The sequence below is a fragment of the Globicephala melas genome, chromosome 17 (genome assembly GCF_963455315.2).
Source record: "Globicephala melas chromosome 17, mGloMel1.2, whole genome shotgun sequence".
NCBI lineage: Eukaryota > Metazoa > Chordata > Mammalia > Artiodactyla > Delphinidae > Globicephala > Globicephala melas.
Window position 1 is genome coordinate 68,122,013 of NC_083330.1, and position 72,089 is coordinate 68,194,101.

The following is a 72,089-nucleotide window of genomic DNA, read 5'->3' on the forward strand; positions in this document are numbered from 1 at the left end:
ATATTTGTGTGTATTGGGAGATGTATAAAGTCCATCTTATCTCAGGAAATTCTGGCTTTATTCATCGCGAGGAGCAAAATAGTCTGATATTGTGGCTGTCATTGAAACTGTGAGCTTTGAATCTGAGATTCATTTTTTTCTCTTTCTTCTCCTGCCTCTCATTCTCCTTTTTACCCTCCTGTTTCTCCTCTTCTCTCATTTTTCATTTTCTTGAGCAGCTGAAGAGACACCTGAAATGAACTGACTCCATGAGGGTTAGTTCACACAACGTAAATCAGGAGCTAGGAATTTAAATGTGACTCTACGAGTATGCAAATTAGCCTAGGCTTCATATCACGCCAAACAACTGCCAAGAAAATTAAAGGGAAATTAAATCTTGCTCCAACTTTTCCCTGCATTTGTACTTTTGTGGACTTGAACTGACCATTTTGATTGTTACCAGAGTTTCTGTGCTAAGTGGACTTGACCTCCGTATTCTGCCAATAGTTTCCAGCCATGGTTTGTATAAACATTGCATTTATCCCATGTGTTAATTCACTTCAAACCTGAACTCAAAATTGTGATGGCAAGCAGTCATTTTCTCCTTTGTCAGCTGTTTCAATCAATCATTGACTCAAAGGTTGGAAATAGAGAGGACAATACTACCTCTGAGATCCTATCTATCTATTCACTAGGATTGTTTTAAATAATAATGTATTGATATCATGGCTTGGTAAAAATCTGCAAATCAATCTCCTTCTCCCTCCCATGGCCATGCCTACATGGGACAAGTCTCTGTAGACACTAGGTAATTAAGCAGTAATATGTCAGTTCTCTTTCCAGTAGTGGAGACAGAGATGCAAAAATGATGTATGCCATAGTTAAGGAACCTCCAAGATCACATTGCTTAGAACTTACAAAGCCAGGATTTCACACTGAGACAAAATGATGATGTGGAGGTGACCACTGACAGGCAGAGGGGCAGCAAGGCCTTGTCCCTAAAGTAGGACTCCTCTGTTGGAATCACATAACATGAACATCTCATCTTGGGAAGGCTTCTGAATCCACTTCATTCATTGCTCTTACTTAATAGATGAGGTGACTGATGTCTATCAAGGGGCATGTCACCCAGCTAGATATTAGGATTCAGGTCTCCTGGTCCCCAAGGCAGTGCACGCTCCATTATTCCAGAATCAATTCATGACACTGGAAGAGGTTCTTCCAAACTCTAGGCTTTATTTGCTAGTTCTTTGCTTTTTAAAAATAAACTATGATAGTGTGGGCTTTGGTCTAAAATGATCTCTATTCCTGGTCAAATCTTGCTTTCCTCCCTGAGATTGAATTGTCTGTTTATTCAGTTTTTACTGAGTACTTGTTGGTCTCGTATTCAGGATTTTAGCACAGAGGTAACAGAGCTGGCTCTGTTGTTTACTAGATATTTGGTAGTGGGAGAATCATGTAATTTATCTTTTTCCTTTCCTTTCTCCCACCTCTAAAATGGGGCAGCTATGAACACTTATCTGATAGGATTGGTTGTTGTAATAATAAAATAAGTTGTATATGGAAAGGTCTTAGAAGAGTGGCTAGTGAGTATAAGATAATATAATACTCTTATGTGAGGATGTTATAGTCTAATGGAGGAAACTGGCATTAGAGATATTTTAAAAACTAAGTGCCAAGTGTTATGTTAGAGGGAGACCCAGGGTCCTGGGAGGCCATACAGGACACTTTACCCAGGCCGGAGGAAGTGGGGACTCCAAGAGTCCAGGAAGATGACTCATCTGAGCCAAGTCCTGGGGAGGGCATTCTGGAGAGGAAAGACCTGCAGGGGAGAAGAGCTTGGCACTTCCTGGGTGCAGGTAGCTCCATGTGCTCCTTTATAATCAGAGTGACGGGTGGGGAAAGGGGCCGGAGTTTGATGAGCCAGGAGAACTGTGGAGGTCAGATCACATGGAGCCTTGTGTGTCATGCTAAGGAGTTCAGACTTGGTCTTCAAGCCAAGATAATCCAATAGTCTGCAAAATCATTCATACCAACTGTCTTGTGATGGGAAGCATGGGGAAGAGAATCAAGCTTCACCGAATGCAGGTTAAGCCCTGTATACTTTATTTAGTTTCTCTAACTTAATTCTCATGACAGCTCTACAGAGGAAGCATGATTACAGCTGAATAAACTGAGTCTTAGAAAGATCAGCTTCCAGGAGGTTACATAATTAGTGGCAGAGCTGCGATTTGTATTATTCCATCAGACTGTGGAATTTTCTTCTGTCATGTATAATACATTAATTCCAAAAAAAAATCCATATAAAAGCTGAATGAATAGGACTGAAGAAACCCAAAACTTTGCATGTGATATGGAGGAGTTTTGTTCCACGAATCCAGAAGCATCACTAAAGTTTTTAATTATTTAAACATTATTTAAAACATTAACAATTGGTTTGAACATTAAATGAAAATAGTAGAACTCATGTCTTATACAATTGCTTGCCTCCAAAACCTACTTTTTTAGCTTACTTAAAGTGACATTCGGTAAGAAGAAGAAATTTATTTTAAAATGCAGAAGAACGACTTGCTGGTGGTGATTTCGTGAGACTGCGTAGGGAATTCAGCAGGAGACAGCGACGATGACTTTAAAAGGATTTTACAGGATTTCATGAAACGTTTGTCAGGTGAGACTTACGTATGAGACTATATCTCTTCTTGACAAGGGAACACAAGGCAAGCTCATCTCTGATAACTGCTCTCTGCTTCCATAAACTTCTTAGTCTTTGGAACTCTGGAAGGGGTTTTGGTGCCAATTTTCATAATTTCCATACTTTTTAAAGATTTCTCCATGTCTTTCAATAAGCCTCAGTTTTCAATACAGTCCCAGATGATCTATTTCCAGAATTTCCCATATGTTCTTTAATTTGGTACTCACTCTTCACAATTGAACATCCAGACAACCAGCTTCAGTCCACCGGGGATTCTGATATAATCAAAGATTCCCTGCTTTCAGCACACCGAGTGGTTTTTATCTTTGTCTCAATTGTTTAGCAGCTAGTGTCAGTGCTTACGTTTTTGCACTTCCCACTCATCTTTATAAAACACCAGGGCAAATTGCAGTAAAACATTGAAATAATTGCACAAACAAGGCTGCAAAGGCCAGTGATGCTGCAGAGTGTATCTGGATTCCGATTATGAGGTGGGGTGAACGATGTCCACGTGAAAAGCAAATATGTAGAAATCCAGAATTGCCGCAATGAATTTATTCAGTCAACACACTGTCTTAGGGTGACTTTCCCAGAAGCAGATTCTAACACTAGGATTTGTGTGAAAGTGACTTATTTTAGGGAGTGTTCACATTAAAACCTGCAGGAGATTGGGGAAACGGGACAGGGAAAGGAGGGATGCCAATCAAGGGTATACGCTTACTTTGGACACAATAAGAAAATAAGCTAAGATGGTCCCATGGAGGGGAATTTTGCTCACTCCTGTAGGTGAGTAGTGAAGGCAGTGTAGATCATACCCCAGAGTTGTCCTGTCCGGGGATAAGGGGGCTGGAGTATTTATACGCACTACCCCACTCCCTGGTCATTGACCTGGGCTATCCAAATTCCTAGTCTTCAGTTCTCTTCATTACAGGTAAATCCAGCTGGCTTTCAGCAGCCATGGGTGCAGTCCTCCAAAAAGAGAAGCAAGTGCTGGCCGTTGAGAGTGACAGGCCTCTGGGCAGATGTGTGCACAAAAATGGTAAAGGGATCTAAGGGATTGTGGATGAGACCCTCTGCCAGACACTCTCCCAGGATGCAATGGAGGAAAGGGCAAACATTCTCTCTATCTCCTCTCATGGAGCTTAGAGTTGGGTAGGAGGACAATAGGCAATGACAAACCAATAGCAGATTGTTATACATGCAGTGAAAAAACTAAACAAGGGGCTGATTTGGATAAGAAATCTACTGTACATAGATGGTCAGTAAAGGATTTTCTCTAGTGGTGACTTTTAAACTGTGGCCTAAAGGATGACAAGGAGTAAACCTTGGAAAAGACAGGAGGGGAACTTTTCCATGTATAGGGCTCACATATGCAAAGTCCCTGCAGTGGGAAAGACAATGGCATGTACCATGAACTGAGAGAAGACCAGAGAGGCTGGAGCCCAGAGCCTGAAGCGTGATGGTAGCCCAGTTATCTGTTGCCACTTAACAAAACACCCCCAAAACTAGTGGCTTAAGATATGTCTTGCCACCATAGTCATTCTGGGGGCTGGATGGGGACTGCTCTGGCAGCTGCTACTGGTTCTTGGATGGGCCATGGCTCTCATAGGCTAGTCTGAGCTTCTTCATGTGGAAGCAGTATTTGAGAGAATGAAGGAGAAGCTACAATGTCCCTTGAGGCCCTGCTTCAGAAGACACACAGTATCACTTCCACCAAATTCTACTGGTCAAACTAGTCACAGACCAGCCCAGAATCAAGAGATCAGGAAAATGACTTCACTTCTTGATGGGGGGCATTGCAAAGTATTTGTGGCCTTTTTAAAATCTACCACAGGAAGAGGCTATGACTCGAGATGTGCTGGGGCTCATATCAAGCAGGTCCTTGTGGGCCATGGTAAGGTGTGTAGATTGTGGAAATTTAAGTGTCTAGTAACTAGTATCCATACTCATCCTCGATCAAGATCTAAATTAATATGGAAATATGTTAAAGGTGTTAAGATGCCTGGACATCAAAATTTTCCTTTATCTCTTAGGATGTGGTTTGTATCTGTGGACACATGAAGCCTCTAATAGAGAACCATGGAATTAAGCAGAATTACCCATTTGGTCACTGACAAAACTCTTCAGTTATTAGATGCATGATCTTGAGCAAATTGCTTAACTTCATTATGTTATTGAGAATAAAATGAAGCAATGCTTTCTAAGTGTTTAGTCCAGTACATGACAGGGGATGAGTGTTCAGTAAAGCCTGCAGCTGTTATTAATAAAAACACGTAGCTCTGGGTCAGTGATTTACACAGAGTTCATGGAAGGTGGTAAACCCGCTGTTTTCTTCTTCCCTTATCCTCTTTTTGAAAAGACACTATTCCTACTTTTATCACAACCCTTTCTTCCCTTTTCTCCAACATTTTTGGCATTTACTCACATAGATGTTTGGAGCATAAGAATGAAAGGAACTTCAGCAGAGAAAAATTTGCAGATCTTGACAAGTAGACCCTTGGTTTATTATCCTAGTGAAGACAATAGTGAATGTTAACAAAAATAATCAATAAATCTCATTCTTTTATTCCGTTATGAAGACAAAAACCATGAAAAGTGATATTTGGCATCATCTGGTGTAACTCTTTCTAAGAAGACAGACAATGAAATATTTCCTCTCAGGAAGATTCCACTAAACACACATATGTATATATACAGACTCTCAGACCTGTACATCCAAACAACTAATTGTTTCTGTCTTTAACACTTTGTATTGCAAGCAATTCACAGATTCTATAATTTATTGGATATCACTGTTCATACAGAAATGATGGTGGTTATCTCAGACATATTTATGGACCTGGCTAATACTAAGTATTTAAAGTGTTATTGGAGATTTACAATTCTGTCATGGTAGTTTAAAAGCAGACATACATAAAAGAATGTGGTGGATGTGTTCCAATAAAACTTTATTTACAACCCCCCCCCCACAAACGTTACTGGGGATTTAAATCTAGGTAAGTGACTTCCACCAAGCACCCAGAGATATGTAATTTGCTGTCCCCTTCCAGAGTGAGCTAGCCAGATATGGAACAAGTATTGCATGGTTGAATGAAAAGGAAACAGAAGAGCAGAAATAGCCTCCGTCCCTAAAGAGCAATGACCTATGAAACAGCTAAAGGGAATAAGGAAATGAAGTTTCTCAATTAAAAAGGAGAGCGAGAAAAAACGCGCACAAAAAGAGGTAGATGGGAGACCTGGGCACTGAGACACTAAGTCCATTGAGAGAAGACAAACACTCTTGGAAATCAGCTTCCCTTGGATGCTTGTTGTATTTACATCTCTTGCTTAATTTCCTCTGTTTCCTGCAAAAATAACAGTTTATTTCAGAATATCCTTTTATAGTGTCTAGGATACATTTATATTACTTTATCTGATTTTCATAGTTTTATGAGTTTGGCCTTATTTCCATCTCCAGCTTACACATGAGGGTACTGAGGCTCTGAATAGGTAAGCAGCGTACCCCTGCCATGTGACTTGTAATGAGCAAAGCTAGGAATCATTCTCAGAGCATCTAATTTGAGACAGGTATGCTTCTTACTATGCCAGAGTGCCTGTGACGACAATTCCTCCCCTCCAACCAAAGATCATATTTTCCTTGGTGGAAAACCATGTTTTATACTTTCCTCTGTATTTTCTGGAGGAACTTGCACCTTCTGCACACATGGTTGGAACTCAATATACGTTGATTAATGGAAAGTTTTATTGGGCTGGAAGCAAATGGACACTCCTTTCCTGCTTTCCTACTCCTAGCTCCAAACGCTTTTGATACCCTCATCTTAGTCTTAGAAATTCTCCTCTTAAAAAAGACGTTTACAGCAAGTGTGTGGCAGGACCACAGTTTACATCCAGGCAGGCTGATTGCAAAGCCCATGATTTTACCAGTTCGTTCCTTGTTCCGTCATTAAAATTCTCTGAACCCCAGAGTTTTTCATCTTTAACTTGGGGCTACTTTGTTTACCTCAGACAGCGGGTGTAAGGGTGAAATCCAATTATAATCTAGCCCCTTAGCAAAGTTCCAGGAACTTAACGAGCACTGGTTAAATGGTAGCTACTGTTGTCTTTGTTGTTGGCATTGTTTGTCGCTAGCTTTCAACTTCTATAGAAACAATTTTGTTTGAAAATTTCACAAAACAATGAGTCTAGCCGCTTCCTTTCTAGGTTCTCTCTGTTTAGGACATTTCTACTTTCATCTGTCTTGTTCATGCCTACATAATCATGTCAAGTCACAGTCCTGTCAGCCAAGAGTTCACAATTTATCCTCACCTCTCATTCTCAGTTACTCTCTCACATTTTTCCGCTGGCCAAACAGCATAGAGTCAGTTCAGCTACAACATTTAGCATGCAAACTGTGACATTCTTGAGACTCAAAGGAGAGTCCAGATATTGGGACCATTCAGGGCAGACCAGATCATGTGATCATCCTACCCAGAATCCTTTGCAGGACTTGAAATTCATCAATTTGTTCCTTTAGGTTTTGGTATTGATTTGTGGGGGAAGCACGTGTCCTGTCAATCCAAATGATGCCTTACAGTAAAAAAACAAACAAACAGAAAACCACAAAAAGGATTTCTAGCCATTTTCTCTGGGTAGTCTTACGTCACTGGACAACTTGAGCCTTTTTACTTAAAAGCGTGTCGTCCTTTATAGCCAGGCTGGATGTTACACTACAGCCCTACTGGTTGCTCAGATGCTGAGACGTTTTCATCCTGTTTGGTAAGTGGCTGCTGGCCTGAGCCTCCCATATGCCCACCACCACCATGCTGGCTCCACCAACCTCTTCTCCAGGACTCTCAGACCTCCCAACACCCAGCAGCGAAAAGAACTGGTATCTTTCCCAACCCAGTGACGAGAGTTCATTACAGCTGTTTGATGGCCATGCTAGTGAGCCTCCCAAAAACTGGTTTCACAAGCACTGCCAGATTCTTGGCAGGATCAGGCTTGTTGCCCTACCAGAGCTCCTCTGTGGAGTGGGCAACACCAAAAGAGAAGTTCCATTACCCACTTCCCTGCAACCTGCCACTCAGTGGGCAGTGGCTGTCACATACCCTCCTTTATCCCAGTGTGCTTGTTGTTCAAAGGAGGCCCAGATATCAGCAGAGAACGTGGTCCCTGTTATAGCTTAGTCATCCTAGTGAGACAATGCTCATCCGTACCATTTTAGACAACATCCTTCAGTCCTAATTTTGTAATTAACCTACCATGGGATCATATACCAGCTCTTTAACAGCCTTTAAATTTAAGTCTCCCCAATATCGGGCTTAGCACATAGGGTTGTTATGAAAGTTATAAGACAAAATGGGTGCTAAAGTGGTTTGCAAGTGGTTATTTATCAGTGTGTATAAGATGATAATGATACTGTTGTGATTATTACTACCCAGTGTTACCCCATGACCTACAGATCTGTTTTGAGGCAGTTTTCTATACCAATGCACATCTCATAGCATCTTAGAAGGTCAGAGCAGTAGAAGATGTTAGAGATCATCTAGTCCAAAGACGGAAAACTGCCAATATTTTTTAACCACCTAGAAGATATTTTTTAAAAATTCATTTATCAGCATTAAAAATCCACAGATTTTAAAAACTCTCATAATACAGGTTTCTGGCATCTTTTACAAAATGTAGCCTATGTTCCAAGTAAATTGTGCAGACTAAATATCAAACAGAGCTGAGAGGGGGATGCCTCTTTTACAAAGTACACATACATTGCAGCTTCTCAGCTTCCCACCCCCCTCCCTTCCTGGACTCCCCATTTCCTGACATCAGGGGGCTTTTTAGGGACAGGGAACTTGCCCTCTGTCTCCTTTCCCTGTACCAAGTTTGACTGCTATTATAGATGAAGAAACTGAAGCCCCCCCAGTCCAGTCTTCCAATATCTGGTTTAGCACATAGGGTTGCTATGAAAGTTACAAGACAAAATGGGTACTTCCTACATCCTCATTTACTACATTGTTTCTTGTTAGTGTTCTGGGCCCCAATCTATCTTCTCAACCACATAAGAGGGACCATATCTTATATTTTAATTAAATTTATTTCCTTTTATATTTTCCATTCGTTTTATTTTGTATTAGTTTATTCTTAATCAGCCACAAAGTTTACTACAGAGTGGTTTGAAAGAAAATATTGGCAGACTTTCTGCCTCTACTTATGTCTAATCTGTCTTCTAGGAAAAGGCTTTTAACCTTTCTTGAAAACAGACTACTTCCTAGGTCTCTGTAAAAATAGTATTATTACAACTGATTCTTTTATGTTATTGCCAGTGGTAATTACTAGAGTGCTTACATATTCATGACCTCAATGGATCTGCAAAGACCTGTAAGATAGGGCTGGCAGATGACAGTCCTGCCTCAAACAAGCTAATATAAATAGATCCTCAAACTCTAAAGCTTTATGTACATTTTCTCTATTTTATCCCAACTTCTAAGAGCAGGAAATAATTGAGAAACACAAAAGAGATGAGACAAAACAAGATACAGGGTTGGGCTCTGAATCAGGTCTCCTGTTATTGTCCAGACAGCTCTAGAAAGATCCTGGGGAAAAACTGATTCCACATTCTTCACTTGTCACAAGCAGAAACCGAAGCCCAAAGGAAGGGAAGTTACTGCCTCAGCTTTCTGTTACAGATGAAAAAAAACTAGTTTTAGAATAAGGAATTTCTAGAACTTGACCAAGAGTTCGTTCCTGATTCTCAAACCAGTTTCCAAAGCACACGGTGAGATTTCTAGACAAGAAAATGTGAAGAAACTAAAAAAGGAGCTAAACTAGTAAATTTTCAAAAGGCTAATGCCATCGGTCTGTCTCAATGCATTTTAATGATGCATTGATTAATGCACAGTATTTTTCTCTGTTGCTGAAATTTTTTTTTAAAGTGAATTGATAAGTGTTTGTATATTCTGACTTCCCACCTTCCTTTGTCCTTCTTTTTGCCCTAAACCTCTTACGCTCCCTCTTACTCTCTTTATCCAGGTATTTTCTCAGATCTCCTGCCCAATTTCATCTCTGCAGGGAGGCCTGGTGGAATGTAGACAGACATGCAGCCAGAGGAAGTTGAATTTAAGCACCTCACTGGTCTCTTACAGGGTATGTCAAGTTGGGCAAATCATTCATCTGTGACATGTTAGTTTTTCTAGATGTACCATTATTACCTTAGTAATATCCATCCCCTTTTTTGCTTGAGGGTCGATATGTACTCACTGACCCACTCTCCATGAACTATTTTTGAATCTTTGCCTCGTTTCGGTGTTTGTAGGATGTAATTACCTGAGCAGGTCACTTCCAAGGTCTAGGGGAAGCAGACAGAACTGAGAGAGTTCTGCAATTTACAAGCTGTGCACAAAACACTTTTTAAAAATTCCTCATTGAGCTTCCTTCATCCACTCATCCATTAAGCACTTCTAACGTGGCAGACAGAGGAGGTACAGCTGTAAACAACATAGCAGGAAGACAGACAACAACCAGACAAACTAGGAGACTCTCAGACTGTGATGAGCGGTACCCAGTTTTGATGGGGCATGCCCTTCTGATATGCTCCCGGTGGGTCTTGCGCATTTTTTCCAATTTTGCCTCGTACCCTGTAATTGTTTGTGTGTTTATTTCCTCCATCAGAACCCAAGCTCATGAAAAGAAGGGACCTTGTGGTTTTACTTCGAAATCCCCTGTTCCTACATGGTGTCAGCTCAGTAAAAGCTTGCTCACATTTTGAATACCAGCCTCATCCTTGGTTTCCTCTTATTTTTTCTCTACTCTTATTCCCTTTCTTCCTGAATTCTTAATATATTTTTACAGAATGCATGCGTTTTTATAAACTACCCTAAATCTTCTGGAATGAGATGAGTTTGTATAAGTCGACAGCAAACAAATAAGTAAATACAAACATAAAATGCCTTAAGAGTGTGGAATGGGTGAGTAAATTAATAAGTATGTAAGCCTAGGTTAAACAAAGCATTTCAACTTTTGTTCAGCCAGCACTAGTTTAGGACTTACCATGGGGGACAGTAAAATAGGCAAGAGTGAAGACATGGCAGATAGACTTGAGTTTGAATACAAACTTTCCAACTTCTAAAGAGTTTTGTGACTTCAGCAAAGTAGGTTAACTTTGCTGACCCTCAGGGTTCTCATATGAAAAATTAGGTTAATGGTATTGACCTCATCAGGCTCCTGAAAGCATTAGATAGTATTACGTACAAAGAACTCTGCACACGGTTGTCAAAGCCCACCTCTTTGAGTGCTAGTTTGTACCAGTGCTTTATTTATTAAAGACTGAGGCACAGAGTGGTTGATCAATCTACCAGCTTGTTACAATCAATCTAATGTTCTTAATCACTACTCTAGACTCTTAGAACCACAGAGTAGGTACTCAATAAAAGGTAGCCACTGTAAGTATTAAGTTTATTACCTCTTATTGCATTATCTCTTTGGCAACTTTTAGCAACCCACAGAAAAAGCATTTTATAAGAGACGAGAAAGCACAGACCAACACTACTGATATAAAGGATTATGACCTCAAACTTGGATGAACACATGCCCTTGTTTGCCAGGGACTCTCCCTGTTTGGTATAACTGTCATTGTGTAAGAGTCCCCCCTTTCTTTTTACAGAAAGATCCTGATTTATACAGTGACCCTATAAAACTGATTCACATCCAATGACAATGGTGGGCAAACAGAGGAAAGAGAAAGAAAGAGAAACACAAAGCAGCATCATTCTGTAAACGTCTTCTCACGCACACATCCTCAAAAGAGGCTCCGATTTACGTGTCCTGAATCATGGCAACGGGAGGCGTGTAAGATTTGTCACCTTGGATTTTGAGGGTCTAATTATTTATACTCTAAAACTACATCTCCACCTCTGAGAAATGATGGCGAGGTGGTATGTGAAGTATCGTGTTAATGGGAGGGCTACAAAAATCAATGGCAGGATTGGGGATGGGAGCCATTTAATCTCATTTCTGCAGCTAGACCTGCCAGCACATTTGTCTCTCTCAAGACTATGCACGCAGGTCTATTAGGGGGTGGGCATGCCATAATTCTGCTGTAATTGCAATAGCATTGTAAATTATCGTTATAACACCGTGGAGCAAGTGCGCCAGAGCTTTGGTTCATGGTTCTGTGTGTTCTCTGTGTGCGACCATTTATTTTTTGGAGATGGTACAAGTTGCTGTGGACATAAATATGCCCACATCCTCGTGTCACATGATTACTGTGCTGTCTGCTTCTCTGATCAGCTTTGTGAGATCCTGCAATGAAGTAAGAGAGGGGAGCTGTGAGCTAAACTTAGCGTTACTGCTAACTAGCTATGTGACCTCGTGAAAGTCATATTCCCTCCTTCACTTTCATGGTATATCAAGTAAGTGCATTGAATTGGATCACAGATTTCCAAATTTCAGCCATTTTGTTATCTCCTCATTTTGGGGGGGCCCTTTTTGCAAGTTATCTGTACTATTAATTTAAAAAAAGTATTTCCCTATGCACCATGCAAAATCACTGTAATCACAGAGTTATGCAGACAGCATGCAAGTTGGTATAGAGAGGGAAGGCTGTTTTCTCCAGTTCTGAGACTTTTCTGTCTCCATGAACGGAGACAGACAACACAAATGTCTTCTTTTTTATAAGAGGCACTGGAAGTCTTTTCTTTGTGTTTCCAAAACTTGTGTTCTAGCTCACTGACACTCTTGGAAGATTTGGTGCCATGCCCCGGCAGACATACAGCTGGTGCCAAGAAAGTGCCTCTGATAGCTTCTCTTCCTTATATCTACCACCGCTTACCGATACCCTCTTGCTTTGGAAGCCCCTGGGGTGACCCTGACAACACCATACCTCCCCAATCTCTTTCACTGTCTAACTCTTGAGACTGAAGGCAATTCTTGGGATTTGACTTCTGTACCTTTTGAAACTGAGTTTGGAGGCAATGTTGTCTTGTCCTTTTGTCCTTCAGGCACGTCCCCACTATGCCATCTCTTCCCAATCCTCTATTCTGCTTTTCTGGTACCACAGAGGCAATTCTAGAAATTTATACTTAGGCAGATAACAAATCAGAGAATGAGAACCCCTTCTTAAAAGAACCCCTCCCAATAATTTGCACAATAATTCGGAAGTCTTTCTCCCTTCACTTCCCAAAAGCACTCTCCTGTCCTGGACTCCCCTTTATAGTGACAAGGCAGGTGTGGAGAGGGAGTGGAGGCCACTGTTTTTGGAGAAGCCAATTCTCTAACTTCTAGCTCTGCATAAACTTTTGAGAAGCTGCAGCCGTCAGTGGTTATCGTAATGAAAATAGTGACTATCTCTTTCGGCTTTAGCTCTAAGTAGTAGCTAACTTAACACAGCACCCAGAGTGATCATTTAAAATGAAATAGAAATCAGATCTTATCACTTCTCTGCTTAATACTCTTCAACATTTTCTCCTCTCACTCAGAGAAAAAGATAAAATCCTTAAAATGATATTCAAAGCCATGTATACACTGGCCCCCGTTAAAATCTCTGGTTGTATTTCCTTCCGCTCACCTCTATCTTCGAGCAATCTGGCCATGCTGGGCTCCATACAGTCTTGAAAAAGCCAAGGCATTTCTGTCTTTTAATGTTTCTCCTTCCTTCTGCCTGGGATATTTGCATGGCATTCTCCCTCACCTATAGATCCCTGCCCAAGTGTCCAAGGGACACTGTGTCCAAGTGTTCAAGGGAAACTATGAAGTCTGCCCTGACTACCCTACCTAAGGCAGCAACCTCTCTTTCCTTTGGCATGCTCTATCTCCCTTACTGTGTTTTATTTTTCTCCATAGTTTATCTTTTGATATATAATATGCTTTTATTTGTCTTTTTGTTTGTTGTCCATTTCACCTCTTCAGAATGAAAGTTGACAAGGACAGAGATTTCTATCTGCTTTCTTTATTGTTGCATACTCAGTACTAGACCAGTGCCTGACATAGAATGGCATTCAGTAATGTTTGCTGAATACATCTGAATAGGTAAATGGTTGAATTAAGCCTGTTACTTTTCCACCCTTCCTAGTATGTTTCTATCTTGTTCTTTTTTTCTGTTTTAAAAAACTTTATGTGGAATAATTCATGTAATTCAGAAATTAAAAATAAATAAAATGCTGTCTAGTATTGATAAAAAGTCTTCCCTCAAATCTTATGACTCTTACCAAAATTTCTTTATGCTCGTGTTTTACATAACATATACTAGTTATGCATATACTAGAGCATAAACATATACTAGTGTTTTACATATGAATATAAATATATATATATGCATATATATATATATGCTCCCCTTTGCCTGACTGCTTTCTACTACTATAGATTTCTTTACTCTTTAAAAATGCTTTTCCTTCCTCCCTCCCTCTTTCTCTTTCCTTCTTTCTCTCTTCTTCTCTCTTTCTTTCTTTCTCTTTCTTTTTCTTCTTTCTTTATCTCTTTCTTTCCCTCACTTCTTTTTGCTTTCCTTACTTTTATCTTTTACAATTCATTATATTTTCTGTAATATCTAGTCCCTTAGTTTTCCTTCTGTTTTCTCCGTGTGTGTGTGTCAGATGGCTTTGCTTCTTTCTTCTACGTCTCCCCTCAGTGAGGTCAGCTCATCTCTAACCTCTACCTGGGGTCTTATCATACCTTCTACATTTTGGCTCGAGGTCCTCTTTAATAAGAGCAACTGCCTTATTAATATGTTTTGACTCATGCCATGCTTGTTCATAGCTTTCTTCCTATGCCAAATCTTCATCTCCTGGGAAATGTTGCTTCTCTTGTCCTTAGTTTTCAATAGTATCCTTGAATGATGCCTTGTTCCTGTTGTATGACTCATCTCTCAATGAAATAGGTTTTTTTCAGACCACCTATTTTCAGGTGATTCCAACGGGTGGGAGAATAGCCTCAAAACGTTCACACCCTAGAGGCTCTCTCCTTGTCCTTGGTTACCCTGATCCCTGTAAATATCACTGACCTGTCTGATTCTTTGTCAGTGGAGCTTTCTCTGTCTCCCCAGCAAACATGCTCACTCAGTTCTCTCACCTTTTGTGAAGAAGGGTGATAGCTTTTGCACGTTAGATCATCATCTTCGCATTTAGGAAATGTACCTTTAATGACGCTTTCTGAGATTTCAGTGTCAGACCCTCTTGTCGCTCATCGTGCTTCTTTTCATCTCTCCCTCCCATGGACCTTCTGCCAATCTCAGTTTTGGGCAGTTTTTTATATGTATTTTGGACTTTGTGGATCATAATGTCGTATCTGCATTATATTGAAAATGCAGGTGGCAGAGTTTAAAGCATTTAAAAAAATATTTGTACTTTAGAAACATGATTTCTTGGAAGAGAAGTGAAAAAATGCTGACTATCCCATCATGTTCGTGTGGGAAATTCTTAGTCCTTGTTTTTGACTATGTTACTTCTCATTAGAATTCTCTAGAAGGCAGATTAAGTAAACCTCCTAATTTTTTATGCTCTGAGCTTTCTGAATTAAAGTATTTGAGGGCATTCTGAGAGTGAGGATAGATGTTTGCTGAGTCAATCATCTTCTCTCATCAGATTCCTGTAAAAGAGTTGCCTAGGGATAGAAGTGTGTGGACTGTGAAAATAAAATTTACATCCAAAAGGAATTCATTTCGCTATTGGGAGAAGTACTGGAGTTCACTAATACTCTTGCTTTAGAGAAGGTAATGTTTATTTATGGTCACATAATATAACATCACAGCTGGAAAGAACCGCAGATGCCTCTTGCCTAAACAGCACTTGAAACACTTGAAAGATGAAGAAACTAAGTTTAGAGTCTGGAACTGACTTACCCCATGGCTTCAAGGCCAGAGTGTTGACCCAGAAGGTTATAAGCAAAAGTAAGTTGGAGGGTACAGGCAAAGTGATATTCTGGACACTATCCAGACTATGAAGACTAGTGGGCAGGATAACTGTTATAAGGTCGCCTACATAGCTATGATCCTCTTTCTTTGTCTTATCTTTGTTAAAGACAAAGATAGTAGTAATCTAACAATTCTACATAGAAGAAGCCCCAAATGTGACTCTCTCTACTATTCTTAAATATATACTCTAGTTGTTAGTCTCTTAAGTCTTCTTTTTGCATGGGGTCACCCAGAGAACGGTGGATTCATGCCTAGACTTGGAGGGTAGGTAAAGCTCCTTAGGCTTTTGTGTATTATGTGATCCAAGTCATGTCTCCAGCCCAACTAACTGAAGAACTTATAATTGGAGTCTCAGGTGAAAGCCCACCTAATTGTAATAAATATAATATTTAGTTATATCATATATAAATAAATTAAATAAAGTGGCACTTGATTTTTTATTTTCTATTTTCTCTTGTGCATATCTCTCTCCAGGACTTCGTAAGAAGGGGTGATAAAGCCTTGGCCGGGTGTGGGTATTCATGGGACCTATAAATAACCTCTATAGTATCCCCAAACACACCATAATCCCAAATAGAAATTATCAGTATATTTAAGCTATCTGTCCTGTTCTTTTACTCACTTACCAAAGCTAATAGAGAAGTAGCTATCTTATTGCCTATGTGTACAAGTACAGTTTCGCAGGGCACAAGAAGAAATTATCTTCAAGTTTAATTGCAGCCACGTCTTTAATTAAAGAGAATCCTATGTTTATCATTTCCCAATATTTTTAAAGTGTTGGTTCAATCTGTGCTGCAGATACTTCTTAAGATGTGTTGTGAGTTGTCCAGGATGACTCTGGGAATGCTTAGATTATGACTCCATTAACAGTGCAAGCAATTAGGCCACAGTGGGAATGTGCAAAGCAGCAGGCCTGATGAGTTCATAATGGATCCTCTCTTTGGTAAGCAAATTGGCACCTGCTCCTCTTTGAACATCACTGGAGCAGATTACGTTTCCCTTCCTCTGTGCATTGGTGAGACTGGGGTTTTCTGCTTTAAGAAAAAAGAAATTTTTTGATCCAACCTTTTGAAGATAAGATTGGAAAGAAAGTTCTAGGCAGAGGGAAGTACAGAGGAGTGCAAGTAAATAGAAGGTAGTCTTCATGCTTATCAAATGGTTCTGTGTGGCTGAAAGTTCAGAGCAAGGACAGGAAATAAGAGAAGAGAGAAGAAGGATGGGGGAAGATAGCAGAGAGGAAGAAAAGGTTGGATTTTGAAAGGTGTAATCTGCCACTCTAGGGGCTCTGGACACTATTCTATGGACCATGAAGAAACATTAAATTATTTAATGCATGGAAAAATATGATCAAGTTTCTCTTTTAGAAACTTCACTCTGGCTGCAATTTCGAGGATAGATTTAAAGAAGGCAAGATCAGACATAGGGTTAACTTTGAAGCTATGGTGGTAGATGAAGATGACAAGGATAATGGGGGTAGCGTGGCAGACACGGAGACGGTCATTGTCATATAGTAGGTGACTTAGTTCTCTTCGCAAACCAGAGGTAGAGAATGTCATTTCCCCTGTTTTAAGGATGAGGACAAAGGTCACACAGAGGGTAAGAGACAGACCGGGGTTCCACCTCGAAGGTCTAACTCTAGAGGTTGAATGTATCCTGGAGCACAAAACAGGGAGCGCCTGAAACAAGGCAGTCTCTGTAGATCACAGATGGCTAGATCAGGAAATTACCTATTCACTGGATTATTCTACTTCATCTATTGACTCTTTCTAACTTTATTAGTTTGAAGCGTATCATTTTTTTTTAATAAGGATGTTGTAGAAGTTAGTGAGATAATTTACTTGACACTAAAATTTCTTTCATACATCCCTGGGAGATTTCCTATAGAGTTATAAGGGGGAAGGAAAAAATTTAATCCAGAATTTATAAAGATTTTCACACGAAAGCAGTTCCTCTTTCTATCTGTGGAGACTTATGGAAAGTATTGTCCCAGAAATGCTCTGAAATCCTTCAGAGCAAATTACACTTAATGGTAGGGCTGATATTCCATGAATAAATGAAATTTGGTCTGTTTTTCATTTCCATGAAAAAAAAATTAGCTCCCTGTGCTAGATCTATTAGCTAAAAATAAGTCTCCTACATGTTAGGTTCAGAGAGAGTCACATTTTAGATTATAAAATTAGAATACAATTTAGACATTCAATTTCATAGAAAATGGATTTTTTTTAACCTTTCAATAACTCTAAGTTTTTTTCTTAAGATGAAAATAAGGAAAGGATTAATTTCCCAAAACATCTTAAAATGAATTAAGCAGAATTTTTCCCTCCTTCTCTCCCTCCCCCCTTTCCCTCCCTTCCTCCATCTCTTCTTCCTTCCTTCTTCCCTCTTATTTTATTTTATTTTTTTTTGGCCATTTCACACGGCTTGCAGGATCTTAGTTCCCCGACCAGGGATAGAACCTGGCCCTGGCAGTGAAAACACCGAGTCCTAACCACTGGACTGCCAGGGAATTCCCATCTCCCCCTCTTTTTAATTAAGCATTAACCAAAAGCAGGGAAATCCATTGGAAGGAAAAAATGAGCTCTTCTCTCTTCTTCCTTAGCTGTAAAATCTGCACATCATTGACAGAATGTTGATTTAGAATTACATTAATTGGCATGAAAGACTTCATATAATCCTGTTTACATGACCTCCAATAATGTTGAAAGATCAAATACAAAACCTGCTCTGGCAATTTTCGGAAGCCGTCATAGACTATAACAGACATGATTAAGATGAATGAACTTCCAGTTTCCACAAAATGTGAATTTACATTTTACACAAAGCCCATTTCATCAGTCACCAGACCTGCTCCAAAAGGATGACTTCCGTGGGGACCAAGTGCCTGCTTTTCTTTATAGGCATCTTCAGAAGATCCTTATTCATTGTTCTTAATAAACTGCAAATACTGGTAACTTCTCCAGAAGAATTATCACCAGGTTTTTTGGTCCTTATTCAGGAGAGACACTGGTTTTCAGTGTCAGTGCCCAGATCCATCAATAACATAATTGGCAATAGCTCTTGATTTTAGCAAGGGTCGTCGTAACATTTTAACATGTAGATATTGAAAGAAGGGGCAAGATCTCTAAAGGATGGTCTAAAAAATGCATAACAAAATCTGAGAGTATTCATTCGTACTTGCCTAAAGGCATATCTTTTTTTTTCATTTTGTTAAAAAATAGTGATTCATACTACTGCTTATGTTGTTTATGTAACCTTCAACATACTGATTTTTTATATAACCTTCAATATTTTTCTTTCCTATTCTTAAAATAATAATTTTGAGGGAACATGAGAACCCTGTGTGGCCTTGGTTAAGAAGCGCCCTTTTCATCAGAGGCTGGGCTCTGGTCCACCAGGCCTGAACGGTGCTGAGAATGAACAGCCAGATATGTACAGTGGAGATAGAGAAGAATGGGGATTGGTCATGTGGGTGGCAAAGGGACATTGTTTCAGACAGACTGGCCACGGACCTGAGCAAAGCTAGGGTGTGAACCGTGCAGATGTCCAGAGCAAGAGTATTCTTGGCAGAAAGAATGGAATGTGTAAGATACCTGAGGTGGGAGTGGGCATGGCTGGAATAATAGTTATTCACAACTTTAAAGGGCTACTTTGAGGCTAGCATAGGACAACATATGTGGTAATACCTAGAGCAATGTCTGGAACTTACTAATCACTTAAATGAATGTTTTTAAAAAATGAGATCTCCCCTTAACTGCTGACTTTTGATAAATTAAAATGCTATATACAGTGAGATTATACAGAGTACATTGTGCAGAGCAGAGGAATTCTTCAATGGTTCACAAACCGAAGGCTTCAGAATCTAGTGTTGTCTCTCAGCAGAGTTGGTCATCCTAGTATTGTTAAAATAAGTTCTGATTATAAGAATCTGTAGCTAGTATAGATTCTAAATAAAGCAAAATATACCATTTATAATAGCTCTCATTTAATGAGTCTTTACTGTATTAGTCAGAGTAAATAACAGTAGGTGCTGTAACAAACAATCCTCTAAAACATGGATTAACACAAAAACGTTCTCTTCTCACTCACAGAATTCAACGTGGATGTTATTGGTCAGGTGGCTTTCCTTCACACAGTGATTTAAGAATCCAGCTCCTACTTTTTTGAGATGCTGCCATCTTCAATGTAGTCATTGTGGAAAGACAACAGGAAGAAAGTGGTGTGTGTGTGGACTTCAGCGAACAGACATGCCACTTCTGTATACATTCTCTTGGCCAGAACTCATCATACGGTCCCACCCAGCTGCAAAGGGCTGGAAAAAGAGTTTTCCTCAATATCCAGGAGGAAGTAAACTATTTGGTGAACACATGGGCACAGACGTTATAGGCATTGTCTCATTTATTATATTTATGAGGTAGGTGATATTATTCCCATTTGTTTCCTGGGAAGAAACCTGTAAAGGGTCACAGATGTGGTGAGTGTCTCACAGAGATTCCATCTTAGGTCTGTAGGATGAGTCAATGTCCTTTATCACTTTCCAGTGTCTCTGGAAAAACATACAGGGCATGCGTGGTGACAGAAGGAGGCTGGACCGACTGGAATTTGGTTACCTGGGATATCTGTCTGCTGTGTCCTTAATAGCTTGGTAGATTTGAGAAGTCACTCCCTACCTCTGCATGTCAACTTCCTCATGAGAAGCAGGACTATTTGATCATTAAATTCTCTAGCTCAAAAATTCATTTAACTTTATTGCCTTTACATTTTTTATAAGTCTGTCAGTTGGAGAACTACTTCTATGTCCCTTGTAATGGTCCTCATAGGAGCTCGAGGATAGTGGGGGAAAAGCTCTGCTGGAGTCATATCGCTATGGAATACTCAGCGCCTTCTTCGTTCCCTTTATTTCTGTTCCCCTTGAAGAATTTCCCATTTGTTAGCAGACCCCACTGTCAAAGAGCAGCTGATTCCTGTTGGTTTAGGAATGAGTCCAGCACAGCTTATGTTCAACAATCCTGGTCTTTTTTCCGGAGCACCCTGGGAATAGAACCTGCCAAATCTCTTTCACCCTAAACTCGGCATGAAATGCGTCTATCCAGGCTTCAGAGCAGCCCAGCTCATAAAGCAGGAGATCGCTGAGGAGAAGTGGATACTTGTGCTGCTCAGGAACTCTGCGTGTCAAGAGCCTGCCCCTCCTGGCTCCGCTGAGGATGCTGAGGTTTTACAGGTTTAGAGTCAAAACTACAGCTATGGCTCACAGCCAGCTTCCTGAAAAGGGGATAAAAGTCCCCATCAGAATTTCCCCCGCTTCTCTTCACCTTTTCTTCTCTGTCTGGTTGGAGCAGAACCTGCTTTTTCTTTCTTTCCTTCTTTCTTTCTTTCTTTCTTTCTCTCTCTCTCTCTTTCTTTCTTTTCTTTCCTCCTTCTTTCCTCCCTTCCTTCTTTTCTTCCTTCCTTCCTTCATTTCTTCCTTCCTTTCTTTCTTTCTTTTCTTCTTTTTTTGCTAGAAATAGGAGGCTGTTTTCTGTTCTCAGGAATGAAGAACAGTGGCAAGAAATGATGTCAGACATGATAAAATGTTACTGGGACAAGATCGTGATTTTTACAACCCTGTGACATGGGAAATCTGGGCCTGAGATGAATGAGGAATTTCCAGAATGTGGTTTTTGGAAGTTTTTCAGAATAAGTCAAGTGCTGTAGGTGCTAAGGGGAAGGAAGAGATATAATCACAACCAGCTGGTAAAGCATTGGCTGGCCACAGTCTTTCTGGAAGCCTCAGGGTAATCTAACTCATTCATTTATTCATTCATTCTCTTTTACTGAACACCTCTACCCATATCAGACACTGAGATTGGTCATGGAGCAATAACCTCCCAACTGGACTCTCCACTTCCACTCTTATTCCCCTAAGTCCTCAATCCATTTGTTTCCCATATAGAAGTCAGAATGGTCTTTTAAAAAACATGTCAAATAATGTCACTTCCTCATTAAATTCCTTTTAATACCTTCCCATTGTGTTTAGAGTAACCAAAACTCTTTACTGTGGCTGCAAGGTCCAGCCTGATCTGGTCTGGACTTGTGTCTGTTCTGTACTTACTTAGTCTCACTTCTGTCTCCCTGTTTCTTACCACTTCCCATCACACGGGTGTCCTAGTCCCCTGCACACACTGAGCTCTGGCCATAGCAGACCTTTTGCATTTGCTAGGGAACAATCCTATGGGATTGTTCTTGGCCCAGCTCATTGTGGGCCTGGGTCTTTCTTTGCCTTTAGGTCTCAGCATAAATTCTACTTCCTTTGAGGGCTCTTTCCTGATCATCCATGCTTAGTAGGTTTTTTCCTTTATTCTCTACTGTAGTACCCATTTATCTTCCAGTCTACAAGTTATCATAATCTATAACACATATTTTACTTGTTTATTGGTTTGTTTTCTCATTCAATGACTGTCTCCCCTACTCAAACGTGAGCTGTTTTTCTTTTTCACGAGAAAAGACAGCCATAAAAAAGATCTAACTAAAGCCCAGTCCCCAGAATTGTCAATTGTGTGGGAAAGAAAGATGTTCCAAGATACGACCCAGATACGCAATGATAATGACCATGTCAGAGGGAAGCAGGGCATAAGGAGAGAGGTCCTTGAGCTTCCAAGACTAGGAGGTCAGGGGAGTCTTCACCAGTAAGGTGACTTCTGAGCTGAGCCTTGAACTTGACCTTGAAGTGGTCTGTGGATGGAGCATACGGGATAGCGCTATTCAGTGTGTTGAATAACACAGGGATCTCTGCGCAGTTGAAGTACAGTGTCTATAAGATGAAAGAGGGAGGGATGAATTGGTAGGAAGCTGTGGCCAGATCTGGGAGAGTTTGGGATGATGGAGTGTGGAGAGAATGTCCGCCTCCCCAAATACTTTGAATCTAGTGAAAAAGTATATTTCCCCCTCTGCCGACACTTAGAAAGAGAGTAATGCTTCTACTGAGAATTGTCTCCTTGGTGTGATTTTGAGGGGGAAGAATCCATTAACTACACTTAATTTCTTGCCCTCAATATTGTCCCCAAATATATCCTTCGCATGACTTCAAGCCTACCTGTGTCTGACTTGGATATCTTGGAGCGACTTAGAAGAAAAGAATGAGAGAGATATGACATGATTATTTTATTTTTCATTAATGTCATTCAAATATACCCTTTAGAGAAGGATCAAACTATGGTTACTGTTTGATTAAGGGCTGTTTAAAGTGACAGGATGGTGGCCTGTGTTTTTAGGAAGGAACTCACCTGCAGTCACAGAACAGTCTTGAACGCATTGCAAAGGCTTCTGTAAACTGCAGTGCGACTGGAATCACTGCTGTAGGATTTGCGTTTTCTTCACACAGGAGGACCAGAGGCAGTAGAAAGTAACAGGTCTGTACCAAAATGGGAAACTGGAAAGTCAAAAGGGAGTTCATATGACTTTATTTGGTGTTGTTCCCTATTAGTGCTAATTGGTATAATTCTGCTTTTTTATTAAAGCCATTCAGGCTAATGAGTTTGTTTTCACAGTTGTGAGTAGAGGGGCTGGTTAGGGAGAGTGAGGAAGGGCAGCACGATGGTTAGGAGGGAAGATTTCGGTTAGAAAGACCTGGGTTTCCCTCTTGGTTCTGTCCCGCTTCCAAATTGTATAATTTTGGTCATGTTACATAACCTCTTGAGCTCTGGTCTCTCCCCTGTAAAACTGAAATAATTCCTATCACAGAAGGTTGCTTAAAATGCTAAAGAGATGATGCAGGCAAGATGCCGATTATTATGTCTGGAATATAGGGCACATCAATGCAGGTTAGTGCATTATTTTATTATTATTAGTTACTCCTATTGTCACTAGAGTGACTTCTGCATGTTCACTAGACTATAGGTAAACAGGCAGAATTCATATCTAATTCTTTTTTATCTCCATAGCAGCACAATGACTAGCACATAAATAGCCATTGGTAAATATTTATGAAATGTTTTTAAATTATTCATACATGAATTTTATTTATTAATAGTTTCTTAATGATTTGAATTCTTGTTAAATTATTTGTTCAAGAAACATTTTGACTAATTTTTTTCCTCTTGTTCTCTTTTTCCAACTTTTAGCCAATCCCTCGGCAAGAGGGAAGAGGCAGGTTGGCACTATTCTGATAGAGTTAAGAAGACGGGCTTTGGAACCAGGCAGAGCTGGATTAGAACAACTGCTATGTGGCCTCCTGGACTCAGGCTTTTCATCTGTGAAATGGGGCTAATATTTGTAGTAATAATACTTATGACAATACATAAGATTTGTAATGCTAAGCACTTAATCTATGTATTTCATTGATTTCTCAAGACACCTAGGGAGGGAGGTGTTAGGATCATCTGTTAGATGGTCTTCTATGGGGGGAAGGAAGATTAAACCAGATGAGATGAGTGAAGTGCCTGGTTCACAGAAGAGGCCCGATAACAACGCGTTCCATTTTCTTCTCCCTTCCTCCACGTCACTGGGCACTGAGGTGCCGAGACGGGCTAGTCACACTGCTGCGGAGGGCTTGGGCTGGGCTTCCAAGTTCATCCAGCTGGTTCCCAGTCCTGTGCCATTTCCACTGGGCCTTAGAGCTTCTGTCAGAGGTGCCTGGAAGATGTCTTTGCATTCATATGAAACGCTCCCTCTCTCTCAAAGCCATCTTCACCTAATAGCTGTTTTGGGGCCAGGCAGAATGAGTCAGCCAGTCACAAGCCTGCTCCCAAGGCCAACTTCCAGGTGACGAGACAAATGCTACACTTGACCTAAACACAGACCTGCCTGGACTAGCGGGCCTTACGCTCAAGTCCTGGGACGCACTCTGCCATTTTGCTCACGAAAGAGCCAGCAGTGTCTGCCCAACCACTTCCGAGTGGGAAGTGGCTTGCTGTGGAATCGGTTTGAGGTCTCCTCGAAGCTGCCTGGTCTCTTTTTTAAGAGCTAATGGTACAGCCTTGCTGAGAGGGCCAGAGCTGAGTCATCTTCGGCGCGAGCTTCTTTTGTGTTTGTGGCCAGTTGCCAGATGGGCACTCTCTGCTTTCTGATGCAAGGGACAGCAAGCTTCCATGTCTGCGTCCATGTAACCTCGCTGGCTGGCTCTGTCCGCATAGTTCAACAAAACAATTTAGCCGACAGCGAGAGAGAGAGAGAGAGAGAGAGAGAGAGAGAGAGAGAGAGAGAGAGAGAGAGAGAGTTAGAGTTGGTGGGAAGGGAGGGAGAGAAGGAAGAAGAAATCCTTTAAACTCAGGGATGAAACCTGAGTCCTCCAGGTCACATATCTGGCATGACCGGGCAGAGTGAAGACATCTCATTTGGAATCACCCTCCTTGCTTTCTGACCTTGCTGTCACTACTCAGAAGCTGGGAACTGTGCCTCAGGGAAGAGGTTTGACTCCCTGCCCTAAGCCTTTGTTTCTGTAAAATGATGACTAATAACTCACAAGGTTGTCAGGGGACTAACTGATCTAATATAAAGGAGAGACTGCCCCCATCCCTGACTGCCACCCTCAGACTGTGTCGGGATCCTGTGTGGTCCACTTTCATAGGCCACTAACCTCCTTCCTAGAATGTTTCATTCTAACGACGTGATTAACTGTGCCTTTTGTTTAATATCTGTCACCCTTACCAGAACAGGAGATCAGCATGTGCTGCGATAAGGTCAGTCTCGTTCACCACTCCGTTTTGGTTGTCTAGCCAAGTGTCTGGCTAGCAAGGGTACGTACTCAATTAATATTTGTTGAATGATTAAACTGCAGACTGTTTTAACACATTCCTAATGGGTTTCCATCAGTCCCTTGCACTCACTTTTACCCCTCCCCAAACCATACTGCTCAGAGGTGTTGTAGTAATCTTTCTAAAGTACAAGTCTAACTTTTCACGCCTTTTCTTAAAGCCCTGCCCTTCCCTTTACAGACAAGGAATATCCCAGCTCCCCATTCTCAGCCTCTGGTTTTTCCTCTTTGTAATTCAAGCTCTCATCATCCCAGCGTACCGGGGTGACTCCAGGACACAGCACCGCTTAGAGCATCTCTGTCTTTTCAGATGCGCTTCCCTCTGCCTGAACTCTGCCTGAAATGTCCTCTCCTGCTTGGAAGTCTTCTCCACACTTGTTCTTCTTCTTTATTTTGCCCACATGGCATGTGGGATCTTAGTTCCCTGACCAGGGGTCGAACCCGTGTCCCCTGCATTGGAAGTGCGGAGTCTTAACTGCTGGACCGCCAGGGAAATCCCACACTTGTTCTTCTTGGAAAACTTCTGCATATTTACTTCCTTTGTGAAGCCATCCCTGACCAGTCATCCAGGCCTCCAAGTAGAAGTGTGGGTCCCCTCTTCGTGTCCCCAGCTCTGTTCTACCCTTCATTTCCTAATTGCCAGTTGTATATTTGTCTTCCCCTAAAATGTAGTAAATTGACCGGGGGTCTGGGTGGGTGAGGATGGTAGACAGTGGGAGGGGAGGGGCCAGAAGTCCTAATGGCACCGAGTGAGAGGACTGAAAAGAAGAAGGCTGCGATGACAAGCCTGCACCGGAAATAGTGCATCTCCGGCCCAGGCTGGATGCAGGATGCTCTGCCTCTGTCAGGCACCTGCAGCTGCGGCAACTGAGGACGTGTCCTGAAATAGACCGCACACCAGGTGAGAGTGTGTGTGCCAGTGTTCCCGTGCCAGTCCTGGCACATGGCCCAGAGTCAGGCGCCGATCCAGATTAGGTTTGAATTCCCTCTATAAGCAAACAGCAGGGCCGGCAACAGAGGCGCCTGCTAATTTCGAGTGGATCAATGCCTTCTCTGCTGGAGATGGCCTAAAGCAGGTCAAGAATCAAGCCATGCCCCCTTGCTGAATCAGCCGGTCCTCAGTGGTGCTGGAGGCGTGTGATTGGGGTTTTGCCTCTGACTTTGGAGAACTGGTTATTTGGCCTATGATATCTAGCTGGGTAGAGGACATTTTGAAATAGAAAGTAGAGATTAATGGCAAGGTAGAAAGAACCTAGGCCTTGCAATCAGACAGATTTGGATTTTCCTACTGAGTGACCATGGATAATCACAAACTCTCTGGGCCTCAGTTTACCCTTCTATAAAATGGAAATAATTACAGTACCTGCCTTATGCCCTACTGAGGATTATATGTGATACTTCACTGTATCCAAGTGTTGCTTACCATAGAGCAGTAGTTCTTAACTAGGGGCAATTTTGTCCTCCAGGGGACATCTGGCAATGTTTGGAGACATTTTTGATTGTCACAATTGGGCCGTGTGCTACTGGCATGGACGTGGTAGAGGCCGAGGTTGCTGCTAAACATCCTATAATGCACGGGACTCCCCCTGCCCCACAGCAAAGAACTGCCCAGTCCAAAATGCCAACTGTGCTGAGGTGGAGAAAATCTGCCTTAGAGCATCTGGAGGCAGTAAAAATGGTAACTGTTAACTATTAACAGTTAATAGGTAACTATTAACTTTCCACTTATATTCTGAATATATATTTAGAAAATCTGGAAGAAGCTGGCTCATTAAGAATGGCTATAATTTCTTTGATACTCCTCCCTTTGAGATGTGGGATCCCTGTCACCTCTCCTTGAACCTAGGCAGGTTCTATAACCACTCTGAACAACAAAATATGGTGTAAGTGACGATATGCCAGTTTTTGGAACTAGCAGCTTCTTGGAACAGCCTCTATGGGAATCCTGAAATACCATGTGGGAAGGCTGGCTTTTTAAGATTACCATGCTGGAGAGTCCAAGGCAGGTGGCCTGGTGGAGAGTCCCAGTGAAGTCCAGCCTCCTAGCCACCTCTGCCAAGGATCAACCATGTGAGCAAATTCTCTTGGACTCTCGAGAACAGCCCATCCACTAAGGGAATAGCACGGGCCAAGTGACAGAGAATTGCCCAGTTGGGTCCTGCCTGGATTCCTCTTCCATAGAACTGAAGGATGTAATAAATGGTTATGTTTTTAGCTATGTCTTGGGGTAATTTGTTTTGCACTGATACGTGATCACAAAAAAGGATTAGATATTCTTAGACAATTTACAATGTCTTGATAAGAAAAGACCCCATTGATGGAAAAGAGAAAATGCAAAACAAAATATTTGTAAGTATGATCATTAAAGGAAGCCACTACAGTGGCCTTGAAGATCACTGCATTTAAATCACAAAGATCACAAGTCTTACTATCCGAATGACTTTGGGTCAGTTTCTTAACTTCTCAGAGCATTAAGGTCTTTAACTGTATACGTAGATAATGATAATACCTATGATATGGAGTTATTTTGAATATTCAACAAGAAAAAATATATGGAAGTGCCTAATGCAGTAATTGACACAAAACAGTCACTTGTTAATATTTGTTGAATTTTCATACTTTTAGAGGTTAGGAGAAAAAGGATTAGTAAAAATTGTGTTATAGAGAATAATTCATAAAAGCCATGAATCTCGAAGAAAATCATAAATTATTATAATGTTGAACGGCTTCCTGAAATATAATAGGCAACATTTTGATTTGCCGTTGTTTTAGGGTGGGGATGGAAATAGTTGTCTGGGGAGGGGCCGCAGGTGATTATTCTAAGGGCCTGTTTGAATATGGGCTAGAAGCATTCTGAGAAAGAACCCCCATTAATATACATGTTGGACTTTACTCACAGAGAAAAATGAAGAGGGGGTAGTTGGGAGAGGCAATAGAAACTAAATTTCAAAGATTAAGCCAGTGGTCTTGTGGGGAAAGTCTCTTACTAGAAAGATGGATTTAGTAACTCAACCCAAGGTTTGGAGGGGACTAGGTCTTGATGCTGGCTTTAGTGCCATGACTGTAATGTTTAAGCAACCACAGGGGAAGGACACTTGCCTCTGAAGAGAAAATAAAATGGTTGCAACTCACCTTCAGAGTCTGAGCAATGCTGCTGTGGGATCCCTTTTGAAAAGAGGAACGAAAGAGTGAGAAGCATTTTCTCACTGAGAGAAGACAAGTGACCCAGGAGCCTGGAGCAGAGGGTGACTGGCCTGAGAGGAACATCAAGAATGGCCTCCTTGGGCTTCCCTGGTGGCGCAGTGGTTGAGAGTCCGCCTGCCGATGCAGGGGACGCGCGTTTGTGTCCCGGTCTGGGAAGATCCCACATGCCACGGAGGGGCTGGGCCCGTGAGCCATGGCCGCTGAGCCTGCGCGTCCAGAGCCTGTGCTCCGCAATGGGAGAGGCCACAACAGTGAGAGGCCCGCGTACCGCAAAAAAAAAAAAAAAAAGAATGGCCTCCTCAAAAGTATTAGACAGGCTCATGGCAGCATGGAAGTCAATCTTAGGGACTCACAGGGGACCAAAAGGCCAAGGAGAGAGATCCCTGAGAGAAAAATAAGGTCATGAACTTAGAAAAGTGGAAGCAACTCAGCTAGCAAAATTTGGGTTTAAATTTGAGTCCATAGGCTAATGAAGCTTGGAGACATTTGGTTGACAAAAAAATAATAAAAAAATAATACAGAATTGTGAATGTCTTAAACTTGCAAGACTTTTATTTGCCTGGTTAAAATCTGTCCAAAGGAGTGGTTTGAAAAGACTTCCTTTCAGGGAACTCATGATCTTTCTACTCCCCGTGTAATTCCCGCTGCATATTTGGTATATTTTGTTTCTCTAAAGGTAATAACTGGTGCGTGAAATTGTGCAGGTTTCCCAGAAAGTTGGGGAATAGCTCACGAAACAGTCACAGAACAAGGCATAATTACTGTGGGGAGAACGATAGAACATATACCAATCAAAACGCAGCTAGAAGAAAGGTAGGCTTTGCTTCTGGTTGGTTGCTCATCCTGACGCATGAATCTCTCCACAGGGGACCACTAGCCCAGGCAGAGCCCAATTCCACTCTTTCCCCGGGGCCTGTCTATACTTTAAATTCTGTCCCAACTCCCTATCCTGAACGTAGCCCTCGCCTTCATAGTACCACGAAGTTTCTCGTTGATGCTTTTTATCATTTCTATTCTCCTTGTAGAATAAGGAGCAGGGTGCCTTGGGGATAAAACCTAAGATTTGTAATAAACAAACTTTCTTAGTGCTATGATTTAACAGCTCTATGACTTGAGGACAGCTGTAAAACTTTCCGAACCTTGCTTCCTTCATCTGAAAAATGATAATAAACAAATCTTTTCCACGGGTAGGTGGAGGAGATGGGTGTTAAAATGCTCTGGGATATCATTGGGATGTTCTTTGGCTGATTCCTTCATTATGTACTCATCAGTCTGAACCGGAATGGTCTTGTTTAGAACTAAACACAACCATAGAAGTCAGACTGCCAATTACACTTGAATGTCTACCCTTCCAAAGAAGTCGTCTTAGGGCTGAAAATCTCTTGTGTTAGGTTGTCTTAGGGCAGAGAAACACCAAGAAATTGAGGAACATAAAGAAGAAAGATGAATATGAGCCATGGTGTTTGGACTTGTGTGGTCTTTCTCGATACCTACCGGTGACTACCAAAGGAAGAGAGAAAATAAGAGTGCAAGACGCTGTTTACTTCTCTCCAAAGAGTGTTCACAATCATTATCTGATTAGAGCTTTAAAATAACTCTGTACAGTAGAACAGCACACATAATTCTTGTTACCTTCAGTTAACAAGTGAGGGCACTAAGCCTTAGAGAAGTTCTGTGTTTAATACTTGCTTGGGGCACAGAGAACACTCGCCAGAATGTGGTTGATCCGTATTTGTCTCCTGATTTTTACTGTATTGGAACACATATGGGGTTGGAGGAAAGTACTAGCATTTTCCAAAATAACAAATGTGTTCTATGGAAGCAGAAACGTTTTCCATTTAATCCTTGCCACAGCTCTTCCAAGAAGCAATTCCCATCTCCATTTTATTGACGATGCGAGTGAGGCTCAGCGAGACTGAGTAACAGTACCCGGTTATACAGCAAGTAAGTGGCACAGCCAGGATTTGAACTCAGCTCCTCTGTCTCAAAATCTTGTGCTCCTTCCTCCCAGTGGGCTTCCTCTGTGTCCCGTATTTCATGTCAACAGAGGACTATGGCATATCTAAAATGACCTTCCAGCAATATTTTTTTTACTAAAATGACAAGGCTCTTCCTCAGCAGAAAGAGATTTCACTTAATGGCAAGTCACACAACCACTGACATTTCTCTTTGATCTGTTAACTTAGTTCTTGCAAAAAAAAAAAAAAAAAAAAGGTTACAATCAGCGATTTTGCCACAAGAGTGGAACTGAAACCCTTAGCCAGCTGTGACCGAATGATCCATTATTCATGTAGCACACTGGCTCCATCATTGCTCACCACCCTGCTTGCCTGTGCTGGACTCTCATTTCCACTGGTCCCTTTGGGATATTTTCTGATTGTGACCACAAGGGGCAACAAGCCTATGGGACTAGTTACACCTAACAACATCCCTCTATTCACATGAGATTTAGAAAGACAATCTTTTCTATTTCAACGTTATAGAAAGCATCTTTTTGTTGCTGTTATAAACTAAAGACATTTCTCACTGTATCCAAAATGGGAGTAGTCTGCAGTATAGTTTTAAGCCATATGTAAGCAAGTAGTAGTCAAAAAAGAAATCTTTGCAAGGGAATAAGTGGAGTGTTTTAAATTCCAACAGTTGTGGCCAAGGTGACTTGATTGTAGCACATCTGTAGGGACCACGTAGAGATGGTCTTCTCAGAAGAGGAGGAGAATATTCTGAGTAACAGTATGTACGGAAGTTGTTCTTTTTCTGTCCAAAGCAATGGAGATTTACAAAATCTCCTATTGTAGGTTCAAGTCAAAACCCAGACCATTTACTGAGGATATAATATTTGTAAGGTTTTGTGTTTGAGCCTTCCATAAGTGCTATTCTCTTTAACCCCTCAACAATCCTTTTCTAAAGAAGGGTTTACTGTCGATTAGATAGCTGAAGTAATTTGATTAAGGTCCCATAGCTAAGAAATGGAAAGCCTGGAATCTATGCCAAAAATCTGACTCTAAGCTCAGGGCTCTCTGCACTACGCATACTGCACTCACAGACATGGAATGTTGCAGTAGGCATTATGCAGACAGTATTAGCAGAACCCATTGACATTGGAGGACAATAATGTCCTGGGCATTTGTCGGAGTTGTGCAGGTCAGTGCTATTAGGAATTCAAGGAATAGGACCTGGAATAATAAAAAGAAAATCGGTTTAGTTCAAGGCAAAAGATGAGCTTAATGATGGAATGCTGAGTGGTTGCAGACAGGCAGCCTGAGAACTCTCTGTACGTAATAAGCTCTCATGGAAGGAAGCAGTCCTACGTATGTGGACGTGGGCTGAGACTGGTGTGGATGGAGAAACAAATTAGATGAGAACCAGGCAACAGCCGAAAGGGATCCAGAACAGGAACAAAAAGAACAATTACTGCAACAATAGAAGACCTTAGTAATGCCAAGTGAGGAGGGTTGAGAGAGAGAAAACTATAATTGGGCTTCATTTATTCATTTAAAGACTGTTTCTTTAGTTCTAAATTTATGCCAGATTCACAGATACCAAACTAGCAAAAAAAACAAAAGTCCATGTTCTTATTTCATGCAAAATCCAGGTTTATAGTTGAGTACATATAAGTATTTGGGTTTCAGTTTATATATAACTTCATATAATTTTACATATGTGTAAATATGGATACGTATATGTAATGTATATGTGTGCATAAATATATAATTGTGTAGGGTGATGGAAGGGGTGGTGATATCTATCAATGAACACTTTGTTATGCTTTTTAAGCTGTGAATTAGAGAATCCACTAAGATATTAATGAGAGGAGGAAATTGGATCAAAGAGATTCAACTATCACATTCGTTCACCTTCTGGGTGACTGGAGTGGCTAGGTAGTAGTCTCTCCCCAAGGACAATTCTTATTTGGATATGGCACCCCTTACATGGTCATTCGAGATAGAAGGGTCATCAGCCCAACTGAGGCTGCTTGGTTGAGCTAGTTAAAGATTAATGTTGAGGCTAGATTGGAAGTTTCAGGACCTGGGTTGGTCTGCAGCTCTGTCACTTGTTTGATAAGAAAAGCAGAGTTCAGGGTAAGGGAACGTGAGTGGACCCCAACAATAATAGATTTTTAGCCTTAAAAGACAACACAGCAATGCAGCACAGAATGTTCCAAAGTTCTGGAGTCAGGTAATTGTGGGTTTAAGCCTACCCACAGCTACCTCTTTGTTTAGCAATCTTTAGTTAATTAATTAATTGCTCTGAGCCTAGTATTCTAATTAATGATGAGTGAATAACAATGTCCTCTTCCAGCATGGCAATGGAGAGTAGATTAACTTGTATGTACAAAGCATATAATATAGTACCTCATCCATAGGAGGCAGTTAATGAATTATACCTTTGTTTGTCTGTCTCTCATTTATCTATCATCTATCTATCTATCTATCCATCCATTCATCAGTCTATCTCACAATTATGTATGGTTAGTCAAAGTCAATCCACTGTGTTTTCCAGATGATCTTGAAGCAATGAACAAAGAAGTCTTTAATTGACGCATTAATACTACAATTACCGATAAAGTCTGACAATGATAAGTGCAAGTAGATGACAGGGAAAATTATATTTATTTTTGAGGATATATTTACCTAACATTTTAAAATTAAACATAGAATTTCTGTAACATGTATTATTAAACACATCGTATATTTTGAACTCAAAATTCGTGGAATTTTGTGAATTAATGGAATTCACAGAAGCATTTATAAGAATTGTGGCACCTTCTAGGTTCATTATATTTTTAAAAATCTGCTTAAAATTTCCAAAATCTTGTTTGCTTATAAATAACTTTTTATTGATCTCTCAAGACTTTTATCAGTATACTCATTAGATGTTACCTCAGACAAGAATAATATTGTTAATTGTGATCACAATAAAATATATCAAAAGTATAGAAGATGTACTAAATTATTATTGGCCACTATTGAGGTCATTTGGAGTACCATGCACAACTGGTTGTTATTGATTTCCATTGATCAGCCTTATTTCTGGACTCCTGTTTTACTCCTGATCTGTATCCCATGGTATAGCCATCATTCACCTTCACACTGTCACATGTTCTTCTCTAGTTATACCTTTGAATTTTGCAGATCTGTACATTCACTTTATTCAGCAACCTATTGAAAGCCTACTGTGTGGGTTCATTCATTCATTCATTTCACTTCTTCAGGGAGTTTAATAGATTACAAGTATTAAATTAGGTTTTGGGGGCACAATGAAACTAAGACAAAATCTTCATCTTAAAAAAGCTTATGATACGATGTGAATGGGTGGGAATGCTGTATAAATATTCAAGCAGTATAATATGGCTGGCATAGACAGGAACTGTGAGCCATGGATCATTTTGGAGGGCCAGCTAACCCAGAGTTAACCTGGAGCCTGAGAAGGCTTCCTGGAGGAAATGACACATCAGCTGAACATTTTAAGATAAAATAGATTAACACTAGATGAAATTGAGGATGAACATTTTAGTTAGAGGGAATAGCATGTGCAAATACCCCAAAGCAGAAGAAACAACAGCATTCTGAGAAACAAAATGTAGTCCAATGTGGGTGTATTAGACATTGGGGTATAAAGATGAATTAGACAATTATTTTTCTTGAGTAGTGTTTCATCTTCTGTAAAGGAGAAAAATGTATCAGAAGATCAGAAGAAAATGTGTTAAGCTACTGTATTAATATGTACCAAGTCTTAAAGGAGTGAAGGAGGGAGTGCCTCGGTCTGCCTGGCTGTATCAGGAAAGTCATCACAGAGGAGGTGGCTTTGTTCCTCTGCTTGATCATAAGCTCCTTGAAGTAAATAACCAGGTCTTTAAAAAATTTTGCATTATTCAGCACGGTAACATGCGCTCAGTACGTATTAGTAAGTATTAGATAAGTATTATCTAATAATACTTACTAATAAGTATTAGTAAGTATTAGATAAATCCCTGGCTTAATGTTATTTGTTACAATGAACCCTGGGTGACTGGAGCAAAGGCTGGTAAGAAAATGTAAGCATGGTGGTGACGGGCCAGGTTAATACAAGGATGCTGCTATGTGACGTCACTGTGGCTCCTGCTCTGGGCTGCATAGTTTCTATTAATTCACTTTTATATTCATTCATTGGCCAACTATTTGTTGGGCATTGGTTCAACACTGGTGAATGTAAAGATTAATTGCTCATGGCCTTGCCCTTGACAAAGTTGAGTATGGAGCTGGGAGACAATTATTAGATCAATGTAATGTGAGAAATTCTCTGACATAGCACAAAGTACAAAAAAACATAGAAACAGAAGTGATGATCTTTATGGGTTGGGGTGATGAAGTGTGAGTAGGACTTGTCCTTAGCTTCTTTCTCTTCTCTTTCTAGGGCCTTCCCCTTAGTAGTTCATCCAGGGTTGTATCTTCTACTAACCTCAATGTGGCTGATTCCCATATCTCTTCCTCCAGTTATGGCTTCTTTCCAAAGCTTCATCCATATATATCTAATTCGTGTGTGACATCTCTACCTCATGTCCTGCTGACACCTCTAACTCAATCTCTTCAATTCTGAGCTCATCTTTTTCCTACAAAACTTGTTCACCATCCCTCTTCTTAGTTTGTTAAGAGCTCCCTGCTAGATCTAGTGATATAGGCTCTAAGGCTCAGCGCTAACTTCGATTCACCTCTTTCCTTTCCCTACCCTTGAATCCAGTTCTTTTTTGTTAGTTCTTCCACTGTGATATCATTCATGCCATCTTCTGTCATTCCTACCATTACCTTAATTCAGGTCCACATTTGTTCTCTCATAGAAGTAACAGATTTTCAGTCATAAGGAAAACATTATGGATATTTATAAAGCAAAAGCGGACCTCCAAGGTTTATCTCTTGATGGAGACTTTCCAGGAGAAGAGGGAGATTCTGGACTAACGGTTTTCAATCTTGGTTGCTATTGGAATTACCTGAGAGCTTTAGAAAATGCAGATGCCTAGGTTCTACTCGCAAGAGACTCTAATTTAATTAATCTGAGTGTGGCCTGGGGCACTGAGGGGTTTCAAAACATGTGTAGATGAGATTCTAATGTGAACTTAAAGTTGAGAACCACCAAACGAGACCAAGAGAACTCAACTCTCTGCTCTGATTGACATACCCATCACCACTACTCTTACTGGAAGAGTGGGTGAAGCTCTTGCATATTAATGCAGGATGGAAATTTTCAAAGGCTTTAAAAAATACTAAACAGAAGGGAAATAAACATAAAATACATGAAGTACAAAAACATCGTTCTGATGCTATGATAGTCAGCTTTCTCCAGTCTGACAGATGAATGTGCCCATACTGCACAATAACCACAGCAAGTGTATGAAAAGCAATATATAAACATAGAGGCATAGAAACATCCTTCTCTCATACTTGTTTTCTCTGCTTCCAGTTTTGCTCTACTCAGTCAATCTCAAGCATTACTGCCAAATTAATTTTCCTGAAAAAAGTTTTGAACTTATCAATCACTGTCTCAAAATCTTTCAATATTTCCTTATGACTTACAGAAAAAAAAAAAATCTCGAAATTGTTTCCCAATTTGGCTTACAATTCACTGTTCCAATTTTACTTATTATAATTCTCTTTCATGCATTCCTGCCTTCAGGGTTTTGCTTTTGCTGTTCTGCATCATTTGTTCCTTCCAATTTCACGTATATAAAGTCCCCTCATCCTTAAAGATTCTACTCCCATACTGTCTCCTCTGCAAAGCTTTTCATGATCATTTTGGCAGGAAGTCATTTTTCCATCCTCTTAAGTAAGGTGGTCCTTTTGTAGTCTATAAAACTGACGTATTAACAATGAGAAACTTTTCTCATGAAAAATGCTTGGTTCCTAAAATTATTTCAACCACTCAACATGCAACGGTCATCTGCTGTATGCACTTCCTGCTAGGAATATACATAGACAATGACAGATATGGCCGCTGCCCACAGTGAGAGGCTGAACAGGATACAAGACTTTAATTAAGCAAGTGACATTATTATTTGTGACTGTGTCTGGGAATTTGAGAGGAAAAAGCAAATGAGTGTCAGACTATAAACTTTCACACTCTGATAAGAAAATGAATTACCTTTCTAAATGAAACCAATAGTTGAACCAATGATGATTAGGTCCTAATTCTAAGAAGGTGGTCCTAGAAATAAGTGAGGTAATGGGAAACAAGGCCTTGATTTTAATGAAACAACCTTGGAGGAGATGCACTGGTGAGGATCAGTCTATTGCTTCCAGGAGGTTTTGGGGTACAGGGAAATCTGACAAGGCCTAGCCTTCGTTATAACCAGGCTTCCTGCAGTGCTCATCCTACTAATTGGATGATATGTGAAAGCTCCACTTGATATCTGGGGACTTGCTAAGGAGAAGCACTGTTGGTGAGGACCCATTAGCAGCAGGTTGTGGACTGAGCGGGATTGCTATCATTTGTCACCTGCTGCATCCACTGTGTAGGAGAATATGAAGACAATGGGGTCTCCCAGCCTGTGAAAAGATGGGGGGTGGGGGAGACTGGGGCAGGGAGGAAGGGGTAGCGCTACTACTTCATGCATTGTCCACTAAAACAAATAATAAATTTTACTTTTTTGAAGAGCTTATTATTAACCTTCATCATAATAAGCACTTACAGCAGGGTCTGGAGAACTGGTATCCTGTTAAATCCTCTAGCTACTTTCAAGGAGCCACAAGAAGTTTCACAAAGCCTTTATCTCTTTCTATGTCTGTTATAGTTATTTAGATAATGTTTTTATCACCCCTACTAAGCTTGAGTCTCTTAGAGGAAGGATCCAATTATCTTGATATTCCTTCAAATGCCTACTGCTATTTTTAGTACTGAATAAGTGTGTGGCAGCCACTGTTTTAGTCAACAAATGACTGAACCATGAGTGTCTTAGTGTGTTAAGTCTGTTGTCACAAAGTACCACAAACTGAATGGCTTAAACAAAAGAAATTCATTGTCCCACGGTTCTGAAGGCTTGAAGTCCAAAGTCACCGTGTCGGCAGCGTTGCGTCCTTCTGAGGATCTGTTCCAGGCCTTTCTCCTTGGCTTGTAGATGGCCATCTTCTCTCTGTGTCTCTTCATATCAACTTCCTTCTATGCATGTTTCTGTGTTCAACTTTCCCCTCTTTTCTATGAACACCAATCACTTTGGACTAGGGCCCATTCTAATGACCACACTTTAACTTGACTATCTCTATAAAGACCTCGTCACCAAAAAAGGTTACTTTTTGAGGTACTGGGGGTTAGGAATTCACCATATGAATTTCTGAGTGAACAACATTCAACCCATACAATGAGTCGTCTCTCAAACTCCATATGTTCTTCTTTATTCTTCTACATTCTCCATTTACCCGAAATATTCTAGAGCTGCAATGTCCAATAAAACTTTCAGTGATGAGGAAAATGTTTCCTATCTGAGCTTTTCAACATGATTGCCTCTTGCCAATGTGGCCACGGAGCTCTTGAAATGTGGTTATGGTGGCTGAGGCATTGAATTTTAAACTTCACTTGAATACACTACCATGTGTAAAATAGATAGCTAGGGGGAACCTGCTGTACAGCACAGGAGCTCAGCTCAGTCCTCTGTGATGACCTAGATGGGTGGGATGGAGGGGGTGTGGGAGGGAGGTCCAAGAGGGAGGCGATATGGGTATACATATAGCTGATTCCCTTCATTGTACAGCAGAAACTAACACAACATTGTAAAGCAATTTTACGCCAATTAAAAAAAAAACTTCATTTGATTTAAATTAATCCTTTAAGCAAAAATGATCATATTTTAAAGTCTACATTTAGCAAATGAATACTTCTAATACAAAAATGTTCTGTAACTAATCTATTGTAAAGAATTAATTCAAACTATACCATGGGCTTGTTGATGGCCTATACGTCTGATGCTCCGTGGTGAAAGCATCATCTCTCTGTCCTATCAGTGTGCTCTGTGACTCTGTTTGACCTCATCTGGAGACGACATCAAAGCATGTATCTTTGAGGCCTTTGGGAATACAAGGTTGGGCCTAGTGGTCCATCTGACTTCTCCTGTGATAGACCCTGGCTTGGACCCGCATTCTGGTTTCACTTCTTTCGTAATGATGGCATCTAATTCCTTCTTAAAATGCCCAAGAGGAAATGCTTTATCACTAAGCTTCAACTGATTTACATTAACTTAAATTTAAATAGCCACATGTGGCTAGCGGCTACCACATTGAACAGCACAGTTCCATACATTGGGAAGTGAGACCAATTCTTCACCGAAAGTGAAAAATGTCATTTCTGTGATTTGAAATAGATGAAGCCTCTGTGAATTCATATCTGTATGGCTTTTAATATCAGAGATGAATATTAAAAATATGTACACCTCATAGTGATAAGAACAAGACAAGGTAGAAAATGGAGGTTGCCTCTAAGGGCCAGGTGGTAACCAGCGGACGTCCTGGCTTCAGTAGAACTAGAATGCTTCTTAGCTAAGCGGCAGCAATTACACCCCAGTCTAGCCAAATGTTGGCCTGAGAGAAGGTAGTCCCAGTACTGTTTGATCTAGTGATTTTCTGTGAAAAACTGGAAATCTAGGTCTTCATGTGGGATTTTCTGGTGTTTTTCATGTTGGCAACTGATTTTACCATTCTCCAGGCAGCCTCAGTCTGGTTAAAGTAAACACTAAGGTTGGCTGGATATAACCTTGAGCATCTCAGTTGGTGATCTCTGTTTTGAAACAAAAATTTCACAGAGACTTACCTAGAAGTATTTTCCTTGATCTTATTAACCGAACATCACAGAACTTTCGGAAAACATCAAGTGTTAAACAACACTCCTGAATGATGAGTTCTTTTCACACATTCCAATTTAGAGAGAACCCAAATGATGGACATTTAAAATGAACGTATTGTGAATTTCAGGATCGGCTCACTTCCAGAAGCTTCCAGAACTTGCACTGTGTTGTGATATTCCCAGGACTGACAGATGTGTTTGTCTCTGATTTTTCCCATCAATTCAATTCATAGAACAAAAAAGAGGAGATGACAGAAGGAAGATTGGCAAATGCCAGCTCTGCAGTTGCTTAGATCTCTCTTTGACATGTAAGGACTCTTTAAAAAGACATAGGGTGATAAGTATAGTAAGTTCTTTGTCTCCTATAAATACATCTGTTTTTACTTAAAATTTCTTTTGCTCATAAAGTTAGTCTTTTCAACATTTAGCATTCGCTGAGCACCTGCTTCATGCCAGGTCATGGGCAAGATGTACACAAGCCAGGTCAGACATAAGGCTCTGCCCATGGCAAGGCTGAACATTGAGCAGGGTAACTGGACTTTTGCAAATCTTTTTCAAGGCATTAATTCCAATTATAAGAAGTGCTATGAAATGGAAGTATCGAGTGCTAGGAAATCTTGCAACAGTGAGTCCTAATGTTGTCTGGTGGAGCGTGTGGGAGTGTGAGTTAGCTCAGCAAAGGGGGAGGTGGGACCAGGGCAAGGCATGTGAAGTCTTGGGGAAGAAGATGAGCTTGAGACTGTCCAGAACCTGAAGGCAGGCCACTGTGGCTGGAAGGTGGGTGAAAGCAAGGCGGAGAGGGAGCAGAATGAAGGTGGTCAGGTTGTGTGGGGATTTGTAGCTTATACTCAAAGACAATGGTCTAAGATGCCCTTGATGGTAAAAACAATAGGTCTCAGGAAAGCATCCTGCAGAAGCTGTGAGGGAAGAACTGGGCTCTGGCAGCTATGCTACCTGTGAATCAAGGCTATTCCTCAGTGAAGTTTTAACCCCAGCACAAAGCATACAACCCCAGTGCAAAGCTTCCCTGTGCTGGGGGAGTTTAAATCACCTTGTGTTGATTCTCAGTGGAGGCATAGTTGCCCCCCTGCCCAGGGGATATTTGGCAATGTCTGAAGACATATTTTATTGTCAGGATTTTTGGAGGAGGTGCCACTGGCATCTAGGGGGAAGGGGTCCCCTAGAGATGCTGCTAAACATCCTGTAATGCCCTCACAGGGCAGTTCCCACAACACAGAATTATCAAACAAGACATCAAGTACACCAAGGTTTTGAAACTCAGGTTAAAGTGAATATCAGAGGAAGCTGTAATTCATGGGATTGGGAACTTAGAAGCAACCGCAGATAAAGATGTCAAGAAGTGGGGTTGGGGGCCACACTTTCAGTTTTATGGCTAACTTAGCAAACATGAAATTGTATTAAAATACAAAAATTATGTTTTGGCTATTTCCTTCTTTCTTCTCGGTTTACCAACTGCCAGTGGCATCTCTCAAAATATCTGGTCTCAGCCAATCAGCCTTATTTGCCTTAATAATCCTGACTGTAATTCTGTCTGCTCGGCATCAAAATAACTGTTCAGAATATTGATTGAATAAATAAATGTACATTGACTTATTTCCACGGAATGAAATTTTGTTTAATTATAACTATTGAGCTACTCATTTGTGCAAGGCACATTCTATGCTTTGATCTAATCCTTACAAAAGCCCTGCAAAGGAATTATTAACTATAATTGACAGAGGAAGAAACAGAGTCTTGGGGATGTTAAGACCCTTGCCGAAGGTCAAACAACAAGTAAATCTGTTTGATATCACTGCTTGTCCTTTTTCATTGCTCTGAAGGTGATTTTGCATTGAGAATGGGATGTGAACCAAATTATATTTTCTTCATGCATCAGGTGGAATCAGGTATGCCTGCATATATGAAAAACCCCCAAATGGTGACCCAACACATAAGGCTTCCATTTTAATGCACATAAATCAACTCCAAGGTAGATAGAGTGACTACAAGGATATCAGAGGTCCAGACTCCTTCTATCCTACCTAACCTTCCTTAGTACCTATTTGCATCTCAAGGCTGCCTCACGGCCTATGGAGTCAGCTAGAGCTCCAAGCATCAAGTCGCTCAGAAAGAATGGGGTGGGATAAGGAAGTGGGCCTTACCTCCTACTTGCTTCAGCTCATGGTTAAGTAACTCCAATGGAATTTCCATTTCAGTGCTTTGCCTTACACATGATTGGCCATTCCTCTGCAAGGGAGCCTAAGAAATGTAATTTTTTGGCTGGGAGTATTACTGTTATCAAGGAGGAAGGAGGAATACGTACTGTAAGAAGCCAGCAGCCATCTCTGCCAGACCACAGTAGCAGCTATCACTCCTGAAGAGAAGCTTAGAGGTTTCTCATGTGGTTGCAAAATCCCAATAGAAAAAGCAGTGTGACAATTTAGTTACTGTCAGTTGATTGTGTTTGGGCCCATGAAGCCCTTTAATACTCCACCCTGCTCTATCTAATGAGCCACTTAGCTTCTGTCTGTTCTCTATCTCTTCTCCTCAACATTTGACCTGCCTTTCCTGCCTCTCCAATCTGACACCTCTTTCCATCTCTTCTTTCTTGGTCCTTTTTATCTTTTGCTTCTGGTCTTCTGCTTTTGTCTCTTTTCCACACGTGGAGACTCAAAAAGCATAGCACAGGAAACTGTCATCCTACTCATGCCACACCTTCTTTGTCCATTTGCCCTTCCTCATCCTTCATCTCTGCTACTTTGTGGAAAATCTTTTGTCCTGAAAACTATCCTTCTTGACGTGCAGTCCCACTTAGATGATTGTAGCTGCAGTTGAAGACTTACTTTAAGGTTGTTGGTAGGCAGTCTCCACACTGTTCCATGAATCTGCCTCCTCTGTTCTCACTCATTTATTCATTCTTTATTTCCACATTTATTGAACATCTACTATATGCCAGGCCCGTTGTTAGGCCCAGCAGGTTCTCCATGGGATAAAACAGACATGGTTCCTTCCTTGTAGTGCTATCTGGGAGAGGAGCCACATACAAATTATAGAACCATCACTCATCCATAGCTGCAGATTTTGGTAGGAGTTGTGAGGGAAGGGGTATTATGGAACATAAAACAGGAGCAGTCTTGGAGGAGCCAGTGAAGGTCTCCCAAGGTAGTGACATTTAAGATGAAAGCAGAGGAATGAATGGGAGTTAGCCATGCAAAGATGAAGAGTGTTTGAGCAGAGGGAAGAGCATATACAAACAATCTCATCTGAAAAATCTGCCAGTGGAGAGCGATTTTCTACTCTGTGCTGATCACTATTCTTGAGTATGAGTAGAGACGAAGATTCTGCCTTGAAGGGACTTATATTTGAGCAAAGTGTTTAGAGAATAAATACAAAAAAAAAGATACTTTCTGGTACTGATCAATTTTATGGAGGAAAAAAATATCTAGTTGGAGGAGAGGGTGTGTTTTAATGATGGGGAGTGGTCATGGTTGCTGGACTGTAGTGAACAAGGGGCAGAATGGAGGAAGATGCATTTGGAAAGGTAGCTAGTGGCCAGGTCACCTGAGTTTCATGAGTGATAGTAAGGTTTTGTGGAGGCACAAGGAAGCCTTTGGGATGTTTTAAGTATGAAGATGATATAACATCATTCGTACTTAGAAAGATCACTGAGATCCTGAGAGTAAACTATGTATAAATGGAATGCAAATCCTTGGACCAGATGGAATCCCTAGGGAGTGAAGGCCAGGAGCTCAGAGAGTACGCCAGCTTTACTTTGTGACCTGGGCAAGTTACTTCCTCTAAGTCTCACCATCAAATGGAGGTTATGATAATGGCTCACAGGATCATGATAACAATCTGATGAGGTAATATTTTACAGCAACCTCGTCCAATACCCTGCACGTGGTTTACATATCCAACCCCATCTCCCCTTCAATGTGCTTGTCACTCCCCTCTGACAGATCACACATGGTCTCAGGGGGGAATGTTTTGATCATGAGACACGAAATTTAAATGGGAACCTAATAGATTATATGACACTTCAGAGCTCACAGCTTCAGAGCTTGAATCATTCTTAAAAGAGAGGAACATGCTGGCTCTCAGTTTGCATTTTGATGTTTCAGAATGTTTTGCAAACAATTCAAAGCACTTCAGAAGCCTCAGAAGCCAGCCCCCCACCCCACCCCCCGGCCCCCATCTCCACAGGTATTTGAAAGGAAGGGTTGATTGAACTGGAGTCACTGACTGTGGTGGATGAGAGTGAGATAAAGAATTTCTTCAGAAAGAAGTTCATAAAGTAAGTTTCCTTCTTATTCCTCTAATATCTCAGCTAAATCTGGTCCGTCAACATGGGCTTGACCATTGGCCCAGTTCCCCATCTTTACTCTCTGGCCCCTATTATTTTGTCTTGCTTGGGATTCTTGTTTCTGTCTGCAACAGTCTCCTGCCTTGAACACATATAAAACCCAGTGAGCAACCAGCGTGAGAGAAACAATCCCCGTGCATAAACGCTGTGTATCCTTCACTTGGCTGAAATGCATTTTGTAAACATCTGAAAGAAATAAAAAAGAATCACTCCCTATCTGAGAAAATCAATTGATCCTAAGGGATCAAAATATGTTATAAAAACTGCTGGGATCATGTTCGCATGAATGGAGTGATAATGAGACATTCTTCAATAAAGGAGGGATGATTAGAAGATTATGGTGACATAAAAACTCATGGTCAAGGCAATTTTTTTCTCAATTGGAGTACAACTATCCTCGAGTTTTGTTTTTGTTTTTTCTTTTTCCTGCTAAACCCCAAAGAACATTCTATAACCCAATGTTTTTACATGAAATTACATTCTTTCCATGGGGCAGAAACAAAGTAAAACATTGCAAGCAGGAAAGAAAGATGTTTTACTTCACAAAAGAAAAGTGGCTCAACCTGAAACTAGCACAACATTGTAAATCAACTGTACTCCAATAAAAATTAATTTAAAAAAAGAACCAGGATATGATTTAACATGTAACCTTTTCCAAGTAATCATGAAAGCATCTGTCCAAATGGAACCTCAATCAGAGATCCTGCCGATTATTTGTGGACACATAGCATGAGTGAGAGTTAAACCTTTGTTTTGTTAAGCCACTGAGATTTGGGCATTCTTTGTTACTGAAGCATATTCTAGCCTGATCAGTAATAAATGGATTGGTTATACACACACACACACACACACACACACACACACACACACAAAGGGGGCTCATCTGCATTGCTAGAAAGATTTCTTGTCTTGGATGTGTTGTGCAAGGTCAACTTGAGAAACAGTGAATCTCATGGAAGAGAGGAACTTCTACGATATAAAACATTGCTCAAGGGACTAGATTAGGCTGGCATGGATAGATTGGTCTGCCCTCTGCATAGGGAAGTAGAAGTTGTTTAGCACACAAAGACTGGATCCTATGAAGAATGAACGAGATAATGCAAGAATCAAAGCTAGATTAAGCTATGATTGATGATAATTGAAGTTTAGTATATGGAAAAACTATCAGCCTGTACCTAAGTGTTCATATTTCTATAAATCTTGCTCTAAATTGTGATGTATCATCTATATATTCTAGTAATGAACAGACAAATAATTTATATCACTCCTTTAATACAAATATATATTTTGTAGGAGCACAATCAGAGATTTACTTGTGTGCTCATCTTGGTAACTTTTTCCTGCTCGGTCTCACCTTTGAGCTTAGGAAGTTTGACTGAAAACACAATTCATCTGCTGGAAGTTTTACAGCTTGTGTCTTGGGAAAATATGTGTTTTTTTTTTCCAGATAGGTCATGTAAACCTGAAACCTATTAACCGTTATAGCCAGCTTGAATTGTAGAAAGAAGTATATTAGAGCAGGGCTCTATAGTCTGTGGACCGATGTTGATGAGAAAAGTACAGAAATTGAAAGTAAGCACTTAGAGACTTTCCTAGTAATTTGATGTCGCCATAATACCTAAACTAGTCACACGAAATGGGACCATGTATCATCTGGGACGGTTTGAAAATTTAAAAACGAAACAAATAAACAAGCAAACAAATAAAACAACTGGTTCTTCATCACAAGAATATATGAAACACCAAACCGGTTTGCAAGGCAGAACTAGAGACACAGATGTAGAGAACAAACGTATGGACACCAAGGGGGGAAAGCAGGGTGGTGGTGGTGTGATGAATTGGGAGATTGGGATTGACATGTATACACTGATATGTATAAAATGGATAACTAATAAGAACCTGCTGTATAAAAAATAAATAAAATAAAATTCAAAAATAAAAAAAGAGTACTTGAAACACCAAATTAAAGAAACCAACACAAGTCAGTTCAGTCCCCTTTGCATTTTGGTTCTTACACATGGATCTGCCTGATAAGACAGATCAGTTCCGTGCCTGAGTTAGAGTCATTTGACCTCCACTTGAGGACCTGCTCTAGACTCAAAACAGTCCTCTTCCCAAGAATGTGGAAAGGGATGGAAATTTAAGAAACCAGGTTTAACGCTTACCTTTTAATAGCTATTTATTGATTAGCTATATGCCAGCAACTGTGGTTTCTAGGGCTATAAATACAAATAAGAAACTCCTTGAATCAGAAGGCTTAAAGGCCATTTGGAAAGACGTAAACAAATGATTATAACATAATTTAAGTCAATAAACCTTTGTCTCTTTCCTTCCCTCCTTTCCTGTCTTCCAGAAATACTTATTGCTCCCCATTTTACTCTATTTTAACTTTTTTGTTTGTTTAAGATTGAATGTAATTTAAAAAAAAATTTTATTGAAGTATAGTTGATTTACAATGCTGTGTTAGTTTTAGATATACAGCAAAGTATTTCATATATATATATATTCTTTTTGAGATTATTTTCCATTATACGTTATTACAAGATATTGAATATAGTTCCCTGTGCTATACTGTAGGTCCTTGTTTATCTATTTTTTATATAGTAGTGTGTATCTGTTAATTCCAAACTCCTAATTTATCCCTCCTCCCCTTTCCCCTTTGGTAACCATAAGTTTGTTTTCTATGTCTGAGTCCCTTTCTGTTTTGTAAATAAGTTCATTTGTATTGCTCCCTATTTTAAACACCATGCGTTACTTTGACGATATGGTGCTGAATAAGGATGCTGCTCTCTTTCTCACATGAGGATTTCAGCTTTGTTCAAAAGACAGCCATAAGCTAGATAACCACAGTTTAATTAATTGATTAATTAATCCAATGAGCAGCCATTACTATAAATTAAAATAAAGAGAGCCGTGAAAACCTAGAGAGACCTAAACTTGATTCAACATATGGTGAAGGAGGGTGAGTCAAGTGGGGAAGGTGTCCCTGAGGGTGCAATATTTGAGCTGAGCTCTAAAAGATAAGTGAGAGATATCCCAGTGAAGAGGCGGACAAAGAATGTCTGAGGCAGAGAGAGCAGCATGTATAAAGGTCCTGTGGCAGGAAGGAAGCCAATGTGGCTAAGGGGCTATGGGAGAGGTGGTTGTCTTGCAAACCTAAGACTTTTGTTGTCTACATCCTACTTAAACCTGTTAGTCTGGCTATCACTTAATTTTTTTCCTTCTCCATAAACCAAGAACAAATAATTGTATTCATGCCTTTTCCCTTATATGGGGGACGCTGTATTGTAATCCCTTGCTTTCACAAGTGGTGGCCCTTACTTTTTCTGGGAACTCTCCTTTTCCCAATTGATGGTTATGATCATAGTGATGAATTTTATTACCTCATTCTTGATCATTGGACTAAGTTCACCCATTCAGAAAGGCACCACATCCTCTGCTCTATCCTTCCTTTGCTTTGGCTACACAACATTCTTGGTCAGTTGTCTCAAATACTAACTAACGCTGACTACTCACCTAGCCTCTCATCTCTTATATTACCAAATGCTATAAATAGAACACTGGACTGCTGAAAGAAGACTTCCTCTTATTGCTGGAAATGCAGTCCACCTCCTCAGCTTTTTCCTCAACTCATAAGTTTATTTAAAGCAAAAGGACCTTTTCTGGCCTTCTCTTTCACCTTTCAGTCATCACTTCTCTGTTCAAATCTTGCCCCTATTTGTGGCATGCCCTCATAAAATATGGTGCAGTGAAAAGAGAGTAGACTTTGGGGCCAAACCAACCGGGGTTCAAATCCAACTCTGATAATTGCCACCTGTGTGACTCTGGGAAATTAAATCACCCTCTCTGAGCTTCAGTGTCTTGGCTAGCACAGAGAGTTGTTGTGACCGTTAATTGAGTCATTGTGTTTAAAACATCTAATTCTCACAGAATGATTCTTTTTTAGCTATCTGGCTAGTGTTTTAAAGCCTATTTGATCATGACAAAAACAACTCAGATAGAAAGGACACTGCAGCCTCACCTCAGACAAATGAGTAGAAACTCACATTGTCAATTACGATCTCAGTCCTCCTCACTGAGGCATCTGACACAGACACATGTCGTGTTTTTATTAATATTTTATTTAGCCAACATACTATTACAGAAGCCAATCTATTCTCCATGAACTTCTCTTTAACTTTTTTTTTTTTTTTTTTTTTGCGGTACCCGGGCCTCTCACGGTTGTGGCCTCTCCCGTTGCAGAGCACAGGCTCCGGACGCACAGGCTCAGCGGCCATGGCTCACGGGGGCCCAGCCGCTCCGCGGCATGTGGGATCTACCCGGACCGGAGCACGAACCCACGTCCCCTGCATCGGCAGGCGGACTCTCAACCACTGTGCCACCAGGGAAGCTCTCTTTAACTTTTTTAATTAGCTTATTAATGGGATTGGGGAGATGGATATCATTTAATGGGACATTTCTCCCTCCCTCTGAAGAGCATGACATTCATAAATCAAAGAGGTCTTACATTTGCAACCAGCCAAGGGACTGGCTCTGATAAGATGATTTGTACTCCTAAATTCTGGACTTCTGTGAAGTCTGAGCAGTAAAGGAGAGAGGAAGATTAAACAGAGGTGGGGCAAGGAGACAGACAGGTGAGGGTCTGTGGATGAGAAAGCAGAAGCAAAGCTGACCCTAAAATAGATTAATTAAACATAACTTGATAATGTGAGCCTGGGTCGTGGTGAAGGAGGGCTGGGAGATGGGACAGACAGAGTAACAGCCAAGTCTCTGGATCAGGGCCCTTCCAGTTTGACAGGCAGGGCGGAGAGTTTCCTGTGAGCTGGAGGAAATGGAGTGCCTGCCTCCTGAATGTTTGTCACTGTGTGAGGGTACAGAGCTTCAAAAGGCACAGTCCTTCACCTAGAAGAACCAATGATCTATCGAAGGAGAAGGACTTTCGGTACAATATTATCAGAACACTGTTAAATGCTATGCTAAATGCCATAATGGAAATATGTTCTATGAGCATTGATGCTGAAAATATAAAGTCTTTCTGGGGAGGTAAGGAATGGCATCGCAGAGGAAGAGCCTGGCTTAAGTCCGTTCACTAGAAGCACAGCCTGAGATGGGGATTAATTTAGGGTGTACTCTTAGAGGAGCCAAGTAGTAAGGGAAGTAGGATAGGACAGGGCAAGGACCTATGCAAAGATGCACTTTCAAATTGCACCACAGAGGTTGTCCTATCTAACGCAAGGGGCCTGAGTTTTTATTTCTCTTCATCAGTCATTTGCCCTGAGTGGGTGTGTGTCTGTGTGGTCACATCCTGGACATCTCTAGGAAAGACAAGGGCAATCTTTCTGGGGAAGGGAGCTATGAGTGGTTAGCTTTAGCATCCAGTGCCTGCAGCCCCTGACAGATGAGTGTACCCAGTGCTGTACATGGACACTGGGCCAGAGGCTCACAGCATTGCTAGAGTGACATTTGAGGTGGCTACCTTGCTGTGATGGGTTAGAGGATGTTCCAGCATTCCATGGAGAAGCAAAAGTATGTGCAATGGCCTGAAAAATTTGCGGGATCAGTTTTCCTTAGAGGGGCCAGTAGTCAGGTGTGCATGAGATGGGAGTGTGGGAGAGGTGATCAGAGATGAGGCTGAGAGAATGATGGTTAACAGCCTGGGTTTGGGAGTGGAACAAATCAGGGTTTGAATTCTGGCTGTTGCTTATTGACTGTGCGACCTTAAGCAAGATATATTACTTTTCCTAGCCTCAGTGTCCTCATCTGATAAATGGGTATGATAAGACTACCTTTCAGGATTGTTGTAAGAATGAAATGAGATAATGAAAGTAAACCATTGAGCAGAGGACCTGTGACATATTAACTTTCAATAAACGGTAGTTATCTTAATTATTATAAAGCTGGAAACAGTGGCTGATTTTGAAGATCTTGAATTGTATTTAAAGGAGTTTGGATTTTATCCAGAAATGATAATCATGATGATGATGATGATGATGGTGATTCTAATGGCAATAATAGCAACAACAGTAGCAGCGGCAATAAAAGCTAAGAGGTGAAGTGGGGAGCCAGTGAGCATCTTTTAAAAAGTAGGGAATTTGCAGGTCTGTGCTTGAGAAAGATATTTTGGTCAGCCCTGTGGAGAACGGATTGGTGATAGGAAGAGAAAACAGGTAGGAGAACCAGCTATGGGGCTCTCTCAATAGTCTAGGCAAGAGGGTTTGAATTTGGTCAAAAGTGGGGGCCAGGAAGGGACCGAGCCAAGACCAGAGTGAAGCCAATGAAATCCTGTAGCAACTGAGCTCAAATTGCATGCTTGGGACTCTGCCACCACTCAGATGAACCACTTCTACTACACATAGTCCAAATGCAGTAGAGCGCAGTATCCTGCTCTGGGTATGGTCTTTTATTAATGGAAAATTGGCTTTGTGATATGCAGGTTGCCCCTGGTAAGGATGATTTCAGTGATGCTCATGAGCCTTCTCTGTCACCTTTATTGAGTTTCTGTGGACTCAAATTCATTAATAAAGGAACAAAAGGGGAACCTGGGCGTATTTTACTCTCATCATTATCTGGAAGAGTCTTTCGATGAAACTCATTGAGCATGATGACATCACTGTTTCTGCTGAAAGCCCATCTCTATATAGATTGACCTTGTTTATAATCCTTGATGAAAATGGGGAAACATGCTGTATTAAGTTGGTCTCATAAAAGCCCTCTATGGAGGAAATCAATAGATAAATGCAAATAAAAAAACTCGCAGTCAACTTGGTTGAGTTTCCGCCTTGTCTTCAGAAGCAAGATGGTTAGAAGAGAACGTCATACCTCTAGATTATACTGAGCTACGTTTGATGGCATGTCATATTTTTTCCAGCTCTAACATTCTGACTCTATGACTTCCCAAATTATACCTATAATAAGAGAAGTTAATAGCGCTAACATTTATTGAATCATCATTCTGTGGCAGGCACTGTGTTAACCGCTTTACTTAGATTTCATGGTAACCATATGCAGTAGCTACTATTGCAATTTCCATTTTACAGATGGGGATACTGAGGATCGGTGAAGTCAAACAAAGTGGGGCAGGGGCTGGGATTGAGAGGAAGAGTCCAATGTAGCTGGTTCCAATCTCTGTGAGCTCTGATTTCTGCCCCTTGCCTCTTCTTTTTGCTCATTTTTAAGGACACTAATCTTTTGACATTCAGAACTAATTCCCCATCAGGTCATTTAACAGGTAACCATTAAAAGCCCTGTATGTTTTCTAACCTCTCTGGTTGTCAATGGACTATCACAATGCATGCTCTTCCCATGGACCATAGGGACATGATCTCACATTGTCCTGTGCTAGTATCTGTTTATTGAATGGGTGGGATTCATTGCCTCCCAATCACACTTTGGGGGAAATGCCATCCCCTGTTATGCCCATCATGATTTTTTAGCTCATGCTGATCACTTCTTGTCTGAACTGAACCCCTAAATATCTGTCTCTATTCCATGTTACAGCATTTGTTAATATAGACCATTGTCCTGCTTCATACTTGAAACTATATTTACCCAGCCAGATTGTAGGCTTCCTGAGGGCCAGAACCAATATTATTTTTTTTCCTAGAACCTTCTTCTTCCTTCCCTATACACCTTCTCCATAATATAAGGCATGGAGAAGCATAGTAATTACAGATTTATTAGAGATTCTTTCCTTTTGTAGAAATAAGATAGTGAAGAGAGAGTGAGAGAAACTATTTCCTGGAAAAGAAGATATCCTATTTCCTGTGCCAAGTAGTTTTCTTGTTAATAGTATTCCACTCTCAAATCTCCCTGTTCAAGGATGGAGAACCTATTACAACCATCTGCATAAATAATATATGCTAAAAGCCTTCTCTGTGCCACAAATATTGACCTTGTTTAATAATTGATGATGAACTCCATACTACCCTGGAACCATGCTGACACAGTTTTGTGTCCTTGCTACAAACTCATATTTATAGCTTTTGTTTCCTTAAGCCTGAAATTTACCTAAATTTCTTTATGGAAGGGTATTTTCCCCCTGGGGCTCTAATATGATACTAGAAACTGAATTCAGTAAGGCAAGTATAGTGGAAATGAAAGGGAGGAATCTCACTCCATCATTGTAAAGAAAGTCAAGCTTTCTCCTTTAAATCATGTTCCTGATAGGTGGCTCTTTTTGTCATAATATTTCACAACTTGACTTTTGCCAAATAATAATACAAAACAGCTAAGATTTAGTGAACATTTACTAAGTACCAGGTTCCCTTGAAAGCACTTAACTTGTATTGTCTGATTTAATCCTTAAAAGACCTCCAGGAGAGAAGAACTGTGATTATTTCTATCCTACAGATGAGAAAACTGGGTTATGGGAGGTTAGGTAATGTTTTAAACACACAGAGGAAGTGGCAGGGTTATGATTCCAATATCAACAGTCTGAATCAAAACCTTATGCTCTAAAACACTATGACAAACTGACTTCCTGCTTGTATATCCCATGTAGTGGAAAATGGCTGAGTTTGCTTTCTAATCATCACTTCTTATGGGAACAGCCCTTCACTTTTCCCTTAGAAACCATTACTGCTAAGCTTTCTGTTCACACCTGGTTCATAGGAACTAATTTAATGATAGGACTCTGACCTAAGTCCAGTATGAGATTGATTGTAAAAATGATCTCAATTTTTCACCTTCCCTGTATCCATGCCCTTGCAATGTGACTTTAAACCTCTTCCCAGTTGCTCCCAGTCCTTTCAATATGGACTGGCTTTGTGACTTAACAGGACAAATACATTGCAGCAGAAGTAATGTACTAATTCTAAGTATTGACTTCAATTTGACTTGTGTATTTCCACCCTCTCTCTTAGAACCATGCAACTGCCATGAGAAAAGTCTGGGCTAAGTTTTTGGAGGGTGAGAGACACAGGAGGAGAGCCTGGTTGTTCTAGCTAACGTTACTCTAGAACAACCAGTCTGCCGTTGCCCAAACAAGTTGAGAGTCCAGACGAGATCAGCAGCCAGCTGTCCCACAGCTGACTTCAGATGCACCAATGAGCCCCACTGAGACTATCAGAACCACTAGTCCCACCTGCAGACTCATGAGCAATAATGAAATATCATTGTCCTAAATGATGAGTTTTAGGGTGATTGGTTAGGAAGCAATAGGTTAACTAGTACATCTGACTAGCAGAAACCTTTTGAAATTTTTCTGTAGCTATTAGGAAAGAATTGATATCAATTTATTTATATTGTTAAGCTATTAGGATTTAAGATGAAATTATTGGTGGTCATTTTTGCCTGAAGAAAAGATTACTTGAAAAAATGCCAACACAAAAGAAACAGTATGAAAGATTAAAGAAAAATATTTCTGATAACATTCTTTGATCACCTGGATGCACCAATGCCTGAAGCCAAAGCTTGAATTTTCTTGTAAGATGAGGTAATAAATTTCCTTTTTGGCTTAAAACACTGTCCCTTATTAACACAAGAGTTCTGATTAATGTGATGACTATAGACTTTACAATAGCTTTTAATGAACATCATCAAATTCCTTACCTTTCTCCACCCCTTTTCTCATACATGTCCTCATCCTGGAATGTCCTCTTCTCATATCTTTACCCATACTGTTATCATTTGAAGTCCAAGCCTTGCTTCAAAATCTTATGAAAGTAAAAGGTGGAAGATTTATATGATTTGAAGAGAAACAAGAGAAATTATTTGCAAATCATATATTTGATAAGGGATTAATATTCAACATACACAAAGAATTCATACAACTCAGTAGCACCCCCCACCCCACCAATCCATCTGATTAAAAATGGGCAAAGGAACTGAATAGACATTTTTCCAAAGAAGACACACAAATGGCCGATAGATACACAAAAAGGTGCTCATTACCACTAATCATCATGGAAATGCAAGTCAAAACTGCAATGAGCTATCACCTCACAGGTGTTATAATGGCTGTCATCAAAAAGACAAAAGATAGCAAGTGTTGGCAAGGATTCAGAGAACAAGGAACTTTTGTGCCTTCTTGGTGGGAATGTAAATTGGTGCAGCTACGATGGAAAACAGTATGAAGCGTCCTCAAAAACTTAAAAATAGAATCACCACGTGATCAAGCAATTCCACTTCTGGGTATATATCCAAAAGTATTGAAAGCTAGATATTGAAGAGGTATCTGCACTACCATGTTCATTGCATCATTATTCATGGTAGCCAAGATATGGAAACAACCTAAGTACCCATGAATGAGTAAATGAATAAAGATGTTTTATATATACATATATGAATACTATTCAGCCTTCAGAGAAAGAAGGAAATCTTGCCATTTGCAACAACATGGATGGACCTTGAGGGCATTATGCATAAGTGAAATAAGCTAGACAGAGAAAAGACAGATACTGCATGGTATCACTTATATGTGGAATTAAAAAAATACAAAGTGAAACTCAAAGAAACAGAGAATAGAAGAATGGTTGCCAGGGGCTGGAGGATCAGAGAAATAGGGAGAGTTTGGTAAAAGGTACAAACTTTCAGTTACAAGATGAATAAGGTCTGAGGAACCAATGTATTGAATATAATATGGTGACTATTGTTGATAATACTGTACTGTGTGATTGAAATTGCTAACAGAGTAGAACTTAAACGTTCTCACCCAAAATGTAAAAAAGATAAATATGTAAGGTGATGGATATGATAATTAACTAGATGGGAGAAATCCTTTCACATGTGTATGTATATTAAATCATCATGATGTATACTTTAAATATATTATAATTTTATTTGTCAATTATACCTCAATAAGACTGAAAAACTCTTATGAAAGTAAGGTCAAAGATCCAAAATGAGGTTAATTAGCAGGAATGGGAATGGAAGATACTAAGGATGGAGTAGGAGAAATACTACACCTTGGAGCAGTTATGAGCAAAAGTCAGAATCATTGATTCATTCACTGAACAAATAGTTGTTGAGTAAGTCTATATATCCACGCTAGGTTTTGGAACATAGAGAAGGCAGATAATTTTCCTGCCCCTAGGAAACTTAATTTTTAGAGGAAGAGACAGATACACACAATAAGTGCACAATTTCAGACAAAGATAAATGTTTAACTTCAATGACTGAGGCAGTAGGAAGGCAGTGACTCACATGGAACTGGCATGGATGGGTGGTCCTGGAAACCTCTCTGAGAAGTGATATTGATTAGAGGCTTAGAGAATGAGAAGCAGCCAGCTTGAAATAATCTGAAGGAAAAGCACTTCAGGCAGGGGGAAATCAGTACAAAGGTGTGAGAGAAACCTAAGATCTTGTGTTTTGAGGACAAGGGAAAAAGTACAATAAAGTGAGGTGAAAGTGGGAGGGCAAGAGATGAAGTTGGGGGATTTGTCCAGAGTCTTTAGGCGATAGTTTATAAGGAGTTTGGATTTTATTCTGAGTGTGAAGGTAAGCTGTTGAGGGTTTTTTGTTTGTTTGTTTTCTGTTTGTTTTTATTATTTTTTGTGGTACGTGGGCCTCTCACTGCTGTGGCCTCTCCCGTTGCGGAGCACAGGCTCCGGACGCGCAGGCTCAGCGGCCATGGCTCACAGGCCCAGCCGCTCCACGGCATGTGGGATCCTCCCGGTCCGGGGCAAGAACCCGTGTCCCCTGCATCGGCAGGCGGACCCTCAACCACTGTGCCACCAGGGAAGCCCCAAAATGAGTATCTTTTATACCTTTTTTTTACTTTTGCATTTCAAGACAAAATAAACTTATGATAAATAGCCAAGACATATTCGAACTCACATATACATATATGTTAACTTTATAAAATTAGAGTCATCATGCTCTGTATCTAAGTTTATCTGCATTTTCACTTGACACTAAATTATTCATTCAGCAAATAGCTATTGAATAGGAACTCTCTTCCAAGTAATTTTCTAGGAAATGGGGGTTAAAACAAGGGGCGAAAGAGACAAAAATATTACGGCCCTCATGAAGCATACATCCCAGGTTGGAGAGACAAAAATAAACACGATTAGCAGAATGTATAGATTTCAGGTGGTAATAGGAGCTAAGGGGAAATGCAAGAGAGTATTGGGAGGGGCTGACATTTTTAGAGATGAAACTTATGGCATACTTCTATTATCTTAAATAATTAACCAAACATTTTAATGACTCCTCAATATTCATTATGTTAACTAAACCTTAAAACCCCTATTTTTAATGACAGCATATATTCCTTGTATTTAATATTCCTATTGAACTTGGACATTTTGATTTCTTTTAATTTTCTCTATTTTATGTAATTATATATAATTCTCTGCAGACACCAAGGTTTCTTGTATTTCCTTCAGCATGAGCTTACTTAAGGCTCTCGAAACCTGTACCAAACTACCTTCCACAAAGGAGTTATAATTCGTATTCCAGACATCAGTGTTTGAGAATGCCTTACAGCTGAACACTTACTTGGGGCTCTTCCTTCATGAGATACAGAGGCAAGAAAACATTGTCAACTCTAAAAGGACTTACTACACATTTATTTTTGAACTAGGAAAGTTTACAAGATCCACTGAGCCCGTTAGCAGCATGTAAAAGAGGGAAAATTGAGAAGCAGAAGAAAGAAGTGACTTGGCTAGATCATTGGAGAATTAGTGACAACATCTGGACTATATCCCAGATTATTTAATTCTCAGTCCAAGGTTCTTTTCACTCCTTCATTCAATCATTCTCATCAAGTGGACAAAGTGTTCAATGGAAATTTCTGTATGAGCAACAATATTAATTTTAATGTATCACCTCAAGGTCTATGTACCATGTTGCTCCTTACCCTTTTCTGTGGGAATCTTATTTATATTGGAGAGATCCAGGCAGCTATACAGGGTTCAGCACCAAGGAGAGCTCCAGCAAGCCTGTGGCCCTTGATGTTCTACAAACTTTGAAGCTTATATCATGAATAATTTAGTATTGTCTGTCTTTGGGGAAGAACTTTCTAAGCTTTAGGAGATCTGGCATATTAACATGGGTCCTGATCTCTTAGCATAGAGTCATAGATTTCTCCACAGAGCCTACTAGCTGTTCACCCACATCAGGTCAGCCACGGAACTGGCTTCTAGCTAATGGAATATGAGCAGAAATGATGTGTTCCACCTCCAGGTCTGGACATAAAACCTCCCATGCAAATTCTTCTAAGATCTTTTCTACTGAGATGGTGACACAGAGCAAACTTGGAAGTCACATGTTGAACATGACAAAGCCATTGCAAACCTAGGTTTTTAAGTGGCTGAGTAGGGAAGAGCCACAGATAACCTGGATACCCCACCCTGGGCATAAGAAAGAAATAGACATCTTGTTCTGTAAGCCAATGAATTCTCTGGGTTCTTTTTGTTACAGTAATTTACAATAATTACCTCATCCTGCCCTAATATGGTTCATTATTCTATGAACACAAAAGCTTTCTGCATTTGATTGAAATCTGTGCCCCCACAAGAGTTGCTATTCACAATTGATTGTGTATCCCACAAATAACCTCTCCTAACTTACACCTCCTTTTCTTCTTGCATATTTATCTCACCTGTTAATGTATATAAAATTGTAAAGTCACATATTTTGGATTTTTTCATCTCTTTTCCACAATGCTCATCAGCATACCTATCTTAAAATTTCTTATCGTTTCTTTCCTTCTTCTGCTGGAAAAGATACTCTTATACTTTCAATTCTATCTCCTCTCATCACCCCCTTGAGAACTTGATATAACAGTTATCAGCTATTTTCCTTAGAGCACCAATCTCTCTATGTTGCAGCCAACCCTTCTGCCTACCACGATGGTTTGCTTTTCATTAGCAGATCAATCCCCTTACTTCTCTTTTTCTTCTTCCTCTTTGCACTTCTATCTTTACTTCCATCCTATCTCCATTCACCACCAAACTATGAGAAAGGTCAATTCACACCTACTACATTGACTTTCAATACAGTTTCTTCCTTTCCCTTGAGATCTGATGTTCTCCATGTTTTTTGAGGCTGGAATTGCTCTTGCTATCACATTATCGGTGGTTTCTCAGTTCTACTATCTTGACCACTGTGTACATTTTGACCTTGTTCAGCACTTTTTCCTCTCCTTCTTTTGTCTTTAAGCTAATGGAAATCTCCAACTTTTCTACATGTTTCTGTTTCTTCTTTGTTGATTCTTCTCCCTCTGGCTTTACACCACATGCATATTTTTTCTTAGGCTCTTACTTCAGCATCCATGAGCTGTTCTCTCTTTCCAATACTATTTCCCTGTGGCTCTGGTTGTATCAAAGTAATTCCTGGGCTTCAAATTTACACAGTTCCTGTCACATTGCTCTTGCTATTTCCTCTTGCATTCATTTTCCAAATATTCGTTACAGTTATATCCCTTCTTCTAGTTACCAATCAAACATTATACCCTCTATGAAGCTTTCTCTGAATCTCCCAGATGAAAATTCTATTGCTGTCTAAAATCATTTTACACTTTATTTATACCTCTACCATGAAATATTTTGTAATGTGATTATTTGAATAGAGCCAGACACATAGTTGGCCGTCACCAGTAACTCCTTCCTAAGAGGAAGAAGAATGAAGAGATTGAAAGGTACTTTTTGTCTGGATTATTTTGTGCATCTGCACCCAAATAGCACATGCACTGTCTGTGACCGTCAGGATCTTGAATCTAAATTGCAGTTAACCTCCACGAAACCTCATGCATCAAGCTCTGGGTGTGTTCTGTGCCATTTTCCCCTTTCTTTTTGGAGGATGATGAATCAGACTCATCATGGTATTCAATTAATTCCACAGAGCTGACTCCTGAGGGAGTTTGTACCCAGTGTCCTCTAACTGATGATCAATCATGCTCTTGTTGTTGGTACCCAAGGCAGCAGGCAGCAGGCCTGTGACATGCTCCAGGTTGTCGAACAGAATGTGTCCCCATCCAAGCAGGAAAGGTTCTGGTGACCTTTGATGGCATTTGAGAGAAGTCATTTGCTCTGGCTTTTCTGAGGCCATATTGATCTCTGCCCAGGATTCAATTTTAGACAAACAGGCAACATAATTTATGTAAACTGGGCAGGTAATTAAACTCTCCTCCGAGGCAAAAAGGTCAGAGCAGAATATTTAAAGTTTTATTTCTAAGTAGAAGCGGTTAGCTAAAAAAAGAGAGAGAAATCTCACTGGGGTTGTCATGTTGCCAACTGTTACCCTATAAATTATATGACCCAGATTATCTTCCTAAGAATGGATCTGAGTTCTTTTTGCTGAAGGAGCTAAAAAAGGCAAAAATACTCATTAAAGACAAAGTTTGCATATTCAAAATGACTGAGGGGTAGTAGACTTAGTGCTAGATTGTGATGAAATCTTCCAATAACTTTTTCAGAGTGATTTCCAGACAATAACAAGTTTAAATAAAACTTGGAAGTACAGCATAAAGAATTTCCCTTCCCCCCCACCCCGAAACCATTTGAGAGTAATTTGCCAACATGATGTCCCATCACCCTCAAATCATTCAATATTTATTTTCTGTACATAAGAACATTCTTCTCTATGATCACAAAATAGCTGTCAAAATCAGAAAGTAATATTGATACATTACTGCTATCTAATCCTCAAGCCCCAACTAAGTTTCTCCGAGTGTTCTACAATAGTTGTTTTTAGATAGCATGTCTCTAGTTTATTTCAGCTTGGAACAGTTTCTCAGTCTTCCTTGCACTTTAATGACCCTGATATTTTTGAATGTTACCAGCCAGTTATTTTGTAGTACATCCCTTATATGGGTTGGTCTGCCGTTTCTTTGTCAGTAGATTCATGATATGCACCTTTGGTAGGAAGACCATCGAACTGGTGCTGTGTCCTTCTTCTTGCTTCCTGTCAGGTCACACATCATTTCCACTTGTCCTGTTACTAGGGATATTAACATTGACCACTTGATTAAGTGGACTCGATCAGTCTTCTCCATTGTAAAATTATTCCTCTTTCCTTTGTGGTTAATGAGTGTTTTGAAGGGAGGTATTATGTATGAAACTATGTAAATATCCCATTATTCATCAACCTTTCAATTTATTCATTGATATACTTACATCAGTGTAGACACTTGGATTCTTCTTTTATTCAATAGGTCATAGTCCATTACTCTTATTATTTCTTGATGCTCTAATTATCTGTGATTTGACAAATGGGAGCCCTTCTAGGTTGGCACATGTGTCCTCTTGATATGTTCCCATCCATCTTTGCATACTTCTTTATACTGGCCAAAAAAAGGTGCTCCAGGCTCATTCTGTACTGTCCCTGTCTCAGCCCTAGATTCAGCCATTTCTCCAAGTAACTCTGACTCCTCTTACTGGCAAACAGTACTATTTAGAAACCAAGATGCAACTGCTATGTTTGATCATTGCTACTGGGATGACTCAGCTCTTAGGTCCTTTCTGTGGACAGAGATAGGGAATATATGCACATACTCTAGATATACACACATACACGTTTACATCATCCTCATTGCTGTGTTCATCTATTTATATATTAAAAACCATGAGATTATATCAGCACCTCCAATTCCAATTTGACACTCCAGGGTTCATTCTGGTTTCCTCTCTTTTTATATTTAGAACTCTCTTTCTATTATTAATAGTGAGAATCTCGAATCCATTACCCTTAATGCATTTACTTATTTGATCATTCTCTCTGCATGTAAACCATCCCTTGCCACAAGGGCCACCCTTCACTTTTGCAAAGATCATCTGTTCACCCTGCTTGGGCTCTCATACCCTCCAGTGGACCCCTATCACAGCCAAGCCCCAATCCCTTCTGGGGACCCTCCTCACCTGCCCAGGTTATGACACACCTCTCTGCCTACATTTCTATTCCTCTCTCTGCTGCATAGATGCCTTCCTCTCCTCGCTTGAGCTCAAATCTCCCAGGCTGGGCTGCTGCTGCCGTTCCCCTGTATGGATACCTTCTTCCCCCTGCCCAGGCTCTGGTGCCCTGCATTGGGCCAACCTCTTCCTCCACGTAGAAACCCTCCCCTGCCTTCTCAGGCTCTGACACTGTGCTGGGATGCCCTCAACATCAATGTTTCCTCACTCTTCCTGGACTGTGACATCCTGTACCTGATTGCCCATACCACCATCCCCCTACGTGTAGGTTCCTCTTACCCTGTTCAGGCTCCAGTAACCCCGCAGGGTAACACTCCCACACAAATACCTTCCAGAGGCCAGTCAGACTCTGACATCCTTGGCAGGCTGCCCCTCCCCTGGGGTGCCCTCCAACACCTGATTGGGCTCCCATCCTCTGTGCTGGGCAGCCCTGCCAGGCAGATACTCTGCTTACTCTGCTCAGACTCTAACTCCTGTGCTGGGCTACCTTAATCTGCCTCTTCCACCCACAGACACCTGCCTTACTCAGCCCCACCGAATCATTTTGCATTGAATTATTTGGGAAGGAAACAGGAAAAGAAACCTATTTTAAAAGAAATTATTATTTTTTTAACTTTGAATTTGAAAATGAATATGACTTTTATTTTTTTTAGTTAAAAAGTTCTGTCATATTTGTCAGAACTCGGTCTGACAAAGAAACTAGGATATTTCAGTATGCATTTCTATTTTCCAAAACAATTCTAACCTCTTTGCTATCTCGTGGTCTAAGAAAAGCCTTTGGTTTCTATCATCTTCCTAGGTAGGTGTGATCTTCTGACATTATGATATTAACATCTGTAAAAGCAGTATTCCCAGCAGAAAACAGATGGTATGTGGAAATTAGGATAATGTATGTAGAGTCTAGTAAAGTTACTACTTATAAAGTTGTGGGTAAAGCTAAATATCCACAAGGGATCGTGCTGGACCTTGGAGGTAGTAACTATAGAGAGACAACACCATCTCTGGGCCTTGTGTCTTTGGATCTCTACTTACAATCCTGAGGTTCAGTCACTGCACCCAGTCCTGGCGTGGGTGGATTGTCCTAACTCCCTTCTTAGAGAGCCAGGGAGCATCTGGTCTCATTCATTCTAAATTTTTCCAAGTTACTGTGTGTAATCAGGAGAACATTTCTTCTCCTTTTAAAGTGTGGCTTCCCCCACGTCTTGTCCTTTATTCTCCCCTCTCTGTGATTTCCATACAGTGACTCCTCCAAGTTCCAGGTCCTTACATATTAAAGACATAAATAAGAGAGAGAAAAAAGCAAGAAAAAAAAAAACTGTGGGAGTTCTGAGACACCGTTTTCTTTTTCTTGAATCAGTCTGGGTTTCAAGGTTATTATCTCCCTGTAGACTTAAGCAAACAGCACTTTATTTCGGAACTCAGAGCTTGACAGTGATGTCTTCCTTCCAAGCATCGTTAGGTAGAAAATGGCTGCAGAACAGTCAGGAACAACCAGGGGTCCTTAGGAATCAACACATCACAGAGATTCTTCCACTATACGCACAGGCCGTGAGATGTGTATTATTAACTCTATTTTACAGGTGAGGAAAACTAGGGTTCAAATAAACTATGTAATTTTTCCTGAGGACATATAGCCTTTCATGGCAGGTTTGGGATTCAAACCTAGCTTTGACTGTAAATACGTTGCTTCTCCACTATTGCCTGTTGTTGCCCTGTCTCTCTCCACTATGTGATATGATAAGCTGTAAGTTATTCACACAATAAACATTCTCATGACTGCCTATGCAGGTCTCAAAATAACAGCTTGTTGTGAAAACTAAGATCATTTTGTGTCTGTGCATATGAACAAATGACATTTGGTGGTCATAGTTCTTTTTTTTTTTTGACACCTTAACTAATTTCAGCTGTTTAAAATGTGGAGTAGTTGAGGTTGCTTAACCTGTCTTGTGGGTTATTGATAGATTTAGAGTCAAATTTCCAGTCATTGTGAAGCATAACCATCCCTATGCCAACTCAGTGATCACTAGAGAGAAGGTGGCGCTATAGCAAGTCTTTGAGAATCAGTGGCCACCACTGAGGTGCAGGGCTGAGACAGCTCTTCAGTCAAGAACTTGCTGTTTATTTGTGGGGAATGACGTCAGATGACATACTCTAGCTATAGAACCCTTGGATTGGCCAGGGCATTTGAGCAAGGTTGTACTCCTGGGGCATTAGGACCTAACTATTTTTGCCCAGTGGTGGCTTGTGGAGGGATGTCCGTGCTCTAACAGGTAGTGTTTGCTCTGGTGCTCTCTGAGGGGTTGGCTGAGACTTTGTCAGATCTGCATTGCAGTCTGAGGCTCTCCCTGCCCTGTCCTACTTCCTCCCCTTGTTACCACTCACAGGCTTCTTCCCACCACCCACTCCATAAGCCTCTTGCACTTGTAACTCTGTCTCAACATCCATTCCTGGAAGGCTCATTTGATGCAGAACTACTAAAGAGAGGTTTTTTTTAAAGCGATTTTTATTTATTTATTTATTTATGGCTGCTTTGGGCCTTCGTTTCTGTGCACGGACTTTCTCATCCTGGACCAGGGCTTGAACCCGTGTGCCCTGCACTGGCAAGCGGATTCTTAACCACTGTGCCACAGGGGAAGTCCGAGAACTACTAAAGAGAGGTTTACTCTTTTGGCTCAAGGGTCTATCGGTAGTGACATGAACAAAAGTCAAGCCCAAGGCTATCAGGCTCAATTCATCACATCGCCTCATTGTATCTGAGGAAGTGAGAAGAGTCGGCAGATAGTAGTGTGTCAGGAATTTAGAGAGCTCAGCAAAACTGGGTTGGAAGCAGTGGGGTGTACTGAAAATTAGAATAAGTGAGACGTTTAGTCCAAGTAGTCTATTTAGGCGGCAAACTATGACTCATCCTGAAAGAAAGTCAAGGCCGGCCAAGCCTGTTTATTTCCTGTGCCGCCAAACTGTTCCCTTCTCCATGTTCCCATCTTTCTCTGTTCCTATGTCGGTCAACGCACTTATCAGATATTGATTTAAAAAACACGTCTTTCTTTAACATAATCGCATGCATGCTAGAGCAGCCATGTCCACACCTCAGGGCTTTCCAGAACTCACCACAGCGCAGCACGGTGTCAGTGCTTCCTAGCTGCTCAAACAATGTTTACTGAGTAAACGTATGAATAATTACATATAAAAGTCCCTGTTATATCAGTTTCTAATTATGTGTTCTAATCACATCAGATTATTTCTTTAGATTTCACTGGACTGACATTAAGGCCCTACAAGAGAGAACAGTCAACCTTCTCTGTTTTAGCTGGAGACAGAGTTTGCCTGCAAATCCGCTATGGCACAGTGAAGTAAGTCTCCATAGAAGAGAGACCTCGGCTGGCCTGGCTGACAGGAAGTTAGTCAGAATGGATTTGCCACTGGGAGAGTCAGCAACAGCTATATCATCTTGGTATTAGTCAAATTAGTAACAATGTAGCTACTGCTTTCAATAACCATCCTCTCTTCACTAAACACCTCACTGACCACTTTTTCTGTTCATCTAACCTTTTCATCAGAAATGTGCTTCAGATATTTGGTTATAGCATACCTTTGAATGTTCAGTCCTAAATCTACCTAAATTCATACTATTCTGTTCTGTAAAGTTCTTATTTGCATTGGTATAATTATTGGGCATTATTCCGTTCCCAACACTAGTATTATTAAATGACTTGACTTCATTTAATTTGTTTTTGCTTACTTTATCTTAAACATATGTGTTTATAGCACCATTTTGGGGGGTCTAAAGTTGTAATCTTAGAAACAGGAATGATAATCACATTCATGTGTAGACGACTCTATATTTTACAAAGAACTATCACATATATCAGCTCCCGGGTGTAAGGACAGTTGTAGTACAAATCCATGTGCATTAAGAGATTTGCATGAGTTCATTACCAAGGTCCCTTGGTCTGTTTAAGGATGGGTGATTACGATATACTTTGATGATAGTGATTATGAGGCCTTTTTGAACATTCTCAATATGCTAAGGGATGTGAAAAATGTATTCCTGATGAAACATATTCCTGAAAATAACTTTTTTCTATAGCAGTATAGTGTATACACCACCTTCCCAGTCATCCCTGGAAGGTGGAGGTTACAGGAATTTGGACAGAGCATTTGATGCCAATTTCCTCCCACTCCACTGAATGCAAGTTGTTTGATTCTCCTTCTGAGCTAGCTTCATGGTTGGCGTACAGTGTAGATGAACAGCACTCCAGATGATACTGCTTTCTAGCTCTCTCTGTCCCAAAGAGAGTGGACACCTGGGACCGGACTTTCTCAGGCTCAGTAAGATATGCTGCTTCCCATATAGGCTATCACTTCACTGTGTCTCAGAAGACAACAGTGAACATTAACTTTAAGACACAGGGGCTTTGTTTCAAATTCTGGCCCTGTCATTCATTAGAGGTATGATATCATGTAAGTCACTTAGCTTCTCTGAGCCTCTGTTTCCTCTGGGTAAAACGAAGACAGTGTCCATCTCTAATGGATATTTATTGATATTCCTACATTGCATCCATTCTTTCCCTCCATTCCACTGTTATGGCAACAATATCACAATTTTGTTTTGATGGTACGATTCCACCCCACTCTTGGTTCTTGGGCTTTGAATGAATTTGTCTCTGTCTTTCCCCTCCAGGGTACAAACAGGTGACCTAGGTTAAGGCTAAGCCAATCAGTACAATCTAGAGCATCATCCCTCAGGCTTTGATGATTGGCTTAGAGCTGGTCACATGATCTAAGTCTGGCCAATCGAAACCAGGAAAATTGAATTCTGGTAGATATTTTCTGAGCTGATGGAACGAATAGATTCTCTTGTCTGCTGGATTGAGTGCTATATTTGTGAGTTTGAGCTAAGTGTTATCATTCACCACAAGGACTCTGAGAACAGAGTCTATCTAGAAGATGAAGATGGAGAAAAAGATCCCAGGGATATCATTTGAGACTTGGTTGAGCCATGTCTACGGCTCTTGGATTCTGCCCTGAATTTGCAGGCAAGTTAATAAATTTTCTTTCTTGTTTGAGCCAGTCTGAGCTGGGTTTTCTGTCACTTGGAAGTATGAGTTTAAATTGATAAAATTATCTAAAGGGTTGTTGCAAGGATAAAATGAATAATTATGAAAAGCACTAATCCAGAGGAGACTCTCAATAAATAGAAGCAATTATTGTGGTTTCATCTTCAGGTTTTTTCTAAATGCTACACTCTTTCCATAATAACGATTGGAGTAGTCTCAAAACCTGAAAGCTCTCCAGGGATCTGGGCAGAACCAGGTGATGCAGGTTTGTGTGTATTTTCAAAAGTTCAAAGCATCAAGCCAAAATACCAGTTACTCTGATGCAGGCTGAGTATTCATCCTCAGAAGTACATATGCAGCAAACACACACACACACACACGTACAGAACTCTATAAACATTCATTCCCATATCCAATGACTATGTAAGTCTCCCTAGGGTAACAAGGAAAGAACAAAACTTGGCATAACCTATCAGATTAATTCAATGGAGTGTCCAAAGTAGATTATGTTAATTCCAAGAGTAATTTTTAATATTTGTAATGTAATGTATTACTTGATAAGATTGTGAAACCTTCTGACAGCTTATTAGCCAGTGCCATTAAAACCAAACGTCAACTTTATCAACTGCTGTCAGCGAAATTAGCAATGAAACAGTCTCCAGGGGATGGACGTTCAATTTGTGTTGGATAATGGTATGAATAATCACTTGGATTTATATAGCAACTTTTCTCTGAAGGGTTTAAAGAGTTTACAAACATTTATTCTCACAGTATCCCTGAATAGAAAGAAGGGGCCAACTTTATTGCCCCTATGTGGTTTGTGGTCACTTTACAGCTTTGAGATTGTGGAGCCAGTGCTCACCATAGGGTTTACATCACCCCTAGCTACTTTTCTTGCAGTTAGGATATAATGCCACTGGGTGTGGAAAAATGCCTATATAGAAGAGACTAATAACAGAAAAAAGAGAATGAAATGGTTTTCCATTTTATTATACTGAAACATTAAACTGTAGCTATTATTAAGTACAGTTAATCACAAAGAGTGACTAATTATCATGTTTGTAAAAATTAACGTACAATTTTGAAGAAATGAAAAGCAGAGACATAAAAAAAGTTAGAATCTGAGACCTTATAGAAAACAAAGTTCAGTGCCCTTATTTAAGCATTATGCATTTTGGTGACCATTTTTGCATTTTCTCCCAAGCGTCCATTCATCTTCTTGGTTATGACATTCCAATTTTCCTCTGGGAGTCATGTTTTCCCATACTCTGTCCATGCAGTTTGGGTGGGGATGAAACTAATCCTGAGTCTTGGAGTAGTGACCTGATCCAAACTTGGCTAATGAGAGGACTGTATCCTTCTGGCTACCCCTGCTTTAGAGATAAGCATGTGATCCCAACAGGGCAGTGAGAGAAATACCTGCAACTTTTCCTATAACTATCAGGAAAGAGATTTTCCTTTTTCACTGAAGTTGCTAATCTGGTAAAGTATGAGCCTAAAGCCATCTTGCCCTCCAAATTAGAAGAGCCTTCCTGGGAATAAAAGCACTATAGGAGGCAGAAGAGCTATAAAGGGAAAAAGAAAGAATATGATTCTCAGTGACCCCACTCTAGCTCCTGGGTCCAGCTGTGTGTGAACCCTATCCTCTTATACGAGCCAAATTGAATGGGCTTTGAGCATTTGCTAATCAAAGAGATCTTATGCATGTGATGCTTACTAAACCATACATGTCATGGATTGCTAATTAGCCTAAAGTTGCTTTCCTTTTGGGTAGATGTGCAGTCAGGATGGGCTAAGGTTTGCTGTGGTAACAAACACTGCTGAAATCTTAGTAGTTTGCAACTACAATCTGTTTTTGTTTTTGTTTTTCCAGCTGAAATACAAGTCTATAGAGGGTGGGCTAGAGGTCCTTTGCCTTCTTGGTAAAGGTTACACCTGTCAGAATGGCTATAGTCAAAAAGACCACACATAACAAATGTTAACAAGTATATGGAGAAAAAGGAACCCTTGTACACTGTTGGTGGAAATGTGTACTAGTGTAGCCATAGTGGAAAACAGTATGGATGTTCCTCAAAAAACTCAAAATAGAACTACCATATGGGTATATATCTATGTGACTACTTTTTGAATGATGGCATGTGAACAGAAGTGGTGAACACCATTTGGAAAGGAACCATAAAACTTTCTGACTAATCACCCATTCTATGGTAACGGTGGAAGTCATATACTGAAAACAGTGACATCATAAGTTATGAAGAGCTAGGATCACTGAATCATTGTTTAAAGGAGAGCTACCCAGGAGAGCCAGAGATCTCCATAGGCCCATGCAGTAAGTAAGGAATAAGCTATGTGCTAATCCACTAAGTGTTTATTTATCCTTTCTTTAAATTTTATAGCTAATGTGGATTTTCCCTCTAATATATCAGAACATACAGAAATGATCTCAACCATTTCTTAGCAATTGCTACCTTGGATTGCAATGACATAGGAGTACCAAAAGGGGCATTTAAATCTAAGTAGTCAGAAAAGTCTTTCTAGAGAGTTGAGTAAAATACAAATTTGATGTACCTCCACTGAATTAACGTGATTTTCATCCTGTGCATCTCAGTACACAAACTAGCACATGGAAAGAAAAAAATGTCAGGGGTATGAAATCCTTCCACAAAGTGGTCTTCTTTCACCTCAGAAACACTGAGTAGAGTCTCTGTCTTTGTCTCTAATTCTTGAGACAAATTCTTTCCTGTCTAGCAGTATTCCTCCTTCCTACACTCTTTCCAAGTCGAGCCTTTTTTTTTCATATAGCAACAGTGAGTTCATGTCTTTCAACAGGTTAGAGTCTAAAGTCAGTGTTTAAAATGAGATTGTGTATATAATTAAAATTACGCTGGGAAGTGCTACAGGAACAAGAGAGATTCTGTCTGTCTTCCAATCCCTGATATTGACTCAGGTTGCTCACTCTATTCATAGTTAGCCATCCATGTAGACTTTACCCATCTCCCAGAAAATGACATTTCCCTCCTGAGCACCCAAATGCTTTGTGTCATAGCCCCAGGGACTAACTCAGGGACTAGTCTTGCTTATTGCACCCTAGCCAGCATCAGTTCACTTAGTTTTCCCTATTTTCTAAAAATATCCTCCACATGTCTTCATTCTTGTCCTCGTGATTCATGTTCAACAAAAAAAAAAATGCCTTCTTCTCATAAACACTAGATATCAGAAGACTAATTCACAGGAAGAAGTTGTGATTGCCTCCAGAAAGTTTTATTTATGTTAAATTCAATCTTTGAAGGTGTCCGTGTTTAAATGTGCCACTGTTTCAAAACACAGTAATCCTTGTAGGCGTAAGCAGAGTGCATTTGGCTATCTTGGGCCATCAGGAAGGAATGGAGAATAAAAGTGAGATAGCAAGTGTCTTGCTGCAGAGCACAAATAGAAAATATAGTGGGAATAAGACAGGTTTAAATTTGGGGCATTTTTAATTAGACTTAATCTTGTTCAATGGTAATTTTTGTGTATGGGACTCTTCTAAGCTGGAGACTTTATTCCAAGAAAAACACACATATGCACATAATTTAATATGTTGCCTATGATCCTAGGAGAACTATAATTTTTGAGGTCCATGCATGGATTCGTTAAGAACTTTTGATCTAATCTACCTTAACACCTAGGATGGGATTTGTTTGAGAATTCCAAGTTGCAATCTATAAAAATACTTTTCTAAGACTCCAAGATTTATGAGTATTAAATTCTGAGAATATAGGACTGTTACATGACAATTCAACCAAAAATACAATCCAAATACCTTTTCACTTGAATAATGCTTTGGAAAAAATTCTGGTAAAGTGTCTTCTGATGTCCCCATGGATGACGTTTTGACAAGTTTTGCCCAGGATGACATTATTGGCAGATGACTTGTGGAATAAGTTTGAGTGGCTATACTTGAAGAATATTAATAGTGGCTCAGTGTCACAGGGGAGAAGCGTCTCAAGCAGAGAATGAGGACTAAAAACTATTTAATAGTTTTGTCTGTTATTTAGGAGATGCCATAGAAGGGAGAAATATGAAATATAAAGATTATACAGGGCTTCCCTGGTGGCGCAGTGGTTGAGAGTCCGCCTGCCGATGCAGGGGACACGGGTTCGTGCCCCGGTCCGGGAAGATCCCACATGCCGCAGAGCGGCTGGGCCCGTGAGCCATGGCCACTGAGCCTGTGCATCCGGAGCCTGTGCTCCGCAACGGGAGAGGCCACAACAGTGAGAGGCCCACGTACCACAAAAAAAAAAAAAAAAAAAAAAAGATTATACAATTCAAAATTTCCTTAAAAATTAAAATTTTGGAAGAAACCAAAGAGGTGAATTAGAAAATTAAAGTCCAACATTTAGGATGATGCCATGAATTCCATTAATGGAAATATATTGAATAGATGGCCATCTTACACATCTTCCCACCACAACTGAGGATACTGTTGGCAATTCTGCCTAAGAGACATCAATGAATTTGAGCAAGCGCAAGTGTGAGCATCCAGTATGGTAGGTGGTGTGGGGTAAGAGTAGACCTGGTCTAGAAATCATAAAGATTGGCTTTAAGAAATGAGGGACCTTTTTCAAGAGTAAAGAAGACCACAGAGAAAGAGAAATCTGCTCTCAAATATTGGGTTGTCCAAAACATTCATTCGGGTCTTTCTGTAAGATGTTGTAGAGAATCTGTGTTCTGAGTGGCTCCTGGTGGCGAGTCTCCAGTTTGTATATGGAAGTCATAGGAGGTACTTTTCATCTGTTCTGAGGGAATAAAAGTCTACCTTCAGTTCCTTATCATGTAATAATTTGTCTGGGTGTCTGTTGGGCTCTCAGTATGGTTTTGCATGTAATTACAGGATTATCATTGACCAAGTTTACTAAAGAAATAGTGCTAACATTCTGTGGGTGGTTAGATTGAGGATCCCTAAGATTCTTAGGTCTTCACAACTCTAATACTTTATATCTGTGATTTATTGTAAGCCTTAAAACCATAGTCAAGTGAGAAGGACTGCAATTTAATGGTTAGCATTGGCAATAAAATGATAAGTAAATAAGGATTCATACATTTCAGTAATTATTGTTCTGTGGTCTCGATATAGAACATATTAGATTTATTTAGAACCAGGTGTTTGATAAGTATTTCTAATTAAATAACTATTATTTGTTGAATGCCTATATGCTAGATGTGTATATAACACCTATGAGGTAGATGTGGCATTATTTCCTATGTATAGAATTTAAATAAAAGGGTCAATGATGTCCAACGAGTACGTGGCAGGGCTAAGATTCAAAGTCCAGGTGCTTAACCCATCTGCCATTTTGACACCTCAGTTTTGGGGGAACTCAAATTTTCTGGGGCTAAAACATGTTGGGCTTAGCATACATAGTCTTTAGGAGTCTCTATCTTGGTCCATTTATTGTGGGTCATTTTCTCTGCTTGAATCCTTTAAACACTAATAGGACCAATACAAATGTCTGAACTTGACAAACATTTGAAAAGCAAACATCAAGGAGAAACATATAAAACCCTTTAGTGGGCTCTCAGGAGTTTTCTTAAATGAATCAGAGGAAGCTGAGAGGGGAACATCTAGCTGACCATTAGCACACGCTTTGAAGAGTCACAGATATGATGCTTTTTAAAGTAGATTTGCATTTGTTAAAGGTCGCTCTCCACTGAGTATTTGCACTTAAGTCTAAGACATAAGAAGGCCACTTTACCTCCTTCCTCCAATTTGTCTGTTCCATGATCAATATCAGAGTCTAGACTAGGACGACTACAGAATCTTACTGCTGGTTAATTTCCCAGAAGATTAACTGGATTTCCTGAAATATCTGGGGTGGGAAGCACAGAGAAGTGCACCGGAGTGACAAATGTCCTTATGCCACACTAAGATGCACCATTAACAGAGCTGGATGCTTCCTGTCATCTTCATACACAACCTTACTGAGATCTTCCAGCAAAATGTTTATGTATGAAATAAAGAAAATACCACAAGACTGAGTCACAGAGCCCTGCATCTGAAGAAAAGTCAAAGATGTACATGGCATTTCACACTCTGTCTAGCAATGGTCTGAAGGTGTGCTCCTCCCACCAGGCTTCTTCTCTCTGGTGGAGCTTCTTGTCAATCAGAAGGCTCTGCTCAGTCTCAGGCTCAAGCACCAAAGTTATCTTTTTTATATATATATAAAGTTATTTATTTTATTTATGGCTGTGTTGGGTCTTCATTGCTGCGTGTGGGCTTTCTCTGGTTGCACCGAGCGGGGGCTAATCTTCGTTGTGGTGCGTGGGCTTCTCATTGCGGTGGCTTTTCTTGTTGCGGAGCCCCGGCTCTAGGTATGCGGGCTTCAGTAGTAGTGGCATTCGGGCTCAGTAGTTGTGGTACACGGGCTTAGTTGCTCCGCAGCATGTGGGATCTTCCCAGACCAGGGATCAAACCCATGTCCCCTGCATTGGCAGGCGGATTCATAACCACTGTGCCACCAGGGAAGTCCCCAAAGTTATCTTTATTCATGGGGCTTA